The following is a 72,089-nucleotide window of genomic DNA, read 5'->3' on the forward strand; positions in this document are numbered from 1 at the left end:
CGGTGGATTTAAAGGATGCGTATCTACATATTCCTATCCACAAGGAACATCATCGGTTCCTAAGGTTCGCATTCCTGGACAAGCATTACCAGTTCGTGGCGCTTCCTTTCGGATTAGCCACTGCTCCAAGGATTTTCACAAAGGTACTAGGGTCCCTTCTAGCTGTGCTAAGACCAAGGGGCATTGCTGTAGTACCTTACTTGGACGACATTCTGATTCAAGCGTCGTCCCTTCCTCAAGCAAAGGCTCACACGGACATTGTCCTGGCCTTTCTCAGATCTCACGGATGGAAAGTGAACGTGGAAAAGAGTTCTCTATCTCCGTCAACAAGGGTTCCCTTCTTGGGGACAATAATAGACTCCTTAGAAATGAGGATTTTTCTGACAGAGGCCAGAAAAACAAAACTTCTAGACTCTTGTCGGATACTTCATTCCGTTCCTCTTCCTTCCATAGCGCAGTGCATGGAAGTGATAGGTTTAATGGTAGCGGCAATGGACATAGTTCCTTTTGCGCGCATTCATCTAAGACCATTACAACTGTGCATGCTCAGTCAGTGGAATGGGGACTATACAAACTTGTCTCCGAGGATACAAGTAAATCAGAGGACCAGAGACTCACTCCGTTGGTGGCTGTCCCTGGACAACCTGTCACAAGGGATGACCTTCCGCAGACCAGAGTGGGTCATTGTCACGACCGACGCCAGTCTGATGGGCTGGGGCGCGGTCTGGGGATCCCTGAAAGCTCAGGGTCTTTGGTCTCGGGAAGAATCTCTTCTACCGATAAATATTCTGGAACTGAGAGCGATATTCAATGCTCTCAAGGCTTGGCCTCAGCTAGCGAGGGCCAAGTTCATACGGTTTCAATCAGACAACATGACAACTGTTGCGTACATCAACCATCAGGGGGGAACAAGGAGTTCCCTGGCGATGGAAGAAGTGACCAAAATCATTCTATGGGCGGAGTCTCACTCCTGCCACCTGTCTGCTATCCACATCCCAGGAGTGGAAAATTGGGAAGCGGATTTTCTGAGTCGTCAGACATTGCATCCGGGGGAGTGGGAAATCCATCCGGAAATCTTTGCCCAAGTCACTCAACTGTGGGGCATTCCAGACATGGATCTGATGGCCTCTCGTCAGAACTTCAAAGTTCCTTGCTACGGGTCCAGATCCAGGGATCCCAAGGCGGCTCTAGTGGATGCACTAGTAGCACCTTGGACCTTCAAACTAGCTTATGTATTCCCGCCGTTTCCTCTCATCCCCAGGCTGGTAGCCAGGATCAATCAGGAAAGGGCGTCGGTGATCTTGATAGCTCCTGTGTGGCCACGCAGGACTTGGTATGCAGATCTGGTGAATATGTCATCGGCTCCACCATGGAAGCTACCTTTGAGACGAGACCTTCTTGTTCAAGGTCCGTTCGAACATCCGAATCTGGTCTCACTCCAGCTGACTGCTTGGAGATTGAACGCTTGATCTTATCGAAGCGAGGGTTCTCAGATTCTGTTATCGATACTCTTGTTCAGGCCAGAAAGCCTGTAACTAGAAAGATTTACCACAAATTTTGGAAAAAATATATCTGTTGGTGTGAATCTAATGGATTCCCTTGGGACAAGGTTAAGATTCCTAAGATTCTATCCTTCCTTCAAGAAGGATTGGAAAAAGGATTATCTGCAAGTTCCCTGAAGGGACAGATTTCTGCCTTGTCTGTGTTACTTCACAAAAAGCTGGCAGCTGTGCCAGATGTTCAAGCCTTTGTTCAGGCTCTGGTTAGAATCAAGCCTGTTTACAAACCTTTGACTCCTCCTTGGAGTCTCAACTTAGTTCTTTCAGTTCTTCAGGGGGTTCCGTTTGAACCCTTGCATTCCGTTGATATTAAGTTATTATCTTGGAAAGTTTTGTTTTTGGTTGCAATTTCTTCTGCTAGAAGAGTTTCAGAATTATCTGCTCTGCAGTGTTCTCCTCCTTATCTGGTGTTCCATGCAGATAAGGTGGTTTTACGTACTAAACCTGGTTTTCTTCCAAAAGTTGTTTCTAACAAAAACATTAACCAGGAGATTATCGTACCTTCTCTGTGTCCGAAACCAGTTTCGAAGAAGGAACGTTTGTTGCACAATTTGGATGTTGTTCGCGCTCTAAAATTCTATTTAGATGCTACAAAGGATTTTAGACAAACATCTTCCTTGTTTGTTGTTTATTCCGGTAAAAGGAGAGGTCAAAAAGCAACTTCTACCTCTCTCTCTTTTTGGATTAAAAGCATCATCAGATTGGCTTACGAGACTGCCGGACGGCAGCCTCCCGAAAGAATCACAGCTCATTCCACTAGGGCTGTGGCTTCCACATGGGCCTTCAAGAACGAGGCTTCTGTTGATCAGATATGTAGGGCAGCGACTTGGTCTTCACTGCACACTTTTACCAAATTTTACAAGTTTGATACTTTTGCTTCTTCTGAGGCTATTTTTGGGAGAAAGGTTTTGCAAGCCGTGGTGCCTTCCATCTAGGTGACCTGATTTGCTCCCTCCCATCATCCGTGTCCTAAAGCTTTGGTATTGGTTCCCACAAGTAAGGATGACGCCGTGGACCGGACACACCTATGTTGGAGAAAACAGAATTTATGTTTACCTGATAAATTACTTTCTCCAACGGTGTGTCCGGTCCACGGCCCGCCCTGGTTTTTTAATCAGGTCTGATGATTTATTTTCTTTAACTACAGTCACCACGGTTTCATATGGTTTCTCCTATGCAAATATTCCTCCTTAACGTCGGTCGAATGACTGGGGTAGGCGGAGCCTAGGAGGGATCATGTGACCAGCTTTGCTGGGCTCTTTGCCATTTCCTGTTGGGGAAGAGAATATCCCACAAGTAAGGATGACGCCGTGGACCGGACACACCGTTGGAGAAAGTAATTTATCAGGTAAACATAAATTCTGTTTTTATAAAAATTTATGTGCAATAGTGGGTAATACACTCTCAAAATTTGAACCGACTTATTTTGAGAGGAAGAAAAAAAACAAAACAAAAAAACCCCATGACAGCTTTCGCTGTGTAAATGGGAGAGAGGAAAAAAAAAAAAAAAAAAAAAAAAAAAGGAAAAAAATTCTGTATAACCCAAGGAAAAAAATTCTGTATAACCCAAGAAGGCCAAAAATAGAAACCTGTAAAAAAAAAAGACAAAACAACAAGAAGAAAACAATAGACAAAAAACAGTTGTACACAAGTACACATAACCACAGTATCAAATGGAAGGAAGGCTCTCATTCAGATCTCTCTCTTTTATGATTCAGATAGAGCATGCAATTTTAAACTTTTTCCAATTTACTTCTGTTATCATATTTGCTTTTTACTCTTGATGTCCTTTGTTGAAGAGTAAATCTAGGTAGGCTGATAGAATCTTAAGAGCATGCATGTGTTTTAAGCATTCTATGACAGCAGTGTTTGTAACAATGTATAACATTTCTGTAAACCCAAGGTAGACTGATAGGAGCTTAAGAACATGCATGTGTCTTTAACATTCCTTGGCAGTAGTGTTTGCAACTACGTATAACATTGCTATAAATATTGTTGCAAACACTGCTGCCAGATGGCTAAAGACACGTGCATGCTCCTGAGCTCCCCTAGGATTACTCTTTAACAAAGGATACCAAGAGAACTAAGCAATATTGATAGCACAAGTAGATTGGAAAGTTATTTAAAATTTCATGAGCTATCCAATCTCTTTAACTTTAATTTTGACTTTATTGTTCCTTTTAAAGTTTTTATTCCAGTAGGACACAAATTAGGGTAGCACAAGGAAACTGCAACTCACTACAACACAGTAATATTAATATTAAAAGATGAACAATTTATTTATATAAAACCCAAAATATTATCTATGTAGATAAAGACACCAGTGTCTGTAAAACAATTATAAAAAATGGTTTTGTGCACAGATCTATACAAATGTGATAGTTCCATAAAAAGTAATCACGTGGTTAAAATCCTTAAAAGTTCCAAAAGGAGAATCCTCTTATGAATATATTCTATAAAGAGAAATTATAACTGTAGGGTGCTAGTACAAGGTAATGAGTTGTGTCCAGACTTATTTACCTTGCTCGGGTCTTCACTGGCGCCTCAGTGTCTCTCCTCCATGTAACATAAACACCATCTATCAATACTGGTCACATAACCTCCTCTCAACCAATTGGTTCCTAGAGAAAACTAGGAATCGGTTGTTGCTGGCACCTTAATTGCCATTTATTTGATGCAATTTTACTGTAACCTCTCTGTTCTGCCCAGGATGGATTTTCCTCAATCTTCTTCCGATTACGGGACCAACTCTTGCCCAATCGGTTGCCAGAAAAAACTTCAGCCTAGTAATGCAGGTATCATATGTTACCGGCACTTTAGTTCTGGAACGCTTAGTCAAAAGGATGATTATAGTTAATAATCCTGGATCCCCAATTGATTATAAGGCTGTTGTTCTGTCCAGGATAGATTTCCCTTAATCTTCTACGTGTTTCAGTTCCACACGAGCATTTGACAAACATTTTAAGAGATCCTTCCTTACGTTTTTTACACACTACTTGGAGGAAAGTTAACTCCTTCCTTGCTATTTTGCAAAATGATTTTTGTGTTAGTAATATTAAAAGTTTTGGATTGTTGTCTTTAAAGCAATCCTATAGAAAAGAAAGTTAACCTTATAATACATATATATATTTTTATGTAGTATATATTCATATATTTTCACTCATCCACTGAATAAAATGCAACAATGAATGAGTGTTACATTTCATGTTTTCATTTTCAAAATCGAATGTCGACAAATTTTAAATACATTTTGCAGTTAACCTTATAATAACTATACATTCTATTTGGTATCCATACATATACTTTTCACTTATTCACTGAATAAAATATATTGAGTGTTACATTTCATTACTTTATTTTTTTAAATAAAAATGCCTAACTACAAATTTAAATAAAGCTATATAAATCTAAATCTGCATTTAATCCCTTAGGATATAATATTTTAAATGTATGGATTAACCTAGCCTCATTTAACAATAGCTATCTCTCCACAACTTCACTTGTACCATTAAAGTGTCTATATAGCACAGAATCACCAGCCGCATGTTCTATTTTTAACAAGTGTTCCCTTATCCTATCTTTTAGGGAACTACTCGTTTGACCCAAATATTGAAGAGAACATTTACATTGCAATACTTATGATCTGTACATCTAATTATTTCCCTTATGTTGAAATCTTCATTTGTATTGGTAATCTTTATATCTTTATCTTTTGTACTAAACTTGCATGCTTTTTTACCAAAGACATGGAAAGAAACCCCTTAATTTTTCTTTTTTTAGGTCTGTACCATTTTTCTTAAACTTACTTGGTGCCAGAATGATTTTCAATCTTCTTGCTTTGCAGAAAATAATTTCTGTATTCAAACTCACTTTACTCCCCATTATGGGATCTTTCAGTATTATATGCCAGTGTTTCTGAAGGATCTGTTTGATTACTTTATGTTGAGAATTATATTGTTTTATGAAGGGAATCTTTATAGGTTTGTATGAATCAGTAACATACTTCACATTCCCTTTTTTCTCTTATTTATTTACACTTCTCAGAAGTTCTTTTCGATTGTCTTGCTGATTTTCTTGCTTTCTTAATATTTTGCATTTTTATAACCTCTCTCTTTAAATCTATTGGTTAATAATAATGCCTGCTTGTCATAGTCACTTATTTCTGTACAGTTCCCAATTCCACCTTGTAATCTAAATAAGGCTTTTGAGATGTACATTATGATAAACAAAATGTATCCTACCAAATTATTGCAATTGTACCAACTTTCAAAAAAAGAAAAGCGTTAAGTGGAGTGATCAAACCTCTCACTAGTTATCCAAGCATCTATTCTTAATCTACTGAGGACAAATTCCAACAACAGCATCTTCAAATATTGATAAGCATCTGCCATATTATAAACATGCTGGATATCATGAGAATGTTTTCTGGAGCACCTATTCAAGAAATATAGAAACTGATGTAATGTCACCAATAGCAGGGGGCTCATCACATAACATCTCTAATGTCTTAAAGGTGCATTTTTTAAGGGCTTACAAGCAAAAACGAGGACCTGATGACCGCCCCTGATTCCTGACAAGACAAAATGTCACTGCTTTCACCAGAACCAATGTTATAATTAGAATCTAGCTCTACATAATATATATTCCAGAGAAGTGGCTACAAAGTTGTTAATGGATAAAAAGAAAAAATACTCAAAGTATTTTACTTAAATATACTACTCATTCCAGAAAGCCTAAATTCTTAGCTACTGTTTACTGTTGTGGCTCAACCAAGAGAAACTTAATTCCAAATAATTTTCATAAGCCAGCCAATATAATAAGTTTATTGGGAAACTGGAACAATAAGGCAATCATATAAAGCTAAACTTGTTTAGCAAAACGTACGTCGGAGTGGAGTATTACAAACGGATTGATCACAAGGAGGGGTGAATACTTGGAACAAGAATGGCTTTATACGCCCTGTGTAAAAAGTGGTCCCATTTGTAAGGACATTTATTCACGATAGTGTGTTAAAATTGCCTATTGCTGCATACCCATAGTGATTTATGGTCTATTTTGTTTTTAATAAATTGGAATGTTGAATGCTGTAAATTGGATGTTTTATTATAAAGTGCTTATACTACAGCTGGTTTAACATCTTTGACACGTGAGTAGAATTGACTCAGGTGTGGGATTTGTGCACATATATTTACACAGATTTACGTTATGGCTGTTATTTCTTCTTTTTGAGTAATTCTTCTGTGGACCAGTTGAAATAAAGACTGCTTTATTGATTTAATCAGAGGACTCTTTGACTTGATGTTAGATCAATTTTATGGCCTGTATGAGATTCTCTACATTTGATTAACACATTTTTGTATATTCAATCATATAATTTGATTAGCACCTTCATCAGATGTATGTCTGAGTAGTTTCATACCATCATACCAATAAAAATGTCCTTAACAATAAAATGTGGGATAATATAACCTGCAGAGAATCAAAAATGGCTCTTGCTGGTATGCATTCCTAACCTTCCACGTGACTAGGAACCTCCACTTCTAGAAGCATAAACCCATCAAAATTCACTGGAGCTGAAGACAATTATACATAAAAATATCAGCGACTATGTTGTCAGATTTGGAAATAAATTGCCCTTCTTTCAGTAGTCACTCCTGATAATAACCCTCTTTGAACTGATCGAATAATAAGTGTATCAGAAAATAAGAAAAAAAGAAATGCATGTACTTTAGAGATTAGCTTTCCTATTCTGCATTTTTTGTTAGCTGCAGCAGGTAGCTTATCGGTGCACACAGGTGTTTGAAGGCCAGACGTAGGACAATTATTAATGCATTTATTTTTTAGGGGAAATACTGCTGCAAAGTGTGATAACTGTGGGATAAACAACTATGTCAACAAACATCTATTTTTAGGCGTGATTGTTATGGACAAACGTAAGTACTATGTAAGAAATCCAGAAAGGCTTCTCAATGTAAAAATATGCTTGTGAATATTTTTGTGTAGAGGATAAATACAGACATTATTTTTCACATTATTCTGCAATGATAGAGGCATGTGATCAGAAAGTGAGCCTTTGATTACGCTACTTGAATTCCTGACTTTACTGAAAGGTCACAGTCATTATCTTGAAAAACAGAGATTATAACACTAGATTTTAAAGGCTTTGTTTAGTGTAGAATTGCACGTTCTGTTTTTATTTTTATTCTCAATCTGCTAAATAAATATGTACTTTTGCAAAGCAGAACACATTTTTAGGTCTAAGCTTTAGTTCCCATGAGGTTATAAAACCAGAAATTATCATTGTCTGCCTTTACTAAACAATTGAGTGGAGTTTTTTTAATAATTTTTCCTTTAAGGTCTTTTTGGGGATATTTTTACATGCATTTTTCATTACATTCATTTTTCAATCAAAACATTTACTCCAATATACTGACACTATTATTTTAGGACTAAGTTTCTGATTCCTGTTTTACTTTAAATAATGGCCTAGTTGATTTGGTTAATATTTTATCTTATAGTAATCTTTCAGATTATAGTTGTAACAAGAAAGAGTAGAGAGAGAGATCATGTAAACTAAATATCACCTTCATCAGATGTATGTTTGAGTGGTTTCAAACTATCATATCAATAAAAATGTTCAGAAGAGTTGCAAAACTTCCATTAAACATTGCTGGACATCTAGAAGACCACCACATGGTCTTCTAGATGTCCTGCAATGGTCAATTGGATGTTTTTGTGGAGTAATTTATGAGTCAGCACTGACTGGCTAAAATGCAAGTCTGTCAAAAGTACTGATATACGGGAGCAGTCTACAGAGACTTGGATACAAGGTAATCACAGAGGTAAAATGTATATTAATATAACTGTGTTGGTTATGCAAAACTGGGGAATGGGTAATAAAGGGATTATCTATCGTTTTTAAACAATAACAATTCTGGAGTAGATTTTCCCTTTTTAAAAGCAAGAACACCCATGGGCCTCCTCTTTTAGACATGATTAGTAACTCATTCTAAGTTTATACATAGTACGCAAAATACTGGGGATAGGCATATAATATTGGATGATAAGAGAAAAACAAAACCCCTAGCACTATCTATCAACAGTCCTTATTAGCAAGTTTGTAATATTGTTTAGCTACACTGCTCAGTATTATATGGTTATAGTAGACTGACCAGGGCTATAAAGCAAGATTGTAGATTTTCATCCAGGAAAAAAGTATCCTCTAGCATCAGTCAAATATAAAACAAACTTTGTTTTTTTCTGAGTATAAGAGCTGTACACTTACACTGGATGGCAAAACATTTCCCATCAATTGGCTAGGTCTTTGACATCAAATTTCTTTTTAATACAGGTGATGAGAGTCCTTGATACATTACTCCTGGGAATTACGCTTCCCTACCACTAGAAGGAGGCATAAATTCCCAGGAAGCATAGAGACTGTGGGAAGGCAGTGGCTCTGAGAACCAGAGGAGAGTAAATATCTGTATTGTATACTTTTCTTGTTATATATAGATTCCCAAACCTCAAGAGCTCACTCTATAAAACCCCTCCCCCTCACATGTACCTCAGTCTTGTCTTTGCCTCCGCTGGAGGTGGCCGAAGAATGAAGATGTGAATTTGATTCTTCAGAGGGATTGGCTTTCAGTCTATGTTGAGGCCCATTTTCCCCTCAGAGTACAGTGTTTGTCAGAGGTATGTATATGGGGTATGGTTTGTGACTCTTTTTCACCTCATGGGAACTTTTGTCACAAACCTTCCATAGTTGTTACAGGGACTTGTCTTTTGCTTCCTCTTATGAATCTTTAATATGCTCCTATTTCATAACCTCTGCTGATATGTTTCTGTACTGGTTTGGCTATCTTCTTTACTGGTAGATAAGTTGATAAGTTTCATATTTTTAATTATATGACACTTTACAGCCTAGTTGGGCAGTTATAGTTATATATTTATGTATTGCCTTGAGACAGAATCATTATATTTACGTTTCCCCTTTTATTTTTATGCATGTCGTATTTTTAGCATACAGAGTTTTTAGTTTTTTTTGTTTTTTTTTTATTTTCCATGCAACCTTTGGGTCTGTGCGTGTCGAAAAAATAGTGCACATTGAGGTTTTTGCATGCGCTCAGTGGTGTCAATTTTTCCTGTGCTTTCGTGTCAGAGCGTGTCAGGTTAGTGCACGTATGCCCGTCGGCTCTGGCTAAAGTCATCGTCTGTGGATATGACTTCTAAGTCTAGACTTCTTCCCTCCCTTTAAAGAAATGATTTTGTCTGGTCCAGGTCTGGACTCCATTATCTCCACGGTCACAGGGGGCAAGGGTGCCCTAATACCGCAAGAGTATATGAACTAATCTATGGGACGATTTTGGTTCTTTTCGTTCTGATAAATCCCATGTCAGCAGTCCTCCGCTAAGCCAGAGCAAACCAAGAGCTCTTCGAAGCCGGCTCAGTCCTGGAATAAATCCAAGCAGAGCAAGAAGCCAGCCGAGTCTACGTTGGCATGAATGGGCGGTCCCCGGTCCTCTTCTGGATCATGTAGGGGGCAGTATGTTGCTCTTTTCAGTAACTTGGTTTTGGGACGTGCAGGATCCATGGATCCTGGAGATCATAGCTCAGGGTTACAAGATAGGTTTTAAGTCTCAGCCACTCAAGGGCAGATTCCTCCTGTCTTCCTTACCAGAAAGGAGGGAAGCCTTTCTGGGGTGTGTACGGGATCTGTCCTCTAGGAGTTATTGTCCCGGTGCCTATCGCAGTGAGAGGTTTGGGATACTATTCAAACCTTTTCGTGGTCTCTAAGAAGGAGGGAACTTTTCGCCTGATTCTGGACCTATAGTGCTTAAGCAGGTTTTTAAATGATCCCTCGTTTAAGATGGAGACAATTAGGTCCATTCTTCCCCTCATTTGAGAGGGGTAGTTCATGGCCACAATAGATCTGAAGGGTGCTTCCTTCTCGTACAATCCTCAGGGACCACCTCCAGTTCTTAAGATTTGCATTCCTGGGCGAGCACTTCCAGTTTATTGCTCTTCTGTTTGGTCTAGCTAAAGATGTTTCTTTCATGTAATTAGCAAGAGTCCATGAGCTAGTGATGTATGGGATATACATTCCTACCAGGAGGGGCAAAGTTTCCCAAACCTCAAAATGCCTATAAATACACCCCTCACCACAACCACAAATCAGTTTTACAAACTTTCATGGAGGTGGTGAAGTAAGTTTGTGCTAGATTCTTCGTTGATATGCGCTTCGCAGCAGGCTGGAGCCCGGTTTTCCTCTCAGTGTGCAGTGAATGTCAGAGGGATGTGAAGAGAGTATTGCCTATTTGAATTCAATGATCTCCTTCTACGGGGTCTATTTCATAGGTTCTCTGTTATCGGTCGTAGAGATTAATCTCTTACCTCCCTTTTCAGATCGACGATATACTCTTATATATAAAATTACCTCTACTGATTCTCGTTTCAGTACTGGTTTGGCTTTCTACTACATGTAGATGAGTGTCCTGGGGTAAGTAAGTCTTATTTTTGTGACACTCTAAGCTATGGTTGGGTACTTTTATATAAAGTTCTAAATATATGTGTTTAAACATTTATTTGCCTTGATTCAGGATGTTCAATATTCCTTATTTCAGACAGTCAGTTTCATTATTTGGGATAATGCATTTGAATTATCAATTTTTTTCTTACCTCAAAAATTTGACTTTTTCTCCTGTCGGCTGTTAGGCTCGCGGGGGCAGAAAATGCTTCATTTTATTGCGTCATTCTTGGATCAGACTTTTTTGGCGCAAAAATTTTCTTTGTCATTTCCGGCGTCATACTTGTCGCCGGAAGTTGCGTCATTTTTTTGACGTTTTTGCGCCAAAAATGTCGGCGTTACCGGATGTGGCGTTATTTTTGGCGCTTAAAGCATTTAGGCGCCAAATAATGTGGGCGTCTTTTTTGGCGCTAAAAATATGGGTGTCATTATTGTCTCCACATTATTTTAGTCTCATTGTTTATTTGCTTCTGGTTGCTAGAAGCGTGTTCATTGGCATTTTTTTCCCATTCCTGAAACTGTGTTTTAAGGAATTTGATCAATTTTGCTTTATATATTGTTTTTTCTATTACATATTGCAAGGTGTCTCAGATTGACCCTGAATCAGAAGATACTTCTGGAAAATTGCTGCCTGATGCTGGATCTACCAAAGTTAAGTGTATTTGTTGTAAACTTGTGGTATCTGTTCCCCTGGCTGTTGTTTGTAATGAATGTCATGACAAACTTGTTAATGCAGATAATATTTCCTTTAGTAATGTTCCATTACCTGTTGCTGTTCCATCAACATCTAATATTCAGGGTGTTCCTGTTAACATAAGAGATTTTGTTTCTAAATCTATTAAGAAGGCTATGTCTGTTATTCCTCCTTCTAGTAAACGTAAAAAGTCTTTTAAAACTTCTAATTTTTCAGATGAATTTTTAGATGAACATCATTATTCTGATTCTGATAATGATTCCTCTGGTTCAGAGGATTCTGTTTCAGAGGTTGATACTGATAAATCTTCATATTTATTTAAAATGGAATTTATTCGTTCTTTGCTTAAAGAAGTCTTAATTGCATTAGAAATAGAGGAATCTGGTCCTCTTGATACTAAATCTAAACGTTTGAATATGGCTTTTAAACCCCCTGTAGTTATTCCAGAGGTTTTTCCCGTCCCTGATGCTATTTCTGAAGTAATTTCCAGGGAATGGAATAATTTGGGTAATTCTTTTACTCCTTCTAAACAATTTAAGCAATTATATCCTGTGCCATCTGACAGATTAGAGTTTTGGGACAAAATCCCTAAGGTTGATGGGGCTATCTCTACTCTTGCTAAACGTACTACTATTCCTACGGCAGATAGTACTTCCTTTAAGGATCCTTTAGATAGGAAAATTGAATCCTTTCTAAGAAAAGCTTACTTATGTTCAGGTAATCTTCTTAGACCTGCTATATCTTTAGCGGATGTTGCTGCAGCTTCAACTTTCTGGTTGGAAGCTTTAGCGCAACAAGTAACAGATCATAATTCCCATAGCATTGTTAATCTTCTTCAACATGCTAATAATTTTATTTGTGATGCCATCTTTGATATCATTAGGGTTGATGTCAGGTATATGTCTTTAGCTATCTTAGCTAGAAGAGCTTTATGGCTTAAAACTTGGAATGCTGATATGTCTTCTAAGTCAACTTTGCTTTCCCTTTCTTTCCAGGGTAATAAATTATTTGGTTCACAGTTGGATTCTATTATTTCAACTGTTACTGGGGGGAAAGGAACTTTTTTACCACAGGATAAAAAATCTAAAGGTAAATTTAGGTCTGCTAATCGTTTTCGTTCCTTTCGTCACAATAAGGAACAAAAGCCTGATCCTTCCCCTACAGGAGCGGTATCAGTTTGGAAACCATCTCCAGTCTGGAATAAATCCAAGCCTTTTAGAAAGCCAAAGTCAGCTCCCAAGTCCACATGAAGGTGCAGCCCTCATTCCAGCCCAGCTGGTAGGGGGCAGATTACGATTTTTCAAAGAAATTTGGATCAATTCGATTCACAATCTTTGGATTCAGAACATTGTTTCACAAGGGTACAGAATAGGCTTCAAGATAAGGCCTCCTGCAAGATGATTTTTTCTTTCCCGTGTCCCAATAAATCCAGTGAAGGCTCAAGCATTTCTGAAATGTGTTTCAGATCTAGAGTTGGCTGGAGTAATTATGCCAGTTCCAGTCCTGGAACAGGGGCTGGGGTTTTACTCAAATCTCTTCATTGTACCAAAGAAGGAGAATTCCTTCAGGCCAGTTCTGGATTTAAAAATATTGAATCGTTATGTAGGGATACCAACATTCAAAATGGTAACTATAAGGACTATTCTGCCTTTTGTTCAGCAAGGGCATTATATGTCCACAATAGATTTACAAGATGCATATCTGCATATTCCGATTCATCCAGATCACTATCAGTTTCTGAGGTTCTCTTTCCTAGACAAGCATTACCAGTTTGTGGCTCTGCCGTTTGGCCTAGCAACAGCTCCAAGGATTTTTACAAAGGTTCTCGGTGCCCTTCTATCTGTAATCAGAGAACAGGGTATTGTGGTATTTCCTTATTTGGACGATATCTTGGTACTTGCTCAGTCTTCACATTTAGCAGAATCTCATACGAATCGACTTGTATCGTTTCTTCGAGAACATGGTTGGAGGATCAATTTACCAAAGAGTTTGTTGATTCCTCAGACAAGGGTAACCTTTTTAGGTTTCCAGATAGATTCAGTGTCCATGACTCTGTCTTTGACGGACAAGAGACGTCTGAAATTGGTTTCAGCTTGTCGAAACCTTCAGTCTCAATCATTCCCTTCGGTAGCCTTATGCATGGAAATTCTAGGTCTTATGACTGCTGCATCAGACGCAATCCCCTTTGCTCGTTTTCACATGCGACCTCTTCAGCTCTGTATGCTGAACCAGTGGTGCAGGGATTATACAAAGATATCTCAATTAATATCTTTAAAACCGATTGTACGACACTCTATGACGTGGTGCACAGACCACCATCGTTTAGTTCAGGGGGCTTCTTTTGTTCTTCCGACCTGGACTGTGATCTCAACAGATGCAAGTCTGACAGGTTGGGGAGCTGTTTGGGGGTCTCTGACAGCACAAGGGGTTTGGGAATCTCAGGAGGCGAGATTACCAATCAACATTTTGGAACTCCGTGCAATTTTCAGAGCTCTTCAGTCGTGGCCTCTTCTAAAGAGAGAGTCGTTCATTTGTTTTCAGACGGACAATTTCACAACCGTGGCATATATCAATCATCAAGGAGGGACTCACAGTCCTCTGGCTATGAAAGAAGTATCTCGAATACTGGTATGGGTGGAATCCAGCTCCTGTCTAATTTCTGCGGTTCATATCCCAGGTATAGACAATTGGGAAGCGGATTATCTCAGTCGCTAAACGTTACATCCGGGCGAATGGTCTCTTCACCCAGAGGTATTTCTTCAGATTGTTCACATGTGGGGACTTCCAGAAATAGATCTGATGGCTTCTCATCTAAACAAGAAGCTTCCCAGGTATCTGTCCAGATCCAGGGATCCTCAGGCGGAAGCAGTGGATGCATTGTCACTTCCTTGGAAGTATCATCCTGCTTATATCTTTCCGCCTCTAGTTCTTCTTCCAAGAGTGATTTCCAAGATTCTAAAGGAGCGTTAGATTGTTCTGCTGGTGGCTCCAGCATGGCCTCACAGGTTTTGGTATGCGGATCTTGTCCGGATGGCTACTTGCCAACCGTGGACTCTTCCGTTAAGACCAGACCTTCTATCGCAAGGTCCTTTTTTCCATCAGGATCTCAAATCCTTAAATTTGAAGGTATGGAGATTGAACGCTTGATTCTCAGTCATAGAGGTTTCTCTGACTCCGTAATTAATACTATGTTACAGGCTCGTAAATCTGTATCTAGGAAGATATATTATCGAGTTTGGAAGACTTACATTTCTTGGTGTTCTTCTCATCATTTTTCTTGGCATTCTTTTAGAATTCCTAGAATTTTACAGTTTCTTCAGGATGGTTTGGATAAAGGTTTGTCTGCAAGTTCCTTGAAAGGACAAATCTCTGCTCTTTCTGTTCTTTTTCACAGAAAGATTGCTAGTCTTCCTGATATTCATTGTTTTGTACAGGCTTTGGTTCGTATAAAACCTGTTATTAAGTCAATTTCTCCTCCTTGGAGTTTGAATTTGGTTCTGGGGGCTCTTCAAGCTCCTCCGTTTGAACCTATGCATTCGCTGGATATTAAATTACTTTCTTGGAAAGTTTTGTTTCTTTTGGCCATCTCTTCTGCTAGAAGAGTTTCTGAATTATCTGCTCTTTCTTGTGAGCCTCCTTTTCTGATTTTTCATCAGGATAAGGCGGTATTGCGAACTTCATTTAAATTTTTTTCCTAAGGTTGTGAATTCTAACAACATTAGTAGAGAAATTGTGGTTCCCTCATTGTGTCCTAATCCTAAGAATTCTAAGGAAAGATCGTTGCATTCTTTGGATGTAGTTAGAGCTTTGAAATATTATATTGAAGCTACTAAAGATTTCCGAAAGACTTCTAGTCTATTTGTTATCTTTTCTGGTTCTAGGAAAGGTCAGAAGGCTTCTGCCATTTCCTTGGCATCTTGGTTAAAGTCTTTGATTCATCATGCTTATGTTGAGTCGGGTAGAACTCCACCTCAAAGTATTACAGCTCATTCGACTAGGTCAGTCTCTACTTCCTGGGCATTTAAGAATGAAGCTTCTGTTGATCAGATTTGCAAAGCAGCAACTTGGTCTTCTTTGCATACTTTTACTAAATTCTACCATTTTGATGTGTTTTCTTCTTCTGAAGCAGTTTTTGGTAGAAAAGTACTTCAGGCAGCTGTTTCAGTTTGATTCTTCTGCTTATATTTTCAGTTTTTTTCATTATAAGATTTAAACTTTGTTTTGGGTGTGGATTATTTTTCAGCGGAATTGGCTGTCTTTATTTTATCCCTCCCTCTCTAGTGACTCTTGCGTGGAAGATCCACATCTTGGGTATTCATTATCCCATACGTCACTAGCTCATGGACTCTTGCTAATTACATGAAAGAAAACATAATTTATGTAAGAACTTACCTGATAAATTCATTTCTTTCATATTAGCAATAGAGTCCATGAGGCCCACCCTTTTTTGTGGTGGTTATGATTTTTTTGTATAAAGCACAATTATTCCAATTCCTTATTTTTTATGCTTTCGCACTTTTTTCTTATCACCCCACTTCTTGGCTATTTGTTAAACTGATTTGTGGGTGTGGTGAGGGGTGTATTTATAGGCATTTTGAGGTTTGGGAAACTTTGCCCCTCCTGGTAGGAATGTATATGCCATACGTCACTAGCTCATGGACTCTTGCTAATATGAAAGAAATGAATTTATCAGGTAAGTTCTTACATAAATTATGTTTTTTTCGAAGAGTGGACCATTCGGAATATCTCCTCTGTCTTCTTCGATCCCATGGATGGCAGATAATCTAGAGAGAGTTCTCTTGTATCAAGCACCAGGGTAGAATTCTCGAGTACTATAATAGTCTCCATAGACATGAGAATATTTCTAACAGACCAGAGACGTTGCAAGCTAGCTTCAACATGTCTGCCCTCCAGATCTCCCTAAGGCTTGGTGTATGGAAGTGATTTGTCTCATGGTGTCCAGCTAGGCATCATTTCCTTTGCGAGGTTTCACCTCTGACTGATGCAACTGCGCATGCTGAGCTAGTGGAATGGCAATCATTCAGATCTGTCTCAACAGATTTCTCTGGACAACCAATCGGGAGAATCGCTCTCTTGGTGGTTTTGTCTGGATAACTTGTCCTTAGGGACATTTGTCTCAAGACCATCCTGGGTGATTGTGACTACGGTTGCGAGTCTGTCAGAATGGAGAGCTGTTTAGGGTGCCAGGAAGGCACAGAGCGTCTGGTCTCAGGAAGTGAAGCTCCCTCCTGATCTCATTTTGGATCTTCGGGCAATTTACAATGCTCTGAAGGCTTGGCCTCTGCTGGGTTGGTCCCAGTTAATTAGATTCCAATCAAACAATATATTCTCGGTGGCTTACATCAACCATCAGGGGGAATGAGAATCTCCCTAGTTTTGAGGGAAGTATCTCAGATTCTGGTGTGGGGGAGACCCGCATTTGTTCACTGTCAGCGATCCACATTCTGGGTGTGGACAACTGGGAAGCGAATTTCCTAAGCAGACGATCCTTCCATTCGAGAGAATGGTCTCTCCATCCCAAAAGTTTGCATAGATTTGAGGGAGGAAGATCTTATAACATCTCAATACCAAGCTACCCATATAGGGGTCCAGGTACAGGGATCCTCAGGCAGAGCTAACAGATGCATTAGCGGTGCCTTGGAGGTTCAATCTAATTTATCCTTTTGACCATTACCACTACTTCCTAGTGTGGTGGCTCGAGTCAAGCAGGCGTCAGTGATACTGACTGCTCCGTCTTGGCCATGAAGGATATGGTTCGTGGATCAAGTGGGGATGTCATCTCCTCCGTGGAAGTTACCTTGTCGCAGGGATCTGCTGACCAAGGTCTCTTTGTTCATCAATGTCTAGATTCTCTGAGGCGGACTGCGTGGTTGAATGTTTAGTCCTAGCTAAGAGAGGGTTTTCGTAAGCTGGTTGGTCGTCGCATCTATCATAAGGTGTGGAGAACCTACTTATTCTGTTCTCCAGGATGAACTGGAGAAGGGCTGTTCTGCAAGTCCCCTGAAGGGACAGTTTTCGGCCCTGTCTGTGTTACTGCACAAGAGGTTTGCAGAGCTTCCAGATGTGCAGCCATCTCATCTCATCTAAGGCTCCTCCTTGGAGTTTAAATCTTGTCCTTAAGGTTTTGCAACGGCTCTGTTGGAGCCTATGCATGAAGTAGACATAACATTGTTGTCTTTGAAGGTTCCTTTTCTACTGGCTATTGCTTCTGCGCGCAGAGTATCTGTGATTGCTGCCTTGCAATGCGTCCCTCCTTATCTGGCTTTCATGCCGATAAGGCTGTTCTACGTTTAGAGGACATAAGCCTCCTCTGAGGATTGCGGCTCATTCTACGAGAGCAGTGATTTCCTCTTGGGCCTTCAAAAATGAGGCCTTTATTGATCAGATTGTAAGGCAGCTACCTGGTTCTCCTTACATACTTTTTCCAAGATTTTACAAGTTTGATGTTTTTGCTTCTGCTGAAGCAGCCTTCGGGAAAAAAGGTTTTGCAGGCTGTGGTGCCCTCAGATTAGGGTCTGTCTCTCTTTTTTCCCTCCCGTTAGCATTCTGTGTACTCTAGAGCTTGGTTATATGTTTCACACAAGTAAGGAATGCAGCTGTGGACTCTTCCCATATTAAGATGGAAAACATAAATTATGCTTACCTGATAATTTCATTTCCATCAGTATGGGAAGAGTCCACAGCTCCCGCCCCTGTTCTCCGATGGGCGGCCCTAAATTTGAATTTTTTTCTTCTGGCACCTTTTTCACCCTGATATTTCTCTTACCGTTCCTTGTTTCCTCGGCAGAATGACAGGGGTTATGAGGAAGTGAGGGAGGTATTTAACCCTTTGGCTGGGTGTCTTTGCCTTCTCCTGGTGGCCAGGTTCAGTATTTCCCACAAGTAAGGAATGCAGCTGTGGACTCTTCCCATATAGATGGAAATAAAATTATCAGGCTAAGAAGCATAGTTTATGTTTTTTTGGCACGCTAATCTCTCTAAGTTCATTATTCAGGGGGCTTGTTTTGCTCGTCCTACCTGTCAGGGTTTTTTCCCTGTTGTCATGTGCTGCTGGCAGCCATTTTACTCACCTCTCTTCCTGACTATGGTGCATTGTGGGGGATGCTGCTCATTTCCTACACTTCCTTTCTCTTGTAAGGTGTATCCAGTCCACAGATTCATCCTTTACTTGTGGGATATTCTCCTTCCTAACAGGAAGTGGCAAAGAGAGCACACAGCAGAGCTGTCCATATAGCTCCCCCTCTAGCTCCACCCCCCAGTCATTCTCTTTGCTGGCTCTAAGCAATAGGGTCCCTCTCGGAAGGGTAAAGTGAATGTGGTGTTAGACTGCTGGCCAGCAGACTCCTGAAACAATTACTGCTCATTCTACCAGAGCAGTGGCTTCCACGTGGGCTTTTAAAAATGAGGCTTCTGTTGAACAGATTTGTAAGGCAGCGACTTGGTCTTCGCTGCATACTTTTTCCAAATTTTACAAATTTGATACTTTTGCTTTTTCGGAGGCTATTTTTGGGAGAAAGGTTTTACATGCAGTAGTGCCTTCCGTTTAAGGTACCTGTCTTGTTCCCTCCCTTCATCCGTGTCCTAAAGCTTTGGTATTGGTATCCCACAAGTAAAGGATGAATCCGTGGACTGGATACACCTCAAGAGAAAGTAATTTATCAGGTAAGCATAAATTCTGTTTTTATGGCCAGACTGGTGTGCATCATCCATGTGACAAATTTGTAGAAAAGAGCAGCAGCACCACACTTTATGAACTTTTAACTGCTTTTAATGATGAAACATACAGGAAAGCAACAACGTTTCGGTCATCAACTGACCTTAATCATGTTGTATACAGAAGTAACTAAACACACTACTTAAATAGCTATATGGGGAGGGGTCACAGATACCTGTGTGGGTGTGTACCCATATAGTTAACACTTTCATACATCAAACACAGTATGGTTCTCAAACTCCCTCTAGTGGATAAAGGTACTTCATTTTAAACTTCTATAGTAACCTATAAGACAAAATATAAATATATATATATTATAAAAACATCAATTTACGGTATTCTGACATCGCAAAAAGCAAATATTACAGAAACAATATATGCACATAATTACCACACTTTTAACAATATATCCAGATAACATCTTAATATAATATATTCACAGCGTTACTTGCCAATCTATTTCCTTATTCATTCCTAAAGGGGCAAGAGTTTGTAATGTATAAATCCAAAATGTCTCTCTGCTTTTGAGTATAGATTGTCTATCCCCACCTCTCCTGGGCCTCTTGATCTGTTCTATGACCTGGAATCTCAGTTGGGAGATAGTGTGGCCTGCCTGTAAGAAATGGTTAGAGACTGGAGCGTCCCTGTTCCCACATCTTGTGTTGGATTTGTGTTCAACAATTCTATCCCTTATCCTACGTGTAGACTCACCTATATAAATCTTCGAGCATGGACATTTGATTAAGTAAATCACATACTCTGAGTTACATGTAAAGTAACCAGGGATTTTATATTTCTTGCCGGTCAGGGGATGCAGGAAACAGTCACCTCTAATTACATTATTGCAGTTACAACACCCTAAGCATGGGAAACAGCCGAATTTTGGTGTAGATATATATGTTTGTGTCTGTTTCTTACCAGAGCCTAAGTCTGCTCTTACTAATTTATCCCTTAGGTTTTTACACCTTCTATAAGCCGGCATAGGTGGTAGTTCAAATTCTTTAATTTGAGGGTTAAGGTCTTTAATAACAGACCAGTGTTTCCTAATGATGTTATTAATGTTCTTGCTAAGTGGGTTGAATTGTGAGACAAAGACCATACGTTTATTATCTTTTTTCTGCTTTGTTGTATTGCCTCTCAGGATAGAATGTCTAGGAATTTCACTCACTTCTTCTATCTGTTTCTGGATAAGTTGTTTGGGAAAACCTCTCTCAATAAATAGTTTACCCATTTCAAGTAATCTGGTATGTGCTATACTGTCATCTGAGACAATTTTCTTAACCCTCAGGAGTTGGCTCCTAGGAAGGTTATTAATCAAATGGGGGGGGGGGGGGGTGGGCACTTTCATACCTCAGAAGACTATTTCTGTCACTCTCTTTCCTATATAGGTCAATTTTTAATGTCCTCCCATCTTTGATTACCTTAGTGTCTAGAAAAGCCACTGACTCTTCACTAAAGGTCAACTTAAACTTGATGTGTCTAGTAGACACATTCAAATCAGCCACAAATTCCTGCAAGGAGTCAATGTTGCCCCCCCATATGCCAAACACATCATCGATATATCTGAACCAACATAGTCCATATTGTTGAAACAACTGGTTAGTGTATACAAATCTCTCCTCATATACATTCATAAAGATGTTGGCATATGTGGGGGCGACATTTGACCCCATCGCAGTACCCTGACATTGTAGGTAAAATTGATCCTGAAAAAGGAAGAAATTGCAGTAGAGGATGAGTTGTAATAATCCTAAAATAAACTCACAATGAATGTTAGAAAATCTATCATTACTCTGGATAGCCTGTCCAATAGCCCCTAAGCCACTTGTATGGGTAATGGATGTGTATAGACTATTCACATCAAGGGTAAAAAGGATAAATTTCTCACTTGACACACTTAATTCCTCTAATTTCACAAGGAAGTCACCTGTGTCCTTAATATAGGACATAGATTCCATAGCTAATGGTCTAAGTAGCTTGTCAAGGTATTTGGATACATTTGTCATGATCGCGTTAGTACTGGCAACAATTGGACGGCCAGGGGGAGCCTCTCTGTTCTTGTGTATTTTGGGTAATGTATAAAATACAGGTGTAACAAATTCTTCAATCAACAGAAATTTTTGTTCTTTTTCAGTTATCACCCCATTACACATTGCTTTATTAATGTATTTAGCCAACTCACGTTGTACCTCAAATGTTGGGTCTCTGTCTAGTAATTTATACACTGTTTTATCTTGTAATTGACCCCTGATCTCTTGAACATAGTAATTCTTATCGAGAATGACGGTGGCTCCGCCCTTATCTGCTGGCTTGCAAATAATCTCACTATTGTTTTTCAAACTTAATAGTGCATTATTTTCAGGTCTAGAGAAATTACTCTGTAGAGTTTTCCTGTCCCTATCTGTGACTAGCTGTTTTTGTTTGAGTACATCTATGTCCCTCAGAACTAGCTGTATAAAAGTTTCTATGCTGTTGTTATGCACCTGAGGATTAAAATTGCTTTTACATCTAAGACCCAAATTTTTGAGAGACAAAGGTTTATTACCATACTCAGAGTCCGCATTAGTATTATGTCCTTGAACACCCTGTAATTGTCCAACATATGCCTTTAATTTAATATTGCGGAATAAAGTATGCAATTCTCTTTGTAACTGAAAAAAGTCACATCTCGGTATGGGACAAAATGACAGTCCTTTGTTGACTACCTGTTTCTCTATGTCTGTTAGAGTATGTTTGGAAATATTCACCATCAGTTCCGCTTGGTCTTGTTCCGTGCCGTCCTCTGTGGCCTGGCTTCCTTCGTTTTGGTATCCATTGTTTTTCCGGCGGTGCTTCCGACCGCCCCTGCGTCTCCTTCGGAGTCCCCCGACGTGTCGCTTGTGGATGACGTGGAAGATGCGCCCGTGTCACGCATCCGACGTTGCCGTCTCCAATTGGTCGACCCTTGTCGCCTCCTATCATCGTAATTGGGATCCGTTGCCCATCGATACACCATGCCACTGCGATAGTCATCTTCGTCCCTCTGGAACTTTTGGCGTTTTCGTGCCTCAATGACCTTCTTCATTTCCGCAATATTACTGTTCACAGATTGCAGTAATTTATCCACATCCTCGGCCGTCATCATCGCTCTCAATGCTGTCTCCAGGCGTGACAGTTCCTCTTTCTGCATATCAAGGTCCCGCTGCAGATAATCCACTGTGAGTACCAAGAGGTCAAAAGAACACTTATTCAGAATGTAGGTGAATTTTTCACAATATTCCTTGTTGTCACGCATGAGTGTTGGTCTCACACTCATGCAGTATCTTGTAATGCCCTTTGGCCTATGTAATGCTCCTGCTGTTTTTCAGGAATTTATTAATGATGTCCTATGAGATATGTTGCAACAGTGCGTTTTGGTGTACTTAGACGACATCCTTATACACTCACCCACACTTGAGGCTCATCGTTCTGATGTTACACAGGTTCTACATAGACTACGTGAGAACGGCCTGTTTTGTAAACTCGAGAAATGTGAGTTCCATCAGACTCAAGTAACCTTTCTAGGTTATGTTATCTCCGTTGCAGGGTTCTCCATGGATCCTGACAAGTTATCTGCAGTGGCCTCGCCCAGTTGGTCTTCGGTCTATTCAACGTTTTTTGGGGTTCGACAATTACTATAGAAAGTTTATTAAAAACTTTTCTTCCTTGGTCAAACCTATCACAGACATGACCCGTAAAGAGAACGATCCACTCCATTGGTCACCTACTGCCATTAAGGCCTTTGATAGTCTTAAGACTACCTTTGCTGCCGCTCCAGTTCTGGCTCATCCTAACCCTGTCCTGCCTTTCGTTCTTGAGGTCGATGCATCTGAGACTGGAGTAGGTGCCCTCTTGTCTTAACGTCCTACGCCTGACGGTTCCTTGCATCCGTGTGGTTTCTTCACTAAGAAATTGTCTCCAGCGGAGTGCAATTATGAAATTGGCGACAGGGAATTACTGGCCATAATTTTGGCACTCAAGCAATGGAGGCATCTTCTCGAGGGTACTAGCGTGCCAGTGCTCATTCTTACTGACCACAAGAATTTAACTTATCTATCTGAAGCAAAACGTTTGTCGCCCCAACAGGCTAGATGTGCGCTATTTTTGTCTCAGTTTAATTATGTGGTCTCCTACCTGCCTGGTAGTAAGAATGTTAGGGCTGATGCCCTCTCTCGACAATTTTCGCCTCTGTCCAAGGAGGAGTCTGTACCTACTCCTGTTATACCTCCTGACCATATGTTGGCTACCATACGTACTAATTTGACTTCTCCCTTTGGGGAGGAGATCCTGGCTGCACAATCCAATGCACCTCCTGAGAAACCTAGTGGTACATGTTTTGTTCCTTAGAATCTTTGAACTAAACTTTTGCACACTTACCACGATCCTAAAGTCGCAGGTCACCCAGGCAAGAACCAAATGATTTGGTCTGTCACTCGACAATTCTGGTGGCCAGGTCTTTGTTCTGATATTGCTGCGTATGTTGCCTCCTGCTCAGTTTGTGCATAGAATAAGACTCCTCGACGTCTTCCTGTGGGTCTTCTTCAACCTATTGCTAATGGTGAGCGTTCTTGGACACATCTTTCCATGGACTTCATTGTCGAGCTCCCTGTTTCCAATGGCAATACTGTTATCCTTATGGTGGTTGACCATTTTTCTAAAATGTCACATTGCATTCCCTTGATGAAGCTGCCTACCGCTCAGGAGCCTACCGCTCGAATACTCAGACGGGTTAATCCTGTGGCCTACGCTCTTGACCTTCCTCCTACTATGCGCATCTCCAATGTTTTTCATGTCTCCCTCTTGAAACCATTGGTTTGTAATCGGTTTACCACTGTGTTGCCTCGTCCCCATCTTATCTTTGTTGACAACCATGAGGAGTATAAGGTCAGCAACATTATTGACTCTTGTATGTTCTGGAGCCGTGTACAGTATTTGGTTCACTGGAGGGGCTACGGTCCGGAGGAGCGTTCTTTGGTTCCCTCCTCTGATGTTCATGCTCCTGCCCTCCTCCGTGCCTTTCATGCCCGTTTTCCCAATAAGCCTTTTGTCTTCCCGCGGGGGAGGGGTCATTGAGGGGAGGGTACTGTCAGGGTTTTTTCCCTGTTGTTTGCCATGTGCTGCTGGCAGCCATTTTACTCACCTCTCTTCCTACACTTCCTTTTATGGCCAGACTGGTGTGCATCATCCATGTGAGAAAGGATGCAGTCTCAGAATTGTGATGTCATCACTTATTATTTAAAGGGCCTCTGTTCAGTATGCTTTGCCTTTGCGTTGTCTCAGATCTGTTTGTGAGAGTTCCTTTGTATTACCTGGCTGCCTGACCTCCTTCCTGCTTCCTGATCCCTGGCTTTTTCCTGACTCTTCTGTTTTCCTTGTTCCTGATTCCGGCTCGTCTGACTATTCGCTTTGGCTCCTGACTCGGCTCGTCTGACTACCAGCTCAGGTTTTGACTCCTGGCTTGTTATTTGACTTGTGGACTTTTTATTATTTTTTGCTATTAATAAAGGTGTGATTATTTTTGCACTTCTTGTGTCAATCTGATTCCTGGCACCCTGAAACTACCTTGACTGTGATTACTACCGATGCAAGTCTTTAAGGATGAGGAGCTGTCTGGGGGTCTCTGAGAGGACAAGGGGTTTGGTATCCTCGGAGGCGAAGGTGCCAATAAATGTTCTAGATTTCGGTACAATTTTCAGGGCTCTTCAGACTTGGCCTTTGTTGAAAAGGGAGTTTTATCTTCATTTTCAAACAGAGAATGTCAGAGTAGTATCATATATCAATAATCATGGGGAACCCACAGATCCCTAGCCATGAGGGAAGTGCCTCAAATTTTCTCATGGGCCGAAGTCAATTACTGTCTAGTCTCTGCAGTTCATATTCCAGAACAACTTGGAAGCAGATTTTCTGAGTCATCAGTCTCTTCATCCAAGGGAATGGTCTCTTGACCAGGATGTGTTCAATCAGATTGTGGATCTTTGGGGTCTTCCAGAGTTAGATCTGATGGCTTCTTGTTTGAACAACATACTCTTAGATACTTTGCGAGGTCCAGGGATCCTCAGATAGAGTTAGTGGATGCTCTAGTAGTTCCTTGTTTTTTTCAGCTTGCTTACCTGTTTCTTCCACTGGCACTTCTTCCCTGAGTAATTTTCAAGATAAGCCTAGAGAAGTCGTCCATAATCCTAATTTCCCCAGCATGACCTTGCAGGACTTGTTATGCAGATCCAAGGACCCTCTGGTGGAGTTTGTGGATGCTCTAGTAGCTCATTGGTCATTTCAGCTTTCTTATCTGTTTCTTTCTTAGATTATTCTTCCCAGAGTGATTTCCAAGATAAAGCTAGAGGGATCATCAGTAATCTTGATTGCCCCTGCTTGGCCTTGCAGGATTTGGTATGGAGATCTGGTTCAGATGTCGAGTTGACCTCTCTGGTCTCTTCCGCTTTGACCAAATTTTCTTTCTCAAGGTCCGTTTTTCCATTTGGATCTCAAATCTCTAAGCTTGATGGCATGGAAATTGAATGGTTAGTTCTTAAACTTTAATCCAGGCTCATAAACCTGTGTCTAGAAAGATTTATCATAAGATCTGGAAGGCTTTTATTGCTTGGTGTATAGATCATGGCTTTTCCTGTCAGTCTTTCAGAATTCCTAGAATTTTTCTGTTCTTACAGGATGGTTTGGATAAGGGCCTATATTCCAGTTCTCTGATCTCTGATGTCTGATCTTTCAGTTTTGTGTCATAGGAAGATTGCTAATCTTCTTGACATTCATGGTTTGTTAATGCTTTGTCACAAATTAAGCTTGTGATCAAGCCAATTTCTCCTCCCTCAAGTCTTAATTTGCTGTTGAAGGTTTTGCAGGCTTATGCATACAGTGGATATTAAGCTTCTTTATTGGAATTGTCTGCTCTTTCTTGTGACCCACCATATCTTATCTTTCAAAATAAGGCTGTTTTAAGGACAAAATTTTATTTCTTGCCTAAAGTTGTCTCTTCAGGCAATGTCAGTAGGGAAATTGTTGTCCATTCTTTGCGTCCTTATCCCAAGAATGCTTCAGAGAGATATTTGCATAATTTGGATGTTATTATTATTATTATTCTTTATTTATAAAGCGCCAACAGATTCCGCAGCGCTGCCCATGGGTACAAGGTTAAAAGTACAATACAATAAAAGACAACATTTACAGACAAATACAGGGGGAATTGAGAGCCCTATTTCCGTGGGAACTTACTATCTAGATGGGTGGGAGGATGGGAAACAGGAGGTGGGGACTGCAAAGGTGAGAATGATATTAGTGAGGAGATAGATGAGGGCAACTGTTAAGTAAGTGAAGTTCATTTGTTAATGAGTCGGGTGATAAGCTTCCCTGAACCAAAAGGTCTTTAGGGAATGTTCAAAGGAGGAGAGGTTAGGGGAAAGTCTGACAGCTCAAGTAAGTGCGTTCCAGAGGGTTGGTGACGCACGAGAGAAGTCCTGTAATCTAGTATGAGTGGAGGTGATGGTAGAGGATGCAAGGAGCAGGTCATTGTTGGATCTTAGGGGGCGGGCTAGAGTATATTTGTTGATGAGTGAGGACAGGTAGGGTGGGGCAGCATTGGTGAGGGCTTTGTAGGTCAGGGTGAGAATTTTGAATTTAACTCTGCTGTGAATGGGGAGCCAGTGAAGGGGCTCACAGAGGTGCAGCAGAAACAGAACATCGAGAGAGGTGGATTAGCCTGGCAGAGGCATTTAGGATGGATTGAAGGGGAAAGAGGCGGGAGAGAGGTAGGCCAGTTAGTAGGTTATTACAGTAGTCAAGTCAGGGAATTACCAGGGAGTGGATTAGCGGTTTAGTAGTTTCAGCACTCAGAAACGGATGAATTTTGGAGATATTGCGTAGGTGGTTGCTGGAGGATGAAGAGAGAAATTGGATGTGGGGAATGAAGGACAGATTTGAGTCAAGTGTGACTCCAAGCCAGCGGACCTGGGGTGATGGGGAGATAGTGGTGCCGCCAACAGTGATGGAAAAATTAGAAACTGGAGTTAGAGGGGGGATTAGAAGTAGTTCGGTCTTGGACATGTTTATTTTTAAGTTGTGAGAGGCCATCCAGGAGGAAATGCCAGATAAGCAGTCTCTGATGTGAGAATTGACAGAAGGAGAGAGTGCAGTGGTGGAAACGTAGATCTGGGTATCATCAGCATAGAGGTGATAGTTGAAGCCATAGCTGTTGATAAGTTTACCCAGGGAAGAAGTATAAATAGAGAAGAGTAGAGGACCCAGGACAGAGTCTTGAGGTACTCCAACAGACAGAGGCAATAGAGAGGAGGAGTCACCAGCAAAAGAGACAGAGAAGAATCTGTTAGATAGATAAGAGTGAATCCAGGAGAGGGCAGTGTCACAGAGCCCAAGAGAGCTGAGAGTCCATAGGAGAAGGGGATGGTCAACAGTGTCAAGGCAGCAGAGATGTCAAGTAGGATGCGTATAGAGTAGTAGCCTTTGTTTTTAGCAGAAAGGAGATCGTTAGTAACCTTGGTGAGGGCAGTCTCAATTGAGTGTTGGGGACGGAAGCCAGATTGCAGGGGGTCGAGCAATGAGTTGGTGGACAGGAAGTGGGTTTAGGCGATCAAAAACTAGTTTTTCAAGGATTTTTTAAGCTAGCACAGCAGTGATATGGGGCGGTAGTTTGCAGGAGAGTTAGGGTCGAGTGAGGGTTTTTTGAGGTTGGACGTGACCTTTGCATGTTTGAAGGAGGCAGGGAATGAGCCGGCAGAAAGGGATAGGTTGAATGTTGTTAGTTCATTAAAGTATTATATTGATGCTACCAAGAATTTCAGACAAACGTCTAGTTAGTTATCTTTTCTGTTTTTAGAAAAGGACAAAAATGTTCTGCTGTTTGTTTGACCTCTGGGTTGAAACTTTTGATTCATAAGGATTACTTGGAGGTAGGCCAGCCTCCACCAAAACCAATTACTGCTCATTCTACAAGATCAGTTGCTACTTACTGTCCTTTCAAGAATGATGCTTCAGTTGCCCAAATTTGCAAGGCAGCTACTTAGAAGCTGAATTATCATATGTCTGTCTGACCTGATCCGACAGTGCAGATCAGGTCCGACAGACATCGCTGAATGCGGAGAGCAATACGCTCTACGTATTCAGCATTGCACCAGCAGCTCACAAGAGCTGCTGGTGCAACGCCGCCCCCTGCAGGCTCGCGGCCAATGGGCTGCCAGCAAGGGGGTGTCAATCAACCCGATCGTACTCGATCGGATTGTATTGTGGCGATTCCTGTCTGCCTCATCAGAGCAGGCGGATAGGGTTATGGAGCAGCGGTCTTTAGACCGCTGCTCCATAACTTGTGTTTCTGGCGAGTCTGAAGACTCACCATAAACACAGGCCCTCAAGCTCCATACGGAGCTTGATAAATGGGCTTCTTGGTCTTCTTTGCATACTTTTACAAAATTCTATTACTTTGATGTTTTTGATTCTTCTGAGGCAGCCTTTGGCAGGAAAGTCCTGAAGGCAGTTGTTTCAGTTTGATTTATTTTTGCCTGTTTACATTGCCTGTTTACATTTTGAGTACATAAAAAAAAAACTGTTAAATAAAAAAGTTGTTTTTTAATCCTGCCATTTATTTCTCATTACTCATGGACTCCACAGCTTGGGTATTAGTTCCCAGGAGTAATGGATTGTGGACTCTCACCGCCTGTATGAAAGAAAACATAATTTCTCTCGTAAGATGTATCCAGTCCACGGATCATCCATTACTTGTGGGATATTCTCCTTCCCAACAGGAAGTTGCAAGAGGATCACCCACAGCAGAGCTGCTATATAGCTCCTCCCCTAACTGCCATATCCAGTCATTCTCTTGCAAGCTCTCAACATAGCTGGAGGTAGTAAGAGGAAAGTGGTGTAATATAGTTAGTTTTTTCTTCAATCAAAAGTTTATTGTTTTTAAATGGTACCGGAGTTGTACTATTTTATCTCAGGCAGCATTTAGAAGAAGAATCTGCCTGCGTTTTTCTATGATCTTAGCAGAAGTAACTAAGATCCACTGCTGTTCTCACATATGTCTGAGGAGTGAGGTAACTTCAGAGGGAGAATGGCGTGCAGGGTATCCTGCAATAAGGTATGTGCAGTTTAAGTTTTTCTAGGGATGGAATTTGCTAGAAAAAAGCTGCTGATACCGGATTAATGTAAGTTGAACCTAAATACAGTGATTTAATAGCGACTAGTATCAGGCTTGCTATCAGAGGTATATACTCTGATTAATGTGCAATATAAAACGTTTGCTGGCATGTTTAATCGTTTTTATATATGCTTTGGTGATAAAACTTATTGGGGCCTAGTTTTTTCCACATGGCTGGCTTGATTTTTGCCTAGAAACAGTTTCCTGAGGCTTTCCACTGTTGTAATATGAGTGGGAGGGGCCTAGTTAAATTACAGACAGAGACATTCAGCTTCCCTCAGCAGTCCCCTGCATGCTTTAGGACATCTCTGAAGGGCTCAAAAGGCTTCAAAAGTCATATATTGAGGAAGGTAAAGCCACAGTGAAGCTGTGGCAGTTGTTGAGACTGTTTAAAAAACGTTTTTTTCAATTTGTTAATCCGTTTTTTGTATTAAGGGGTTAATCATCCATTTGCAAGTGGGTGCAAAGCTCTGCTAACTTGTTACATACACTGTAAAAATTTCGTTAGTTTAACTGCCTTTTTTCACTGTTATTTCAAATTTTAGCAAAATTTGTTTCCCTTAAAGGCACAGTAACGTTTTTTTATATTGCTTGTTTAACTTGATGTAAAGTGTTTTCCAAGCTTGCTAGTCTCATTGCTAGTCTGTATAAACATGTCTGACATAGAGGAAACTCCTTGTTCATTATGTTTAAAAGCCATGGTGGAACCCCATATGAGAATATGTACTAAATGTATTGATTTCACTTTAAACAATAAAGATCAGCTTTTATCTTTAAAAAATTTATCACCAGAGGATTCTGGCGAGGGGGAAGTTATGCCGACTAACTCTCCCCACGTGTCAGACCCTTTGACTCCCGCTCAAGGGACTCACGCTGAAATGGCGCCAAGTACATCAAAGACGCCCATAGCGATTACTTTGCAGGCCATGGCGGCAATCATGGATAATACCCTGTCAGCGGTATTAGCCAGACTGCCTGAATTCAGAGGAAAACGCGATAGCTCTGGGGTTAGACGTAGTACAGAGCGCGCAGATGCCTTAAGGCCCATGTCTGATACTGCGTCACAATATGCAGAAGCTGAGGAAGGAGAGCTTCAGTCTGTGGGTGACATTTCTGATTTGGGAAACCTGATTCAGATATTTCTACTTTTAAATTTAAGCTTGAGAACCTCCGTGTATTGCTTGGGGAGATGTTAGCTGCTCTGAATGACTGTGACACAATTGCAGTACCAGAGAAATTGTGTAGACTGGATAAATACTATGCAGTGCCGGTGTGTACTGATGTTTTTCCAATACCTAAAAGGTTTACAGAAATTATTAGTAAGGAGTGGGATAGACCCGGTGTGCCGTTTTCCCCCCCTCCTATTTTTAGAAAAATGTTTCCAATAGACACCACCACACGGGACTTATGGCAGACGGTCCCTAAGGTGGAGGGAGCAGTTTCTACTTTATCAAAGCGTACCAATATCCCTGTCGAGGACAGTTGTGCTTTTTCAGATCCAATGGATAAAAAATTAGAAGGTTACATTAAGAAAATGTTTATTCAACAAGGTTTTATCCTGCAGCCCCTTGCATGCATTGCGCCTGTCTCTGCTGCTGTGGCGTTCTGGTTTGTGTCTCTGGAAGAGGCCTTTCAGACAGCTACTCCATTGACTGAAATACTTGACAAGCTTAGAACACTTAAGCTAGCTAATTCTTTTGTTTCTGATGCCATTGTTCATTTGACTAAACTAACGGCTAAGAATTCTGGATTCGCCATCCAGACGCGTAGGGCGCTATGGCTTAAATCTTGGTCAGCTGACGTGACTTCAAAGTCTAAATTACTTAACATTCACTTCAAGGGGCAGACCCTATTAGGGCCTGGTTTGAAGGAAATTATTGCTGACATTACTGGAGGTAAGGGTCATACCCTTCCTCAGGACAGGGCCAAATCAAAGGCCAAACAGTCTAATTTTCGTGCATTTCGAAACTTCAAGGCAGGTGCAGCATCAACTTCCTCTGCTACAAAACAAGAGGGAACTTTTGCTCAATCCAAGCCGGGCTGGAAACCTAACCAGTCCTGGAACAAAGGCAAGCAGGCCAGAAAGCCTGCTGCTGCCTCTAAGACAGCATGAAGGAACGGCCCCCTATCCGGTAACGGATCTAGTAGGGGGCAGACTTTCTCTCTTCGCCCAGGCATGGGCAAGAGATGTTCAGGATCCCTGGGCGTTGGAGATCATATCTCAGGGATATCTTCTGGACTTCAAAGCTTCCCCTCCTCAAGGGAGATTTCATCTTTCGAGATTATCTGTAAACCAGATAAAGAAAGAGGCATTCTTACGCTGTGTGCAAGACCTCCTAGTTATGGGAGTGATCTGTCCAGTTCCACTGACGGAACAGGGACAGGGTTTTTATTCAAATCTGTTTGTGGTTCCCAAAAAAGAGGGACCCTTCAGACCCATTTTGGATCTAAAGATCTTAAAAAAATTCCTCAGAGTTCCATCGTTCAAAATGGAAACTATTCGGACCACCCTACCTATGATCCAGGAGGGTCAGTACATGACCACAGTGGATTTGAAGGATGCTTACCTTCACATACCGATTCACAAAGATCATCATCAGTTCCTAAGGTTTGCCATTCTGGACAGGCATTACCAATTTGTGGCTCTTCCCTTCGGGTTAGCTACAGCTCCAAGAATCTTTACAAAGGTTCTGGGATCGCTTCTGGCGGTCCTAAGACCGCGAGGTATATCAGTGGCCCCTTATCTGGACGACATCCTGATACAGGCGTCAAGCTTTCAGATTGCCAAATCACATACGGACATAGTTCTGGCATTTCTCAGGTCACATGGGTGGAAGGTGAACGAGGAAAAGAGTTCTCTATCCCCACTCACAAGAGTCTCCTTCCTAGGGACTCTGATAGATTCTGTAAAAATGAAGATTTACCTGACAGAATCCAGGTTATCAAAGCTTCTAAAATCTTGCCGTGTTCTTCATTCTATTCCGCGCCCTTTGGTGGCTCAGTGTATGGAAGTAATCGGCTTGATGGTAGCGGCGATGGACATAGTGCCATTTGCGCGCCTACATCTCAGACCGCTGCAACTATGCATGCTCAGTCAGTGGAATGGGGATTACACAGATTTGTCCCCTCTGCTAAATCTGGATCAAGAGACCAGAGATTCTCTTCTCTGGTGGGTATCTCGGGTCCATCTGTCCAAAGGTATGACCTTTCGCAGGCCAGATTGGACAATTGTAACAATAGATGCCAGCCTTCTAGGTTGGGGTGCAGTCTGGAATTCCCTGAAGGCTGAGGGATCGTGGACTCAGAAGGAGAAACTCCTCCCAATAAATATTCTGGAGTTAAGAGCAATATTCAATGCTCTTCTAGCTTGGCCTCAGTTAGCAACCCTGAGGTTCATCAGATTTCAGTCGGACAACATCACGACTGTGGCTTACATCAACCATCAAGGGGGATCAGGAGTTCCCTAGCGATGTTAGAAGTCTCCAAGATAATTCGCTGGGCAAAGACTCACTCTTGCCACCTATCAGCAATCCATATCCCAGGTGTAGAGAACTGGGAGGCGGATTTTCTAAGTCATCAGACTTTTCATCCGGGGGAGTGGGAACTCCATCCGGAGGTGTTAGCTCAATTGGTTCTAGCAGCGCCTTGGTTCTTCAACCTGGCTTATGTGTTTCCACCGTTTCCTCTGCTCCCTCGACTGATTGACAAAATCAAACAGGAGAGAGCATCGGTGATCTTGATAGCGCCTGCGTGTCCACGCAGGAACTGGTATGCAGACCTAGTGGACATGTCATCCTTTCCACCATGGACCCTGCCTCTGAGACAAGACCTTCTACTACAAGGTCCTTTCAATCATCCGGATCTAATTTCTCTGAGACTGACTGCATGGAGATTGAACGCTTGATTTTATCAAAGCGTGGCTTCTCCGAGTCAGTCATTGATACCCTTATACAGGCACGAAGCCTGTCACTAGGAAAATCTACCATAAGATATGGCGTAAATACCTTTTTTTAATGTGAATCCAAGAATTACTCATGGAGTAAGGTTAGGATTCCTAGGATATTGTCCTTTCTCCAAGAGGGTTTGGAAAAAGGATTATCAGCTAGTTCTTTAAAGGGACAGATTTCTGCTCTGTCTATTCTTTTGCACAAGCGTCTGGCAGAAGTTCCAGACATTCAAGCTTTTTGTCAGGCTTTAGTTAGAATTAAGCCTGTGTTTAAACCTGTTGCTCCCCCAGGGAGCTTAAACTTGGTTCTTAAAGTTCTTCAAGGGGTTCCGTTTGAACCCCTTCATTCCATTGATATCAAACTTTTATCTTGGAAAGTTCTGTTTTTGATGGCTATTTCCTCGGCTCGGAGAGTCTGAGTTATCTGCCTTACAATGTGATTCTCCTTATCTGATTTTCCATTCAGATAAAGTAGTTCTGCGCACAAACCTGGGTTTTTACCTAAGGTAGTTTCTAACAAGAATATCAATCAAGAGATTGTTGTTCCATCATTGTGGCCTAATCCTTCTTCAAAGAAGGAACGCTTTTTACATAATCTGGACGTGGTCCATGCTTTAAAGTTTTACTTACAAGCTACTAAAGATTTTCGCCAAACATCTACACTGTTTGTTGTTTACTCTGGACAGAGGAGAGGTCAAAAAGCGTAATACGCTTAGCCTATGAGACTGCTGGACATCAGCCCCCTGAAAGGATTACAGCTCATTCTACTAGAGCTGTGGCTTCCACCTGGGCCTTTAAAAATGAGGCTTCTGTTGAACAGATTTGCAAGGCGGCGACTTGGTCTTCGCTTCATACCTTTTCAAAATGTTACAAATTTGATACTTTTGCTTCTTCGGAGGCTATTTTTGGGAGAAAGGTTCTACAGGCAGTGGTTCCTTCCATCTAAGCCTGCCTTGTCCCTCCCTTCATCCGTATACTTTAGCTTTGGTATTGGTATCCCACAAGTAATGGATGATCCATGGACTGGATACACCTTACAAGAGAAAACATAATTTATGCTTACCTGATAAATTTATTTATCTTGTGGTGTATCCAGTCCACGGCCCGCCCTGTCTTTTTAAGGCAGGTCAAAATTTTAATTTAAACTACAGTCACCACTGCACCCTATGGTTTCTCCTTTCTCGGCTTGTTTCGGTCGAATGACTGGATATGGCAGTTAGGGGAGGAGCTATATAGCAGCTCTGCTGTGGGTGATCCTCTTGCAACTTCCTGTTGGGAAGGAGAATATCCCACAAGTAATGGATGATCCGTGGACTGGATACACCACAAGAGAAATACATTTATCAGGTAAGCATAAATTATGTTTTATGCTTACCTAATAAAGTCATTTCTTTCATGGTGGTGAGAGTCCACGATATCCCACCCTGTGTTTTTTGTTGGTGTTTTATTTTCTTACGCATATTTTTTTTTTTCATGCTCCTTTTATTTTGCTCTTTATTTCCTAACTCATTTTGCTTGGCTATACGATAGACTTAGGTAACTGTGAGCTGGGAGGGGTTTTATAGAGCTCTTGGGTGTTGGGAATCTTTGCCTCCTTCTAATGTTAGGGAATAGTATTTCCCAGGAGTAATGGTTCATGGGCTCTTACCACCATAAAATTAAATGAATTTATCAGGTAAGCATACATTATGTTTTTGCCTAACCTGTTATTTAGGGAAAATTTGAACATGTGCCAAAATTATCCATAAAATGTAACCACTAATGGATAAAATCAGGCAACACATTTCATTTATTGAAGACCCTAACCTTAAAACACTTTGCCTTACACTTTCAGATTTAATTACACACTGCTGAGTCCCTAAATCAGTTGGGGGGGGGGGGGGGGTTAATAGGGAATAAAATGTTTGAATTAAAAAAAGTACAGTGCAGTTATTAACTGTTTTTTTCAGTTGACATATGATTAGGCGTTCAGCTAGAGATGCTGTTCGTCTGATACCATCATTTATCTTTACAAAAAGAATTCCTTGTGCATCTCCTCCCCTGGGCAATTGCATGAGACCAGAGTCGGTCTCACTCTTTCTGGGTGATTTATCTCTGTAAAGGTTTTAGGTGGGGGGAGAGGTTAAGAAACAGTGGTTCTACTGCTGTTTCCTGCACAGCAAGGGGTTCAAAGTAGCCTCCACTGCTTAAAGGGACAGTCTAGTCAAAATTAAACTTTCATGATTCAGATAGGGAATGGAATTTTAAACAATTTTCCAATTCACCTTTATCATCAAATGTGCTTTGTTCTCTTGGTATTCTTTGTTGAAAGCTTAACCTAGGTAGGCTCATATACTAATTTCTAAAACCTTGAAGGCTGCCCCTTATTTCAATGCATTTCACAGTTTTCACAGCTAGAGGGCGTAGGTTCATGTGTGCCATATAGATAAACATTGTGACCACGCCCGTGGATTTACAAGTGAGAGGAAACTGATTTTGGCTAAATGCAAGTCTGTCAAAAGAACTGAAATAAGGGGTCAGTCTGCAAAGGTTTAGATACAAGGTAATCAAAGAGGTAAAAAGTGTATTAATATAACAGTGTTGGTTGTGCAAAACTGGGGAATGGGTAATAAAGGGATTATCTATCTTTTTAAACAATAACAATTCTGGAGTAGACTGTCCCTTTTAATACACAGAGCTTGTAGTGTTTGTTTCAGTTTATGACCAGGTGTTTATAGATTCATAAGTTTGAGTAACCACATATATATATATATATATATATATATATATATATATATATATATATATATATATATATATATATATATATATATATGTTGGAATAAATATGACATGATTCTGTGTTTCTTTTTTTATTGATTTATTTATTTAAAGGGACAGTCTATCATAGAATTGTTATTGTTTTAAAAGATAGATAATCCCTTTATTACTAATTCCCCAGTTTTGCATAACCAACAGTTATATTAATATACTTTATACCTCTGTAATTACCTTGTATCTAGGAATCTTCTTCCAGCCCCCTGATCACATGACTGTGACTGTTTATTATCTATTGACTTGCATTTAGCATTGTGTTGTGCTAGATCTTAAATAACCCCCTGTGCCTGAACACAGTTTTATCTATATAGCCCATGTGTACTTTCTGTCTCTTTGTGTTGAAAAGAGATTTAAAAAGCCTGTGATAAGAGGCAGCCCTCAAGAGTTTAGAAATTAGCATATGAGCCTGCCTATGTTTAGTTTAAACTAAGAATACCAAGAGAAAAAAGTAAATTGGAAAGTTGATTAAAATTACATGTCCTATCTGAATAATGAAAGTTTAATTTATACTAGACTGTCCCTTTAATTACTTAGAAATGAGATGTTATAAGCAATTTAAAACTACATAGTACTATTACTATATCTCTTAAACTTGATTGATTTACTGGATTTTATTAAAAATTGAACATCTCTCCAGTATATCTCTCCAGTATATCCTATTTCTGTATTGTATGCAGTCTATTCTCTAATGACTGTACAGTGAAAATGGGCTGTATAGTATTGGAGTGCAGAGAATAAGTTCCAGACTTAGTGAAATTAGAGGACTTTTTTTTACAGTCCGTGGTTTTATTTCCACTGTACTGAATCCAATTTCTCTCTGCATCCCATTTCTTCTGTTGTCCCTTTGTGAATAGATCATGTGTTTAACTTGCCTTACCATTATCTGGTTCCCCTATACACAACAATGTTTCTGTATGTCATGTGTACGTAAAAGTGAACTTTAAAAAGAAAGCAGTTTTAAAAATAAAATAGACAGAATCAGACATCTCTGTTCTAAAAAAGAGAAATATTTACATTCACCTTAAAAAAAGGCCAACATAAAACAAGTCTTATTAGTGAGTTATGATAATAAATAAATAAATAAATAAAAGAAGAAATAATTCATATAAACTCTTGTTTGATCCGCTATATATGTAGTTATTAATACAGCAATATTACACAAAACACTGAGTGAGACATACTGAGATGTAAATACGTTACAGGAACGAACTGCAGTTTCTGTTTTTGCACGTGCCCACAGTGATTTCCTTTACCTGTTCCCCTCTTATAATTTCTCAAGAACTGAGGTGTTTCCCAGACAGTTCTCGGTAAGTGATCTTTAGAATAATGAAATGTTGAGTTGAAAATAAATCATTTTTATGTTATTTTTAGGAAACCTATTATTCAGACAGTTACACTACCCTTGCAGGGTTCTGATATTCTACATCATATTTTCCATGTGTTTTATGCCTTTTTCTTTTTTTAACTTCACACAACAAAAACCATATAACCTTGATTGAGAAACTTTGTAATATTCTAGCCCATAAGAGATATAGCATAGTTGTGGGTTCATCTAACATCCTTGACCACTTGAAAACCTATTTTAAACTGTTTTAAGCTGCATATCTTAGCTGTTTGTACAGAAGCAGCAGTGCACTACTGAGTGCTAGTTCGTGATTTGTCGCTACACACATACGCCTCTTTTCGTTGGCTCACCAGATGTGTTTAGCTAGCTCCACCTCCTAGTAGTGTACTGCTGCTCTGGAGCTGGCTTTAATTATGTGTTTAACACATTTACAGGGGTTAAATACATAGTTAAATTAAAGCAATAGTGCAATAATACAATGCTCTGACTCTAGTAGATTGGAGGGAGTATACCTCGTTTCCATCTGTGGCATAGTTTCATTAAAGCTCTCTGGGTCAGTGAATTTAGCTTGTATTTACTTACTGATTTGCAAATATTATTGGCTAGATCACAAGGTTTAAAATGGAGAAGTTATGTAAAATGCTATTCACAGGACAGGTACTCCAGGTGTTTGGATTGTGATGTATGGAGGGTCCCTTAGGTCGGGGTTTGATAAGGGGGGCTGGGATGTTAAGGAATTATTGTGATGGTGGTAAAGTGTGGTTAGGAGTCTTGTGGCAAAGCGGTCATGTAGGATGGCAGGGGTTGTATTGGGGTTCTTAATGATCATGGTGTCCTCTTAACTCTGTGTAAAGGATGATATTATTTCTCTTGTTAAGTGTATCCAGTCCACGGATCATCCATTACTTATGGGATATTCTCCTTCCCAACAGGAAGTTGCAAGAGGATCACCCCAGCAGAGCTGCTATATAATAAGTTTGTTATTTTTAAATGGCACCGGAGTGTGCTGTTTTTTCTCAGGCAGTATTTGGAAGAAGAATCTGCCTGCGTTTTCTATGATCTTAGCAGAAGTAACTAAGATCCACTGGCTGTTCTCACACATTCTGAGGAGTGGGGTAACTTCAGAAAGGGATTGGCGTGCGGGGTCTCCTGCAACTAAGGTATGTGCAGTAAAATATTTTTCTAAGGAATGGAATTGACTAAGAAAATACTGCTGATACCGAAGTAATGTAAGTAAAGCCTTAAATGCAGCGAAAGCGACTGGTATCAGGCTTATTAATGTATGTGCAGTAAAATAATTTTCTAAGGAATGGAATTTGACTAAGAAAATGCTGCTAATACTGAAGTAATGTAGTAAAGCCTTAAATGCAGTAGAAGCGACTGGTATCAGGCTTATCAATAGAGATACATACTCTTTAAAAAAAGGATGTTTAAAACGTTTGCTGGCATGTTTAATCATTGGTGATAAAACTTATTGGGGCATAATTTTTTCCACATGGCTGACTTATTTTCTGCATAGAAACAGTTAACTGAGGCTTCCCACTGTTGTAATAATGAGTGGGAGGGGCCTATTTAGCGCTTTTTTGCGCAGTTAAAATTACAAAATGAATCATCCAGATTCCCTCAGCAGTCCCATGAATACTACAGGACATCTCTAAAGGGCTAAAAATACTTCCAAAATCGTTTATAGGGAAGGTAATTCAAAGCTCAGCTGTGGCAGTTTTGTTGTGTCTGTTAAAAAACGTCTATGTTGTTTTTTTGATCTGTTTATTGCATTAAGGGGTTAATCATCCATTTGCAAGTGGGTGCAATGCTCTGCTGACTTGTTACATACACTGTAAAAATTTTGTTAGTGTAACTGCCTTTTTTCACTGTTATTTCAAATAACAGTGAAAATTTTTTCACTGTTATTTCAAAAATTTGTTTCTCTTAAAGGCACAGTAACGTTTTTTATATTGCTTGTTAACTTGCTTTAAAGTGTTTTCCAAGCTTGATAGTCTCATTGCTAGTCTGTACAAACATGTCTGAAACAGAGGATACTTGTTCATTATGTTTAAAAGCCATGGTGGAGCCCCATAGGAGAATGTGTACTAAATGTATTGATTTCACCTTAAACAGTAAAGATCAGTCTTTATCTATAAAAGAATTATCACCAGAGGGTTCTGTCGAGGGGGAAGTTATGCCGACTAACTCTCCCCACGTGTCAGACCCTTCGCCTCCAGCTCAGGGGATGCACGCTAGTATGGCACCAATTACATCAGGGACGCCCATAGCGATTACCTTGCAGGACATGGCTGCAATCATGAATAATACCCTGTCAGAGGTATTATCCAGATTGCCTGAATTGAGAGGCAAGCACGATAGCTCTGGGGTTAGACGAGATACAGAGCGCGTAGATGCTGTAGAGCCATGTCTGATACTGCGTCACAATATGCAGAACCTGAGGACGGAGAGCTTCAGTCTGTGGGTGACATCTCTGATTCGGGGAGACCTGATTCAGAGATTTCTAATTCTAAATTTAAGCTTGAGAACCTCCGTGTATTGATTGGGGAGGTATTAGCTGCTCTGAATGACTGTGACACAATTGCAGTGCCAGAGAAATTGTGTAGGCTGGATAAATACTATGCAGTGCCGGTGAATACTGATGTTTTTCCAATACCTAAAAGGCTTACAGAAATTATTAGTAAGGAATGGGGTAGGCCCGGTGTGTCCTTTTCCCCACCTCCTATATTTAGAAAAATGTTTCCAATAGATGCCACTACACGGGACTTATGGCAGACTGTCCCTAAGGTGGAGGGAGCAGTTTCTACTTTAGCAAAGCGTACCACTATCCCGGTTGAGGACAGTTGTGCTTTTTCAGATCCAATGGATAAAAAATTGGAGGGTTACCTTAAGAAAATGTTTATTCAACAAGGTTTTATTTTACAGCCACTTGCATGCATTGCGCCTGTTACTGCTGCAGCGGCATTCTGGTTTGAGGCCCTGGAAGAGGCCATCCATACAGCTCCGTTGACTGAAATTGTTGACAAGCTTAGAACTCTTAAGCTAGCTAACTCATTTGTTTCTGATGCCATTGTTCATTTGACCAAACTAACGGCTAAGAATTAAGGATTCGCCATCCAGGAGCGTAGGGCGCTATGGCTCAAATCCTGGTCAGCTGATGTGACTTCAAAGTCTAAATTACTCAACATTCCTTTCAAGGGGCAGACCTTATTCGGGCCTGGTTTGAAAGAAATTATTGCTGACATTACTGGAGGTAAGGGTCATAGCCTTCCGCAGGACAGGGCCAAATCAAAGGCCAAACAGTCTAATTTTCGTGCCTTTCGAAATTCCAAGGCAGGTGCAGCATCAACTTCCTCCGCTTCAAGACAAGAGGAACTTTTGCTCAATCTTAGCAGGCCTGGAAACCTAACCAGTCCTGGAACAAAGGCAAGCAGGCCAGAAAGCCTGCTGCTGCCTCTAAGACAGCATGAAGGAACGGCCCCCTATCCGGCGACAGATCTAGTAGGGGGCAGACTTTTTCTCTGCGCCCAGGCATGGGCAAGAGATGTTCAGGATCCCTGGGCGTTGGAGATCATATCTCAGGGATATCTTCTGGACTTCAAAGCTTCCCCTCCACAAGGGAGATTTCATCTTTCAAGGTTATCTGCAAATCAGATAAAGAAAGAGGCATTCCTACGCTGTGTGCAAGACCTCCTAGTAATGGGAGTGATCCATCCAGTTCTGCGGACGGAACAAGGACAGGGTTTTTATTCAAATCTGTTTGTGGTTCAAAAAATAGGGAACCTTCAGGCCAATTTTGGATCTAAAGATCTTAAACAAATTCCTCAGAGTTCCAGCTTTCAAAATGGAAACTATTCGGACCATCCTACCCATGATCCAAGAGGGTCAGTACATGACCACAGTGGACTTAAAGGATGCCTACCTTCACATACCGATTCACAAAGATCATCATCGGTTCCTAAGGTTTGCCTTTCTAGACAGGCATTACCAATTTGTAGCTCTTCCCTTCGGGTTGGCTATAGCCCTGAGAATCTTTACGAAGGTTCTGGGCTCACTTCTGGCTGTTCTAAGACCACGAGGCACAGCGGTGGCTCCGTATCTAGACGACATTCTGATACAGGCGTCAAGCCTTCAAATTGCCAAGTCTCATACAGAGATAGTTCTGACATTTCTGAGATTGCACGGGTGGAAAGTGAACGAGGAAAAGAGTTCTCTATCCCCACTCACAAGAGTCTCCTTCTTAGGGACTCTTATAGATTCTGTAGAGATGAAAATTTACCTGACGGTGTCCAGGTTATCAAAGCTTCTAAATGCTTGCCGTATTCTTCATTCCATTCCCCGCCCTTTGGTGGCTCAGTGTATGGAGGTGATCGGCTTAATGGTAGAGGCAATGGACATAGTTCCATTTGCGCGCCTACATCTCAGACCGCTGCAATTATGCATGCTAAGTCAATGGAATGGGGATTACACAGATTTGTCCCTCTGCTAAATCTGGATCTAGAGACCAGAGATTCTCTTCTCTGGTGGTTGTCTCTGGTCCACCTGTCCAAGGGTATGACCTTTCGCAGGTCAGATTGGAAGATGCCAGCCTTCTAGGTTGGGGTGCAATCTGGAATTTTCCCTGAAGGCACAGGGATCGTGGACTCAGGAGGAGAAACTCCTTCCGATAAATATTCTGGAGTTAAGAGCAATATTCAATGCTCTTCTGGCTTGGCCTCAGTTAGCAACACCGAGGTTCATCAGATTTCAGTCGGACAATATCACGACTGTGGCTTACATCAACCATCAAGGCGGAACCAGGAGTTCCCTAGTGATGATAGAAGTCTCAAAAATAATTCGCTGGGCAGAGACTCACTCTTGCCACCTGTCAGCAATCCATATCCCAGGCATGGAGAACTGGGAGGCGGATTTTCTAAGTCGTCAGACTTTTCACCCGGGGGAGTGGGAACTCCATCCGGAGGTGTTTGCTCAGTTGATTCATTGTTGGGGCAAACCAGAATTGGATCTCATGGCGTCTCGCCAGAACGCCAAGCTTCCTTGTTAAGGATCCAGGTCCAGGGACCCAGAAGCGACGCTGATAGATACTCTAGCAGCGCCTTGGTTTTTCAACCTGGCTTATGTGTTTCCACCGTTTCCTCTGCTCCCTCGACTGATTGACAAAATCAAACAGGAGAGAGCATCGGTGATTCTAATAGCGCCTGCATGGCCACGCAGGACCTGGTATGCAGACCTAGTGGACATGTCATCCTTTCCACCATGGACTCTGCCTCTAAGACAGGACCTTCTAATACAAGGTCCTTTCAATCATCCAAATCTAATTTCTCTGAGACTGACTGCATGGAGATTGAACGCTTGATTCTATCAAAGCGTGGCTTCTCCGAGTAAGTCACTGATACCTTAATACAGGCACGAAAGCCTGTTACCACGAAAATCTATCACAAAATATGGCGTACATATCTTTACTGGTGTGAATCCAAGAATTACTCAAGGAGTAAGGTTAGGATTCCTAGGATATTATCCTTTCTCCAAGAGGATTGGACAAAGGATTATCAGCTAGTTCCTTAAAGGGACAGATTTCTGCTCTGTCTATTCTTTTGCACAAGCGTCTGGCAGAAGTTCCAGACGTCCAGGCATCTTGTCAGGCTTTGGTTAGAATTTAGCCTGTGTTTAAATCTGTTGCTCCCCCTTGAAGCTTAAACTTGGTTCTTAAAGTTCTTCAAGGAGTTCCGTTTGAACCCCTTCATTCCATTGATATTAAGCTTTTATCTTGGAAAGTTCTGTTTTGATGGCTATTTCCTCGGCTCGAAGAGTCTCTGAGCTATCTGCCTTACAATGTGATTCTCCTTATCTGATTTTTCATGCAGATAAGGTAGTTCTGCGTACCAAACCTGTGTTTTTACCTAAGGTGGTTTCTAACAAGAATATCAATCAAGAGATTGTTGTTCCATCATTGTGTCCTAATCCTTCTTCAAAGAAGGAACGTATTTTACATAATCTGGACGTAGTCCGTGCCTTGAAGTTTTACTTACAAGCTACTAAAGATTTTCGTCAAACATCTTTCCTGTTTGTCATTTATTCTGGACAGAGGAGAGGTCAAAAAGCTTCGGCAACCTCTCTTTCCTTTTGGCTTCGGAGTTTTATACGCCTAGCCTATGAGACTGCTGGACAGCAGCCCCCTGTAAGAATTAAAGCTCATTCTACTAGAGCTGTGGCTTCCTCCTGGGCCTTTAACCCTTTAAGGACACAGCTTTCAGTTTGCTCAATTGTTTTATGACGGAAAAATTCCGTCATATGTCCTTAAGAGGTTAGAAATGAGGCCTCTGTTGAACAGATTTGCAAGGCCGCGACTTGGTCTTCGCTTCACACTTTTTCAAAATTTTACAAATTTTATACTTTTGCTTCTTCGGAGACTGTTTTTGAGAGAAAGGTTCTTCAGGCAGTAGTTCCTTCCGCTTAATCCCTGCCTTGTCCCTCCCATCATCCGTGTACTTTAGCTTTGGTATTGATATCCCATAAGTAATGGATGATCCGTGGAGTGGATACACTTAACAAGAGAAAACATAATTTATGCTTACCTGATAAATTTATTTCTCTTGTAGTGTATCCAGTCCACGGCCCGCCCTGTCATTTTAAGGCAGGTCTAAAATTTTATTAAACTACAGTCACCACTGCACCCTATGGTTTCTCCTTTCTCTGTTTGTTTCGGTCGAATGACTGGATATGGCAGTTAGGGGAGGAGCTATATAGCAGCTCTGCTGGGGTGATCCTCTTGCAACTTCCTGTTGGGAAGGAGAATATCCCATAAGTAATGGATGATCCGTGGACTGGATACACTACAAGAGAAATAAATTTATCAGATAAGCATAAATTATGTTTTTTGAGTTTTAGTCTGCAACTGCATTACACCAGGACAAAGCAAGCATAGTGATATAGGCACCAGCAAAAGGCTGCAAATAATAACATATAAATATTGTCATAGCTAATTACTGCCATTGTTATTAATAGTGTGCAGTCATTATAAGGCTGATGAATACTTAATTGGTGTCAGGAGTTTGAGGACAATTAGTGACAAATATATAAAAAAAACAATAAAAGTGTGAGCATACAAGGCTGTTTGGGAACCCTTGCTAGCTTGTTTTCCTCAAAGCCTTGTTTACTCACTCTATTTTTTTGCTTGTTTTTTATATTTCCCTTATTCTCCTCAGCAGGAGAGACAGAAAAAGGGAAAAACCTAGGTTACAACATGGCAGTGCACACAATATTGTTTTAAAAAAATACATCTACATATTATTTTCAGGCTAATCTTCACTTTTGATATATCATTATATCTAACATTTATTTACTGTTTAATACCCCTTGAAATTAATGCAAATCATATGTGCATCTAAACACATTTTCATTAATTAAAGGCGGGCCAATAAAGGCCATCTTTCCATTGAGGTGGTAAAATTTGGAGACTTTAATGGAGATAAACGTTTTTACCACCAGTTTCCAAACTTTACAAGCTCAATGGAAACTAGTCCAAAGTCGTCAATGTCAATTAGTGTAGCAAAAGTAAATCTTTCAACAGTCAATACAATTTAGCTAAATTAATTAATGGAAAAGGGCTATTGTCCTCCATCTTGATGTGTGCAAGCATACAAATGGCACAGAAAGAGTACTAGATCAAAATGAGTCCATATTACCCCCATCAGTTACTATTAATGTGAAGCAACCATGATATATTACATTTTATGCATAACTCACCTGACAATAGTAAAATAATATAAATATGAATATGTGTATGACTTATTGTCCAGTTTCCAAGACCAATTCAAATTCAAACATTTTATGTTAGTGTTTCCCTCTGTTAATCCCACTGTTAGTTCTCGGATTAATGGGTTTTGAATGTAATGCTTTATCCCCAATTGTATGTTTTTAGTGCCCCATTTGGGCCAAAGCATGGAAGCTCATCACATCAGGGCAAACTTCACTTGCCATGGTAGTGTTTTCAATCTATATAAACAATCTCTAATGAAAACCTAATTATAGCTCAATCAATTAACCCTTTCAGGGGCATACAGGTAGGTGGTTGGCTGTTTTACTGGATGCATCTTGCAAAGCCAAATTTGAAATAAAGTCTGCACAAAACCTTTATTGGCGACTGCAATGATACAATTTAGCTATGTTTTACAAACAAGAGAAAACTGCTGTTGTACATTAGGTACTGCAGAGAATTATCACATTTCAAATATGCATCCATAGTGTTTCAAAGTAACTCTAATCATATAAAGAAACTGAAACAAAAGAAAAATGGCACAAGAACAATTTATAGTGTAGTAAGATTAGATCTATATACTAATCTATATACCTTCAATAATAATTCCAATTACCCTATACAAAGAATGTTCTCAGAAGCTTATCTCTTAAAGGGACATTAAACACTTTGAGATGGTAATATAAAATGATAAATTGTATATAATAAAACAACTCTGCAATATACTTTCATTATTTATTTTGTCCTCTTTGCCTGTAATTCCATTCTGAAATTGTGCGCTTTTCAGTTCCTGTTAGAAATGGAAGTGCAGAACACTGTTAAATCCAGCACAACCATTGGCTGCACACTCTAGTGACCTATTTATAACTGACCCTAATTGGCCACAGCAGAGAAGGTAACAAGTTACAACATGGCAGCTCCCAGTGTTTTATAGACACTAAAACTTTACACTTATTTTGTCACTTTTTAAACAACTAATGAAACTTTAAAAAATACATCTACATGTTAGTCATGGACTAATCTTTTCTTTGAATGCATCATTCTATCTAGCATGTATTTAGTGTTTAATGTCCCTTTAATGCTTTTCTTACATCAATAGTAATTATTCATTCCCACAAGGAAATACCAATGTGTTCTACACTTTTAATTAAAAAAAAATCCCTACTTTTGTACAGGGCAATTGTCTTTCTTTAAAATGAATGCTATCTGTCCTTCAAAGTAAAAATACATGTATTTAGTTATACTGTATGAAAAAGAGGGTTAGGGGTATACTCAAAAATGGGTTTTATAGTGCAGTATTTAAATTTCAAGAAAGTGTCAGATTTCTCAAGACCACTTTAGAGATTTGCACCCACTTCATGTAACCTGAAAATGATTTAAAGGGACTGTTAAGTGAAAATCAAAGGTTCATGATTCAGATAGAGCAAGCAAGTTTAGCCAACTTTCCAATTTACTTCGGTTAGCAAATGTGCTATGTTTTCTTGGTATCCTTTGTTAAAGACTAAAGATAGGTAAGCTGATAGGAGCTTAGGAGTGTGCATGTGTCTTTAGCAGTCTATGGTTGCAGTAATAAGGGAGGGATTATGGGTATGTTACCTTGACAAAGGCACATTCGCACTATAATAAGAAGAAGAAGGTATAGTAAATACGGTGATATTACAAAGAGATATTGATTAGTTGATCGTATGTTAAAAGGTTAGTTACGATAAGTTAAGGCTATAATAGCTATATGAGAATACACGTCATGACGTGTTGTTAGTAGGAAGTAAATAACGATGCCGATATTAATATACTTAGTGTCAGATGAATAATAGTGTACAAGTGTATATAAGGTATTGAAGGATATTATGATACGTATTAGTAGCTCCTCTAAATCACATACTGTATATGATATTTTACTTTATAGAGTTTGATCACTGTATGTTATAAGCATTGTTGCAACAACACATTATTTGTTGCTAGGCAACCCAGAAGGCAGGTTTTCTGAAGGCGGGGACTAAATAGGATATTTAAACTGATTTGTTTGTACACATTTCTGTCTGAAGATGGAGAGCACTTCCCTGAAACGTCTCGAATTACACAATAAAGTGTGAAATGAATTGATTGAATCCAATGAGTGTCTAGTCGTCTACACTTTGTTAACATATATAAATATATTGATCAAAGAGATCACTAACCGTAAACCTAATCCTGCAACCCCCTATTAAGCCAATCAAATACAAAAGTACAGACACCGTCAATTTAAGAACAAATCAGCGTATACATCACACTCATATTGAGATAAATCAAATTAATATTTATTAGGGCAATAAAAAAACAACAAATTTAACTGAGCCTATGGGCTCTATTTATGAAGCAGCGGATGCTGCTTCCGACCCTCTCCGCTTCAGTTCCGACTGAAGCGGAAGTTAAGAAGCAGCGGTCCTAAGACCGCTACTCCTTAACTGGTCTGCCACCTCTGAGGTGGCGGACAGAAATCAGCACGATCGAATACGATCGGGTTGATTGATACCCCCTGCTAGTGGCCGATTGGCCGTGAATCTGCAGGGGGCGGTATTGCACCAGCAGTTCACCAGAACCGCTGGTGCCCAGAGACAGAACTTTTCTTCTGTTATGTGTGATCAGTCCACGGGTCATCATTACTTCTGGGATATAACTCCTCCCCAACAGGAAATGCAAGAGGATTCACCCAGCAGAGCTGCATATAGCTCCTCCCCTCTACGTCAGTCCCAGTCATTCTCTTGCACCCAACGACTAGATAGGATGTGTGAGAGGACTATGGTGATTATACTTAGTTTTTATGACTTCAATCAAAAGTTTGTTATTTTACAATAGCACCGGAGCGTGTTATTACTTCTCTGGCAGAGTTTGAGGAAGAATCTGCCAGAGTTTTTTACTATGATTTTAACCGGAGTAGTTAAGATCATATTGCTGTTCTCGGCCATCTGAGGGAGGTAAAAGCTTCAGATCAGGGGACAGCGGGCAGATGAATCTGCATTGAGGTATGTAGCAGTTTTTATTTTCTGAATGGAATTGATGAGAAAATCCTGCCATACCGTTATAATGACATGTATGTATACACTTCAGTATTCTGGGGATGGTATTTCACCGGAACTACTCTGTTAAAAGTCACTAATCCTTTTAATAAGTATTATCATGTTAAACGTTTTTGCTGGAATGTAGAATCGTTTGCATTGCTGAGGTACTGAGTAAATAAATATTTGGGCATTATTTTCCACTTGGCAGTTGTTTGCTTTTAATTGTGACAGTTTCGTTTCTCTTCACTGCTGTGTGTGAGAGGGAGGGGCCGTTTTTGGCGCTCTTTGCTACGCATCAAAAATTTCCAGTCAGCTACTCTTATATTTCCTGCATGATCCGGTTCATCTCTGACAGATCTCAGGGGTCTTCAAACTTCTTTGGAGGGAGGTAGATTCTCTCAGCAGAGCTGTGAGAATTTTATATTGACTGTGAATAAAAACGTTGCTCTGTAATTTTTATGTCAAAGTTAATTATTGTTATTTTACTAATGGGAACAAACCTTTGCTAAAAGTTGTGTTGTTTTAAAGTTTGATGCTATAACTGTTTTTCAGTTCATTATTTCAACTGTCATTTAATCGTTTAGTACCTCTTTGAGGCACAGTACGTTTTTGCTAAAAAAGATTATAACCAAGTTGCAAGTTTATTGCTAGTGTGTTAAACATGTCTGACTCAGAGGAAGATATCTGTGTCATTTGTTCCAATGCCAAGGTGGAGCCCAATAGAAATTTATGTACTAACTGTATTGATGCTACTTTAAATAAAAGTCAATCTGTACAATGTGAACAAATTTCACCAAACAGCGAGGGGAGAGTTATGCCGACTAACTCGCCTCACGCGGCAGTACCTGCATCTCCCGCCCGGGAGGTGCGTGATATTATGGCGCCTAGTACATCTGGGCGGCCATTACAAATAACATTACAAGATATGGCTACTGTTATGACTGAAGTTTTGTCTAAATTACCAGAACTAAGAGGCAAGCGTGATCACTCTGGGGTGAGAACAGAGTGCGCTGACAATACTAGGGCCATGTCTGATACTGCGTCACAGCTTGCAGAGCATGAGGACGGAGAGCTTCATTCTGTGGGTGACGGTTCTGATCCAAACAGATTGGATTCAGATATTTCAAATTTTAAATTTAAATTGGAGAACCTCCGTGTATTATTAGGGGAGGTCTTAGCAGCTCTCAATGATTGTAACACCGTTGCAATACCAGAGAAACTGTGTAGGTTGGATAAATACTTTGCGGTACCGGCGAGTACTGACGTTTTTCCTATACCTAAGAGACTAACTGAAATTGTTACTAAGGAGTGGGATAGACCCGGTGTGCCGTTCTCACCCCCTCCAATATTTAGAAAGATGTTTCCAATAGACGCCACCACTCGGGACTTATGGCAAACGGTCCCTAAGGTGGAGGGAGCAGTTTCTACTTTAGCTAAGCGTACCACTATCCCGGTGGAGGATAGCTGTGCTTTTTCAGATCCAATGGATAAAAAATTAGAGGGTTACCTTAAGAAAATGTTTGTTCAACAAGGTTTTATATTGCAACCCCTTGCATGTATCGCGCCGATTACGGCTGCGGCAGCATTTTGGATTGAGTCTCTGGAAGAGAACCTTAGTTCATCTACGCTAGACGACATTACGGACAGGCTTAGAGTCCTTAAACTAGCTAATTCATTCATTTCGGAGGCCGTAGTACATTTAACCAAACTCACGGCTAAGAACTCAGGATTCGCCATACAGGCACGTAGGGCGCTGTGGCTAAAATCCTGGTCAGCTGATGTTACTTCTAAGTCCAAATTACTTAATATACCTTTCAAGGGGCAGTCTTTATTTGGGCCCGGTTTGAAAGAAATTATCGCTGACATTACAGGAGGTAAGGGCCACGCCCTACCTCAAGACAAAGCCAAAGCTAAGGCTAGACAGTCTAATTTTCGTCCCTTTCGGAATTTCAAAACAGGAGCAGCATCAACCTCCACTGCACCAAAACAGGAAGGAGCTGTTGCTCGTTACAGGCAAGGCTGGAAGCCTAACCAGTCCTGGAACAAGAGCAAGCAGGCCAGGAAACCTGCTGCTGCCCCAAAGACAGCATGAACCGAATGCCCCCGATCCGGGACCGGATCTAGTGGGGGGCAGACTTTCTCTCTTCGCCCAGGCCTGGGCAAGAGATGTTCAGGATCCCTGGGCACTAGAGATCATATCTCAGGGATACCTTCTAGACTTCAAATTATCTCCCCCAAGAGGGAGATTTCATCTGTCAAGGTTGTCAACAAACCAGATAAAGAAAGAAGCGTTTCTGCGCTGTGTACAAGATCTGTTATTAATGGGAGTGATCCATCCGGTTCCGCGGTCGGAACAAGGACAAGGGTTCTACTCAAACCTGTTTGTGGTTCCCAAAAAAGAGGGAACTTTCAGGCCAATCTTAGATTTAAAGATTCTAAACAAATTCCTAAGAGTTCCATCGTTCAAAATGGAAACTATTCGGACAATCTTACCCATGATCCAAAAGGGTCAGTACATGACCACAGTGGATTTAAAAGATGCTTACCTTCACATACCGATCCACAAAGATCATCACCGGTATCTAAGGTTTGCCTTCTTAGACAGGCACTACCAGTTTGTAGCTCTTCCATTCGGATTGGCTACGGCTCCAAGAATCTTCACAAAGGTTCTGGGTGCCCTTCTGGCGGTACTAAGACCGCGAGGGATTTCGGTAGCTCCGTACCTAGACGACATTCTAATACAAGCTTCAAGCTTTCAAACTGCCAAGTCTCATACAGAGCTAGTTCTGGCATTTCTAAGGTCGCATGGATGGAAAGTGAACGAAAAGAAGAGTTCTCTTTTTCCTCTCACAAGAGTTCCATTCTTGGGGACTCTTATAGATTCTGTAGAAATGAAGATTTACCTGACAGAAGACAGGTTAACAAAGCTTCAAAATGCATGCCGTGTCCTTCATTCCATTCAACACCCGTCAGTAGCTCAATGCATGGAGGTGATCGGCTTAATGGTAGCGGCAATGGACATAGTACCTTTTGCACGCCTACACCTCAGACCGCTGCAATTGTGCATGCTAAGTCAGTGGAATGGGGATTACTCAGATTTGTCCCCTACTCTGAATCTGAATCAAGAGACCAGAAATTCTCTTCTATGGTGGCTTTATCGGCCACACCTGTCCAGGGGGATGCCATTCAGCAGGCCAGACTGGACAATTGTAACAACAGACGCCAGCCTACTAGGTTGGGGCGCTGTCTGGAATTCTCTGAAGGCTCAGGGACTATGGAATCAGGAGGAGAGTCTCCTTCCAATAAACATTCTGGAATTGAGAGCAGTTCTCAATGCCCTTCTGGCTTGGCCCCAATTAACAACTCGGGGGTTCATCAGGTTTCAGTCGGACAACATCACGACTGTAGCTTACATCAACCATCAAGGAGGGACAAGAAGCTCCCTAGCAATGATGGAAGTATCAAAGATAATTCGCTGGGCAGAGTCTCACTCTTGCCACCTGTCAGCAATCCACATCCCGGGAGTGGAGAACTGGGAGGCGGATTTCTTGAGTCGCCAGACTTTTCATCCGGGGGAGTGGGAACTTCATCCGGAGGTCTTTGCCCAAATACTTCGAAGTTGGGGCAAACCAGAGATAGATCTCATGGCGTCTCGCCAGAACGCCAAACTTCCTCGCTACGGGTCCAGATCCAGGGATCCGGGAGCGGTTCTGATAGATGCTTTGACAGCACCTTGTAACTTCGGGATGGCCTATGTGTTTCCACCCTTCCCGCTGCTTCCTCGATTGATTGCCAAAATCAAACAGGAGAGAGCATCAGTGATTCTAATAGCGCCTGCATGGCCACGCAGGACTTGGTATGCAGATCTAGTGGACATGTCATCCTGTCCGCCTTGGTCTCTACCTCTAAGACAGGACCTTCTGATACAGGGTCCGTTCAAACATCAAAATCTAACTTCTCTGAAGCTGACTGCTTGGAAATTGAACGCTTGATTTTATCAAAACGTGGTTTTTCTGAGTCGGTTATTGATACCCTGATACAGGCTAGGAAGCCTGTTACCAGAAGGATTTACCATAAAATATGGCGTAAATACCTATACTGGTGCGAATCCAAAGGTTACTCCTGGAGTAAGGTTAGGATCGCTAGGATATTGTCTTTTCTACAAGAAGGTTTAGAAAAGGGTTTATCAGCTAGTTCATTAAAGGGACAGATTTCAGCTCTGTCCATCTTGTTGCACAGGCGTCTGTCAGAAAATCCAGACGTCCAGGCTTTTTGTCAGGCTTTAGCTAGGATCAAGCCTGTGTTTAAAGCTGTTGCTCCGCCATGGAGTTTAAATTTAGTTCTTAACGTTTTACAGGGTGTTCCGTTTGAACCCCTTCATTCCATTGATATAAAATTGTTATCTTGGAAAGTTCTGTTTTTAATGGCTATTTCCTCGGCTCGAAGAGTCTCTGAGTTATCAGCCTTACATTGTGATTCTCCTTATCTGATTTTTCACTCAGACAAGGTAGTTCTGCGTACTAAACCTGGGTTCTTACCTAAGGTAGTCACTAACAGGAACATCAATCAAGAGATTGTTGTTCCATCCTTGTGCCCAAATCCTTCTTCAAAGAAGGAACGTCTTCTACACAATCTGGATGTAGTTCGTGCCCTCAAGTTCTACTTGCAGGCAACTAAAGATTTTCGCCAAACTTCTTCCCTGTTTGTCGTTTATTCTGGACAGAGGAGAGGTCAAAAAGCTTCTGCTACCTCTCTCTCTTTTTGGCTTCGTAGCATAATACGTTTAGCCTATGAGACTGCTGGACAGCAGCCTCCTGAAAGAATTACAGCTCACTCCACTAGAGCTGTGGCTTCCACTTGGGCCTTTAAGAATGAGGCCTCTGTTGAACAGATTTGCAAGGCTGCAACTTGGTCTTCGCTTCATACTTTTTCCAAATTTTACAAATTTGACACTTTTGCTTCTTCGGAGGCTATTTTTGGGAGAAAGGTTCTTCAGGCAGTGGTTCCTTCTGTATAATGAGCCTGCCTATCCCTCCCATCATCCGTGTACTTTTGCTTTGGTATTGGTATCCCAGAAGTAATGATGACCCGTGGACTGATCACACATAACAGAAGAAAACATAATTTATGCTTACCTGATAAATTCCTTTCTTCTGTTGTGTGATCAGTCCACGGCCCGCCCTGTTTTAAGGCAGGTAAATATCTTTTAAATTATACTCCAGTCACCACTTCACCCTTGGTTACTCCTTTCTCGTTGATTCTTGGTCGAATGACTGGGACTGACGTAGAGGGGAGGAGCTATATGCAGCTCTGCTGGGTGAATCCTCTTGCATTTCCTGTTGGGGAGGAGTTATATCCCAGAAGTAATGATGACCCGTGGACTGATCACACAACAGAAGAAAGGAATTTATCAGGTAAGCATAAATTATGTTTTTTTCACTTTCTGCGATGAGATTTTTTTTTGTGAAAAATTTTCTGCAGGTCATTTTTAAAATAAAATAAAATTGTAAATTTGTCAGTTACACTAAAGCACCAGATCAATTGCAATGTGTTGGTTAACTGGAGAATAAAGCAATATTTAAAGTTGTATAATCTAGTGCAGTAGTTGAAAATTGCATTGCAAATTAGCTGCAGACAAAAAAAAAAGTAATGGTAAAATGTCTCTTGAATTAAATTTGTTTCCTTTTCTCTTAGTCTAACATAGAAATGTAGTAATTAAAAAGGTGCATTGCTAATACGAACATCTTACATTCAGAGGAAAACAGCTTTGCAGACTGTGAAAAACTAGGAAACGAGCTTGCAAAATTCTCAGAGCCAGACAACAATCAATGCGCTGCTGCTTTGCAGCACTACTGCATATTTGACTATTGTCTTCAAACAGCACTTTGCTCTGGATGCACTGTGTTAAGGAAAACTTATATAATGCAGCCAGAGAACAGCTCTGTTTAAAAAGAACAGCCTAATGTGGAGCAGCACTGAAAAGTTAAAGTGCTAACAGTTCCTGTTCTTTCTGCAGACATGCTGCATTTTCTGCGATGACATCTCAGATCACTGTATGTTCTGCCTTGGGGCGCTGGTGCAATGATAAATGCCGACAACGTATGCTGTCGGCATTTATCGATGTGCGGCAGACATGATCCGCTATATTGGATCATGTCTGTCCGCACCTACATAAATAGACGCTTATATCAGGGATCCCTGAATAAATACTACCGGTATAATTGTTGCAACTTAAAATATATCATAGCCATGTAATGTGGCACAACATAATCAGCAATCTGTTAAAGTTCCACCTGGAATAGTAAACAATGTATCCACAACATGTTGCAGTTCCTATAAGTGTAACAAAACAGGGCTAAGCAAGCCTCTCTTCTTAGTGACAGGGAATTCACAGTATAAATCACAGCAGCATGTCAACAGACCAGCGGTCCTCCTAGAGACCAAGCTCACTGGACCACCAGATCTTCCGCAGGGACTCACCAGCTCTGACTTGGTATTTGTTAATATGCATGTCTTCTTACCCCTTATGCCAGGACCGGCTTTTCTTTCATGTAAATGGCAAGAGTCCATGAGCTAGTGACGTATGGGATATACATTCCTACCAGGAGGGGGCAAAGTTTCCCAAACCTAAAAATGCCTATAAATACACCTCCGACCACACTCACACCTTAGTTTTACAAACTTTGCCTCCTATGGAGGTGGTGAAGTAAGTTTGTGCTTGATTTCTTTTATGATAAGCGCTTCTAAGCATTTTGAAGCACAATTCCTCTCAGAATACAGTGTTTGTCAGAGGGATGTGAAGAGAGTATCGCCTGTTGATTTTTATGGTTTCACTCATGGGAAATCTTTTCAAGGGTTCTCTGTTATTGGTTGTAGGGATTCATCTCCTACCTCCCTTTTCAGATCAACGATATACTCTTATACAATTACCTCTGCTGATAGTTTTCAGTACTGGTTTGGCTGTCTGCTATATGTGGATGGATGTCTTTCGGTAAGTATGTATCATTATTTAAGACACTCTCAGCTATATTTGGCACTTTATGTATTAATATAAAGTTTTAAATATATGTATTTACTTATATTTGCCATGAGTCAGGTCTATGTGTATTTCCCTTTGCAGTCTAACAGTTTCAGTATGGGAATCATGTTTTAGGAAGTTATTTTTTAATATTTTCTTACCTGGGGTTTAGTCTTTTTTCCAATTTGACTTGTTTTCCCTTAATTTCACGGGCAAATCTAGGCTCACAAGGGCACAAAATGCTGTTATTATTATTAATAATAATAATAATATGTGAAAAAGCATGAGATTATTATAAAAAATAATAAATTCAATATAAAGAATTAATAATAATTAATGCGTGAATTTGTGGTAAATATATGTTGCCTGTAAAGGCATTTTCTATTTTCTTAGGTCTCACCATTATTCACTAACCTATACATCCCTAAAATAACGTGCTAATGAATAAAAAGTGTAATTATACACTTCCGATTTACATAATCAAAAAACCTACAATTAATAAGTCCACAATCAACAATACTTGTGTGGTAATGTGATAATGTGCCTCCCTCAGTGAAATATATTGTATGTCCTATAATCACTACTTAGTACCAAATGCAATGTATTTCCTATGAGTGCAACAATCACTACGTATCAAATGTGGTATAACCAAACTAGTGTAGTGTATATTATATACTAACCAAATGAGATATAATTCAAACTATCCACATAATATGCAAATCCCATCCACTGCTATATAAAGACATATATTCCAATGGTAGTTACTGTCAAAGATTGTATACAAACCCCTTCTATTACAGGGTAGAGATATGTTTCAAATACCGCTACTATATATCTATATTGCTAAATGTGGCAATTCTTATCTATATTACACCCCAATTACAGTTCCTATGCCTTATATTATTATTAGTGTTGCTGTTCCTACTATATTGAATGGATGGACTCTGAAAAGTCCCATAATGTGCTATCACTGGGACACAACATCACCGGAATAAGTACGTCATGTCCTCGCACTCCCAATGAGTGTGTAAGCATCACTCAAAAATAAAGAATTAGAACCCATACCCACATCATAATCCAACTCTTAAAGGGACAGTCAAGTCCCAAAAAAACTTTCATGATTCAGATAGGGCATGTAATTTTAAACAACTTTCCAATTTACTTTTATCACCAATTTTGCTTTGTTCTTTTGGTATTCTTAGTTGAAAGCTAAACTTAGGAGGTCCATATGCTAATTTCTTAGACCTTGAAGGCCGCCTCTAATCTAAATGCATTTTGAAAGTTTTTCACCACTAGAGGGCATTAGTTCATGTGTTTCATATAGATAACATTGAGCTCATGCTCGTGAATTTACCATGGAGACAGCTCTGATTGGCTAAAATGCAAGTCGGTCAAAAGAACTGAAATAAGGGGGCAGTCTGCTGAGGCTTAGATACAAGGTAATTACAGAAGTAAAACGTGTATAATTATAACTGTGTTGGTTATGCAAAACTGGGGAATTGATAATTAAGGGATTATCTATCTTTTAAAACAACAAAAATTCTGGTGTTGACTGTCCCTTTAATGCAGAATACAAATAAGAATATATCTCCTCCATATGGACCGTGTGTGAGTGCTAAAAAGCAGCAAGGTCAATTGGCCAGAGGGAAATAAAGACTGGAAATGAAAAATCCAAAAAGTTTCCCTCTGTCATAAACGAGTATATCTGTTATAACCAGAGGAAAATTGAATACTTTCCAAAGGGGTGATCTTAAAGGTGTTGTGGTTTGTATTGTGTTTCATGGTACTGTGTATCGAAACACTATGTTTCATAGAGCATTTTTTCAGATTGCGCAGACCTTTCTACAGGTGCGCCCCAAATATTGAGAACCACACTCACAGGTTATTACGTACACAACAAACTCTGAACTACAACTCAGTTGTGATTTAACGACAATATCTTCCCCAGTATTGTTGCATCTAATCTATTTATTCCCATGGGTCACATATTTACACATGAGATATCTGGGTTTGTTACACTGAAAGAACCAAATCTACCCTGGCGTGTACAATGGCCTTTAACAGAAACATTATGTATGTTTTTTTTAGAAACAACCACCTTGCTTGGGGCTAATTTTTGCTTTAATGTTGGCGCCCGCCTAAACACAAGTCTCGGATTCTTATCCAAGTTTCCTTTTAAATAGGGATCTTTCAAAATTATTGGCCAATGCTTATGCATAATTTTTCTAATGTGTCTGTGTTCAGAGTTAAATTAAGCAATGAAAGCTTATTTCTGTAATGTGATATTCATTAGATCATTTTGTGGTTGGACTATAGGTGATAAAATGAATGCTCTGTCCAAATCCCGCGCTTTGTTATAGCTATCCTGAATTAAGTTATCTGGATATCCTTTTTCTTTAAATCTATTGATGAGGATTATGGATTGTTTGTCATATAATTGTAATGTGCCACAATTTCTGCAAATTTGTCTGAATTGGCTGTAGGGGATATTTGTCTTCCAACTATTAAGGTGGTTACTCTTAAAGTGTAAAAAGTTATTACTATCCACACTTTTAAAATAGGTGGAAGACAAAACATCCCCCTCAGAGTCCCACTCCAGAATCACATCCAGATATTCAATTTGGACTGACTGTATATTATACGTGAAAGAAAAGCCCATAGTGGTGTTGTTGAGGCTATTGACAAATTGATCCGCCATATTAAAAGGACCCTCCAAAAAAACAACAAATGAGGTTACCAATTAATATCTTATAACTCTGTGCTATTTTCAGGGCTCTTCAGGCTTGGGCCCCAAGTTATCAAGGTCTGTCGGACATGATCCGACAGTGCAGACCTGGCCTGCAGACTCGCGGCCAATCGGCTGCCAGCAGGGGGTGTCAATCAACCCGATCATACTCGATAGGGTTGATTTCCGGCGATGTCTGCCCACCTGCTCAGAGCAGGCGGACAGGTTATGAAGCAGCGGTCTTTGTGACCGCTGCTTCATAACTGCTGTTTCTGGCATTCGGTGCTTGATACATATGCCACTTAGCCTCTATTAAAGAGAGAACTTTTCATTCGCTTTCAGACAGACAATATCACAACTGTGGCATATGTCAATCATCAGGGAGGGACTCACAGTCCTTTAGGAATGAAAGAAGTATCATGTATACTTTCTTGGGCGGAATCCAACTGTTGTCTAATTTCTGCAATTCATATCCCAGGTGTAGACAATTGGAAACGGATTATCTCAGCAGTCAGACTTTACATACAGGGGAGTGGTCTTTCCATCCAGATGTGTTTTCTTTCATGGCAAGAGTCCATGAGCTAGGGACGTATGTGATATACAATCCTACCAGGAGGGGCAAAGTTTCCCAAACCTCAAAATGCCTATAAATACACCCCTCACCACACCCACAATTCAGTTTTACAAACTTTACCTCCTATGGAGGTGGTGAAGTAAGTTTGTGCTAAGATTTCTACGTTGATATGCGCTTCTCAGCATTTTGAAGCCCGATTCCTCTCAGAGTACATTGAATGTCAGAGGATTGTGAAGTGGGTATCACCTATTGAATGCAATGGTTTTCCTCGGGGGAGATCTATTTCATAGGTTCTCTGTTATCGTTGTAGAGATTAATCTCCTACCTCCCTTATTCAGATCGACGATATACTCTCATATTCCATTACCTCTACTGATAACTGTTTCAGTACTGGTTTGGCTATCTGCTATATGTAGATGGGTGTCTTTCGGCAAGTATGTTTTCATTACTTAAGACACTCTCAGCTATGGTTTGGCACTTTATGCATTAATATAAAGTTCTAAATATATGTATTGTACTTATATTTGCCATGAGTCAGGTTTATGTATATTTCATTTTGCAGACTATCAGTTTCATATTTGGGAGAAAAAACATATTTAGGAAAATATTTTTCTTATCTGGGGTTTAGTCTTTTTTTCAATTGACTGCTTTTTCATCAAATTTTGCGGGCAAAATTAGGCTCGCAAGAGCACAAAATGCCAAAGTTTATTGCATCATTCTTGGCGCAAGAATTTTTTGTGTGCGAAGGTACGTCCGATGATGCAAAATCGCCATTTCCGGTGTTTTAGTTGATGCTGAGTTCTTTGCACAAGGTTACGTCTTTCAGATTGTACAGATGTGGGGTCTTCCAGAAATAGATCTGATGGCTTCCCATCTAAACAAGAAACTTCCCAGATACCTTTCCAGGTCCAAGGGTCTTCAGGCGGAGATGGTGAATGCGTTAGCAGTTCCTTGGTCTTACCAACTTGCATATATTTTTCCGCTTCTAGTTCTTCTTCCAAGAGTGATCTCCAAGATCATAATGGAACAATCGCATGTGTTTCTGATAGCACCAGCATGGCCTCACAGGTTTTGGTATGCAGATCTTGTCCGGATGTCCAGTTGTCAACCTTGGCCACTTCCTTTAAGGCCAGACCTTCTGTCTCAAGGGCCGTTTTTCCATCAGGATCTCAAATTGCTAAATTTGAAGGTATGGAAATTGATTATTAAATCTATTTCTCCTCCTTGGAGTCTTAATTTGGGTTTGAAGGTTTTGCAGGCTCCTCCTTTTGAGCCTATGCATTCTTTGGATATTAAACTACTTTCTTGGAAAGTATTGTTCCTTTTGGCTATCTCTTCTGCTAGAAGAGTTTCTGAATTGTCTGCTCTCTCTTGTGAGTCTCCTTTTCTGATTTTCCTTCAGGATAAAGCTGTTTTGCGGACTTTGTTTAAATTTCTTCCTAAGGTTGTGAATTCTAACAACATTAGTAGGGAAATTGTTGTTTCTTCCTTCTGTCCGAATCCTAAGAATTCTCTTGAGAAATCGTTACACTCTTTGGATGTGGTAAGAGCTTTGAAATACTATGTTAAGGCTACTAAAGATTTCAGGAAGACTTCTAGTCTATTTGTTGTCTTTTCTGGTTCTAGGAAAGGTCAGAAAGCCTCTGCCATTTCTTTGGCATCTTGGTTAAAGCTTTTGATTCACAAGGCTTACTTGGTGGCGGGGCAGTCTTCGCCTCAGAGAATTACGTCTCATTCTACTAGATCAGTTGCCACTTCTTGGGCTTTTAAGAATGAAGCTTCAGTTGATCAGATTTGCAAAGCAGCAACTTGGTCTTCTTTGCATACATTTACAAAATGTTATCATTTCAATGTATTTGCTTCTTCTGAAGCAGTCTTTGGTAGAAAAGTTCTTCAGGCAGCTGTCTCAGTTTGATTCTTTTGTTTATATTTTAAGTTTTTTACTTGAAATTTATAAATAGAACTTATTTTTTGTTTGGATTTAATTTCTCAGCGGAAATAGCTGTTTTTATTTTATCCCTCCCTCTCTAGTGGACTTCCACATCTTGGGTATTTTATCCCATACATCACTAGCTCATAGACTCTTGCCATTTACATGAAAGAAAACATAATTTCTTTCATGTAATTGGCAAGAGTCCATGAGCTAGTGACGTATAGGATATACAATCTTACCAGGAGGGGCAAAGTTTCCCAAACCTCAAAATGCCTATAAATACACCCCTCACTACACACACAATTCAGTTTTTACAAAATTTGCCTCCTATGGAGGTGGTGAAGTAAGTTTGTGCTAAGATTTCTACGTTGATATACGCTTCTCAGCATTTTGAAGCCCGATTCCTCTCAGAGTACAGTGAATGTCAGAGGGTTGTGAAAGGAGTATCACCTATTGAATGCAATGGTTTTCCTCATGGGAGATCAATTTCATAAGTTCTCTGTTATCATCTCCTACCTCCCTTATTCAGATCGACGATATACTCTCATATTCCATTACATCTACTGATAACTGTTTCATTACTGGTTTGGCTATCGGCTATATGTGGATGGGTGTCTTACAGTAAGTATGTTTTCATTACTTAAGACACTCTCAGCTATGGTTTGGCACTTTATGCATTATTATAAAGTTCTAAATATATGTATTGTACTTATATTTGCCATGAGTCAGGTTTATGTATATTTCCTTTTGTAGACCATCAGTTTCATATTTGGGAGAAAAACATATTGTTGGAACCCTGCTGCCTGATAATAGTTCTACAAAAGCTAAGAGCATTTGTTGTAAATTTGTGGAGATTATATCTCCAGCTGTGGTATGTAATAGTTGTCATGATAAGCTTTTACATGCAGAGAATGCGTCCATCAGTAATGTTATAATGCCTGTTGTTCTTTCAACATCTAATGTACATGATATAAATGTGAATATAAAAGATTTTATTGCTGATGCGATTCATAAGACTTTGTCTGCCATCCCGCCTTCTAATAAACGTAAAAGGTATTTTAAAACTTCTTATAAAGTTGATGAAATTTCAAATGACCGACAGCATACTGAATTATCCTCCTCTGATGAGGATCTTTCTGATTCAGAAGATCCTTCCTCAGATATTGACACTGACAAATCTACTTATTTATTTAAAATAGAGTATATTCGTTCAATGTTAAAAGAGGTGTTGATTACATTGGATATTGAGGATACTAGTCCTCTTGATATTAAAACTAGTAAACATTTGAATTCTGTTTATAAACCTCCTGTTGTTACTCCAGAGTTTTTTTTACAGTTCCTGATCCTATTTCTGATATGATTTCTAAGGAATGGAATAGGCCTGGTACTTCTTTTATTCCTTCTTCAAGGTTTAAAAAATTGTATCCTTTGCTAGCAGTTATATTGGAGTTTTGGGAAAAGATGGGGCTATTTCTACTCTTGCTAAACGTACTACTATTCCTATGGAAGATAGTACTTCTTTTAAAGATCCTTTAGATAAGAAACTTGAATCCTATCTAAGGAAAGCTTATTTATATTCTGGCCATCTTTTAGGCCTGCCATTTCTACGGCTGATGTAGCAGCTGAATCAACTTTTTGGTTGGAACGTTTAGCTTAACAGGAAATGGATCCTGATTTGTCTAGCATTGTTCGATTGCTTCAACATGCTAATCATTTTATCTGTGATGCCATTTTTGATCATCAAAATTGATGTTAAATCTATGTCTTTAGCTATTTTAGCTAGAAGAGATTTGTGGCTCAAATATTGGAATGCTGACATGGTATCTAAGTCCAGATTACTATCTCTTTCTTTCCAAGGTAATAAGTTATTTGGTTCTCAGTTGGATTCGATTATTTCAACTGTCACTGGGGGGAAGGGAGTTTTTTTGCCTCAGGATAAAAGACCTAAGGGTAATTCTAAAGCTTCTAACCGTTTTCGTTCCTTTCGGCAAAGTAAGGAACAGAAGCCTAATCCTTAGTTTGTGCTAAGATTTCTACGTTGATATGCGCTTCTCAGCATTTTGAAGCCCGATTCCTCTCAGAGTACATTGAATGTCAGAGGATTGTGAAGTGGGTATCACCTATTGAATGCAATGGTTTTCCTCGGGGGAGATCTATTTCATAGGTTCTCTGTTATTGTCGTAGAGATTAATCTCCTACCTCCCTTATTCAGATCGACGATATACTCTCATATTCCATTACCTCTACTGATAACTGTTTCAGTACTGGTTTGGCTATCTGCTATATGTAGATGGGTGTCTTTCGGCAAGTATGTTTTCATTACTTAAGACACTCTCAGCTATGGTTTGGCACTTTATGCATTAATATAAAGTTCTAAATATATGTATTGTACTTATATTTGCCATGAGTCAGGTTTATGTATATTTCATTTTGCAGACTATCAGTTTCATATTTGGGAGAAAAAACATATTTAGGAAAATATTTTTCTTATCTGGGGTTTAGTCTTTTTTTCAATTGACTGCTTTTTCATCAAATTTTGCGGGCAAAATTAGGCTCACAAGAGCACAAAATGCCAAAGTTTATTGCATCATTCTTGGCGCAAGAATTTTTTGTGTGCGAAGGTACGTCCGATGATGCAAAATCGCCATTTCCGGTGTTTTAGTTGATGCTGAGTTCTTTGCACAAGGTTACGTCTTTCAGATTGTACAGATGTGGGGTCTTCCAGAAATAGATCTGATGGCTTCCCATCTAAACAAGAAACTTCCCAGATACCTTTCCAGGTCCAAGGGTCTTCAGGCGGAGATGGTGAATGCGTTAGCAGTTCCTTGGTCTTACCAACTTGCATATATTTTTCCGCTTCTAGTTCTTCTTCCAAGAGTGATCTCCAAGATCATAATGGAACAATCGCATGTGTTTCTGATAGCACCAGCATGGCCTCACAGGTTTTGGTATGCAGATCTTGTCCGGATGTCCAGTTGTCAACCTTGGCCACTTCCTTTAAGGCCAGACCTTCTGTCTCAAGGGCCGTTTTTCCATCAGGATCTCAAATTGCTAAATTTGAAGGTATGGAAATTGATTATTAAATCTATTTCTCCTCCTTGGAGTCTTAATTTGGGTTTGAAGGTTTTGCAGGCTCCTCCTTTTGAGCCTATGCATTCTTTGGATATTAAACTACTTTCTTGGAAAGTATTGTTCCTTTTGGCTATCTCTTCTGCTAGAAGAGTTTCTGAATTGTCTGCTCTCTCTTGTGAGTCTCCTTTTCTGATTTTCCTTCAGGATAAAGCTGTTTTGCGGACTTTGTTTAAATTTCTTCCTAAGGTTGTGAATTCTAACAACATTAGTAGGGAAATTGTTGTTTCTTCCTTCTGTCCGAATCCTAAGAATTCTCTTGAGAAATCGTTACACTCTTTGGATGTGGTAAGAGCTTTGAAATACTATGTTAAGGCTACTAAAGATTTCAGGAAGACTTCTAGTCTATTTGTTGTCTTTTCTGGTTCTAGGAAAGGTCAGAAAGCCTCTGCCATTTCTTTGGCATCTTGGTTAAAGCTTTTGATTCACAAGGCTTACTTGGTGGCGGGGCAGTCTTCGCCTCAGAGAATTACGTCTCATTCTACTAGATCAGTTGCCACTTCTTGGGCTTTTAAGAATGAAGCTTCAGTTGATCAGATTTGCAAAGCAGCAACTTGGTCTTCTTTGCATACATTTACAAAATGTTATCATTTCAATGTATTTGCTTCTTCTGAAGCAGTCTTTGGTAGAAAAGTTCTTCAGGCAGCTGTCTCAGTTTGATTCTTTTGTTTATATTTTAAGTTTTTTACTTGAAATTTATAAATAGAACTTATTTTTTGTTTGGATTTAATTTCTCAGCGGAGATAGCTGTTTTTATTTTATCCCTCCCTCTCTAGTGGACTTCCACATCTTGGGTATTTTATCCCATACATCACTAGCTCATAGACTCTTGCCATTTACATGAAAGAAAACATAATTTCTTTCATGTAATTGGCAAGAGTCCATGAGCTAGTGACGTATAGGATATACAATCTTACCAGGAGGGGCAAAGTTTCCCAAACCTCAAAATGCCTATAAATACACCCCTCACTACACACACAATTCAGTTTTTACAAAATTTGCCTCCTATGGAGGTGGTGAAGTAAGTTTGTGCTAAGATTTCTACGTTGATATACGCTTCTCAGCATTTTGAAGCCCGATTCCTCTCAGAGTACAGTGAATGTCAGAGGGTTGTGAAAGGAGTATCACCTATTGAATGCAATGGTTTTCCTCATGGGAGATCAATTTCATAAGTTCTCTGTTATCATCTCCTACCTCCCTTATTCAGATCCACGATATACTCTCATATTCCATTACATCTACTGATAACTGTTTCATTACTGGTTTGGCTATCGGCTATATGTGGATGGGTGTCTTACAGTAAGTATGTTTTCATTACTTAAGACACTCTCAGCTATGGTTTGGCACTTTATGCATTATTATAAAGTTCTAAATATATTTATTGTACTTATATTTGCCATGAGTCAGGTTTATGTATATTTCCTTTTGCAGACCATCAGTTTCATATTTGGGAGAAAAACATTGTTGGAACCCTGCTGCCTGATAATAGTTCTACAAAAGCTAAGTGCATTTGTTGTAAATTTGTGGAGATTATATCTCCAGCTGTGGTATGTAATAGTTGTCATGATAAGCTTTTACATGCAGAGAATGCGTCCATCAGTAATGTTATAATGCCTGTTGTTCTTTCAACATCTAATGTACATGATATACCTGTGAATATAAAAGATTTTATTGCTGATGCGATTAATAAGACTTTGTCTGCCATCCCGCCTTCTAATAAACGTAAAAGGTATTTTAAAACTTCTTATAAAGTTGATGAAATTTCAAATGACCGACAACATACTGAATTATCCTCCTCTGATGAGGATCTTTCTGATTCAGAAGATCCTTCCTCAGATATTGACACTGACAAATCTACTTATTTATTTAAAATAGAGTATATTCGTTCAATATTAAAAGAGGTGTTGATTACATTGGATATTGAGGATACTAGTCCTCTTGATATTAAAACTAGTAAACATTTGAATTCTGTTTATAAACCTCCTGTTGTTACTCCAGAGTTTTTTTTACAGTTCCTGATCCTATTTCTGATATGATTTCTAAGGAATGGAATAGGCCTGGTACTTCTTTTATTCCTTCTTCAAGGTTTAAAAAATCGTATCCTTTGCTAGCAGTTAGATTGGAGTTTTGGGAAAAGATGGGGCTATTTCTACTCTTGCTAAACGTACTACTATTCCTATGGAAGATAGTACTTCTTTTAAAGATCCTTTAGATAGGAAACTTGAATCCTATCTAAGGAAAGCTTATTTATATTCTGGCCATCTTTTAGGCCTGCCATTTCTACGGCTGATGTAGCAGCTGAATCAACTTTTTGGTTGGAACGTTTAGCTTAACAGGAAATGGATCCTGATTTGTCTAGCATTGTTCGATTGCTTCAACATGCTAATCATTTTATCTGTGATGCCATTTTTGATCATCAAAATTGATGTTAAATCTATGTCTTTAGCTATTTTAGCTAGAAGAGATTTGTGGCTCAAATATTGGAATGCTGACATGGTATCTAAGTCCAGATTACTATCTCTTTCTTTCCAAGGTAATAAGTTATTTGGTTCTCAGTTGGATTCGATTATTTCAACTGTCACTGGGGGGAAGGGAGTTTTTTTGCCTCAGGATAAAAGACCTAAGGGTAATTCTAAAGCTTCTAACCGTTTTCGTTCCTTTCGACAAAGTAAGGAACAGAAGCCTAATCCTTCCCCCAAAGAATCTGGTTCCAATTAGAAACCTTCTTCAAGTTGGAATAAATCCAAGCTTTTTAAGAAACCAAAGCCAGCCCCCAAGACTGCATGAAGGTGCGGCCCTCATTCCAGCTCAGCTGATAGGGGGCAGATTAAGATTCTTACAAAACATTTGGGCAGATTCTGTCCAAAATCAATAGATTCAGAGTATTGTCTCTCAAGGGTACCGAATAGGATTCAGAGTAAGACCTCTTGTGAGAAGATTTTTCTCTCACGCATCCCAGCAAATCCAGTAAAGGCTCAGGCTTTTCTGAAGTGTGTTTCAGACCTGGAGCTTTCAGGGGTAATCATACCAGTTCCGTTTTAGGAACAGGGTCTGGGGTTTTATTCAAATCTATTCATTGTCCCAAAGAAAGAAAATTAATTCAGGCTGGTTCTGGATCTGAAATTTTTGAATCGTTATGTAAGAGTGCCAACTTTCAAAATGGTGACTATAAGGACTATTCTGCCTTTTGTTCAGCCAAGGGCATTATATGTCCACAATAGACTTACAGGATGCATATCTTCATATTCCGATTCATCCAGACCACTTTCAGTTTCTGAGATTTTTCTTTTCTAGACAAGCATTACCAATTTGTTGCTCTTCCATTTGGCCTAGCGACAGCTCCAATAATCTTTTCAAAGGTTCTCGTTGCCCTACTCTCTGTAATCAGAGAACGGGATATTGCGATGTTTCCTTATTTGGACGATATCTTGGTACTAGCTCAGTCTTTACATTCTGCAGAATCTCACACGAATCAACTAGTGTTGTTTCTTCAAAGACATGGTTGGAGGATCAATTTACCAAAAAGTTCTTTGATTCCTCAGACAAGGGTCACCTTTTTAGGTTTCCAGATAGATTCAGTGTCCATGACTCTGTCTCTAACAGACAAGAGACAATTAAAATTGGTTTCAACTTGTCGGAAACTTCAGTCTCAATCATTCCCTTCAGTGGCTATGTGCATGGAAGTTTTAGGTCTCATGACTGCAGCATCGGACATGATCTCTTTTGCTCGTTTTCATATGAGACTTCTTCAGCTTTGCATGCTGATCCAATGGTGCAGGGATTATACAAAGATATCGCAATTAATATCCTTAAATCCCAATGTCTGACTTGGTGGTTAGATCACCATTGTATAGTTCAAGGGGCCTCTTTTGTTCGTCCAACCTGAACTGTGATCACAACAGATGCAAGTCTTTCAGGTTCGGGAGCTGTCTGGGGATCTCTGACAGCACAAAGGGTTTGGAAATCTCAAGAGGCGAGGTTACCAATCAATATTTTAGAACTCTGTGCTATTTTCAGGGCTCTTCAGGTTTGGCCTCTGTTGAAGAGAGAACCATGCATTTTTTTTCAGACAGACAATATCACAACTATGGCATATGTCAATCATCAGGGTGGGACTCACAGTCCCCAAGCTATGAAAGAAGTATCTCGGATACTTGCTTGGGCGGAATCCAGCTCCTGTCTAATTTCTGCGGTTCATAGCCCAGGTATAGACAATTGGGAAGCGGATTATCTCAGCCATCAGACTTTACATCCGGGGGAGTGGTCGCTCCATCCAAATGTGTTTTCTCAGATTGTTCAGATGTGGGGTCTTCCAGAAATAGATCTGATTATTACTTCCCATCTAAACAAGAAACTACACAGGTACCTGTCCAGGTCCAGGGATTCTCAGGCGGAAGCGGTGGATGCGTTAGCAGTTCCTTGGTGTTATCAACCTGCTTATATCTTCCCGCCTCTGGTTCTTCTTCCAAGAGTGATTTCCAAGATCATCATGGAACAATCGTTTGTGTTGCTGGTAGCTCCAGCATGGCCTCACAGGTCTTGGTATGTGGATCTTGTTCGGATGTCCAGTTGCCAACCTTGGCCACTTCCATTAAGGCCAGTCCTTTTGTCTCAAGGTCAGTTTTTCCATCAGGATCTCAAATCATTAAATTTGAAGGTATGGAAATTGAACGCCTAGTGCTTAGTCATAGAGGTTTCTCTTACTCAGTGATTAATACTATGTTACAGGCTCGTAAATCTGTCTCTAGGAAGATTTATTATTGAGTTTTGAAGACTTATATTTCATGGTGTTCTCATAAATTCTCCTGGCATTCTTTTAGAATTCCTAGAATTTTACAGTTTCTTCAGGATGGTTTTGATAAGGGTTTGTCTGCAAGTTCCTTGAAGGGACAAATCTCTGCTCTTTCTGTTTTATTTCACAGAAAGATTGCTAAGCTTCCTGATATTCACTGTTTTGTACAGGCTTTGGTCCGTATCAAGCCTGTCATTAAATCAATTTCTCCTCCTTGGAGTCCTAATTTGGTTTTGAAGGCTTTTACAGGCTCCTCCATTTGAGCCTATGCATCCTTTGGACATTAAACTACTTTCTTGGAAAGTGTTATTCCTTTTGGCCATCTCTTCTGCTAGAAGAGTTTCTGAATTATCTGCTCTTTCTTGAGAATCTCCTTTTCTGATTTTTCATCAGGATAAGGCAGTTTTGCGGACTTCATTTAAATTTCTACCTAAGGTTGTGAATTCTAACAACATTAATAGAGAAATTGTTGTCCATTCTTTGTGTCCTAATCCTAAGAATTCTTTGGAGAGATCCTTACATTCTTTGGATGTGGTAAGAGCTTTGAAATATTATGTTGAAGCTACTAAAGATTTTAGGAAGACTTCTAGTCTATTTGTTATCTTTTCTGGTTCTAGGAAAGGTCTGAAGGCTTCTGCCATTTCCTTGGCATCTTAGTTAAAGCTTTTGATTCATCAGGCTTATTTGGAGTCGGGTCAGGCCCCTCCTCAGAGAATTACAGCTCATTCTACTAGATCAGTCTCCACTTCGTGGGCTTTTAAGAATGAAGCTTCAGTCGATCAGATTTGCAAAGCAGCAACTTGGTCTTTTTTGCATACATTTACTAAATTCTACTGTTTTGATGTATTTGCTTCTTCGGAAGCAGTTTTTGGTAGAAAAGTTTTTCAGGCAGCTGTTTCAGTTTGATTCCTCTGCTTATGTTTGAGTTTTTTCTTTTCATTATGATAATAAACTTATATTCTGGGTTGTGGATTTATTTTTTTCAGTGGAAAATGTTAGTTATTACTTTATCCGTCCCTCTCTAGTGACTCTTCTGTGGAGTTCCACATCTTGGGTATTACTATCCCATACGTCACTAGCTCATGGACTCTTGCCAATTACATGACAGAAAACATAATTTATGTAAGAACTTACCTGATAAATTAATTTCTTCATATTGGCAAGAGTACATGAGACCCACCCTTTTTATGGTGGTTATGATTTTTTGTATAAAGCACAATTATTTCCAAATTCCTTTGTTGATGCTTTTTACTCCTTTCTTTATCACCCCACTACTTGGCTATTAGTTAAACTGAATTATGGGTGTGGTGAGGGGTGTATTTATAGGCATTTTGAGGTTTGGGAAACTTTGCCCCTCCTGGTAGGATTGTACAGGGAGTGCAGAATTATTAGGCAAGTTGTATTTTTGAGGATTAATTTTATTATTGAACAACAACCATGTTCTTAATGAACCCAAAAAACTCATTAATATCAAAGCTGAATAGTTTTGGAAGTAGTTTTTAGTTTGTTTTTAGTTATAGCTATTTTAGGGGGATATCTGTATGTGCAGGTGACTATTACTGTGCATAATTATTAGGCAACTTAACAAAAAACAAATATATACCCATTTCAATTATTTATTTTTACCAGTGAAACCAATATAACATCTCAACATTCACAAATATACATTTCTGACATTCAAAACAAAACAAAAACAAATCAGTGACCAATATAGCCACCTTTCTTTGCATGGACACTCAAAAGCCTGCCATCCATGGATTCTGTCAGTGTTTTGATCTGTTCACCATCAACATTGCGTGCAGCAGCAACCACAGCCTCCCAGACACTGTTCAGAGAGGTGTACTGTTTTCCCTCATGTTTTTCTTGAAGGATGCCGACTTCTTCCTGTACCACTGCTTGAAGAAGGTGTCTTCCAGAAACTGGCAGTAGGACTGGGAGTTGAGCTTGACTCCATCCTCAACCCGAAAAGGCCCCACAAGCTCATCTTTGATGATACCAGCCCAAACCAGTACTCCACCTCCACCTTGCTGGCGTCTGAGTCGGACTGGAGCTCTCTGCCCTTTACCAATCCAGCCACGGGCCCATCCATCTGGCCCATCAAGACTCACTCTCATTTCATCAGTCCATAAAATCTTAGAAAAATCAGTCTTGAGATATTTCTTGGCCCAGTCTTGACGTTTCAGCTTGTGTGTCTTGTTCAGTGGTGGTCGTCTTTCAGCCTTTCTTACCTTGGCCATGTCTCTGAGTATTGCACACCTTGTGCTTTTGGGCACTCCAGTGATGTGGCAGCTGCACGCTTGACTTTTCTCAGTTCATGGGCAGTTATTTTGCGCCCTGGTTTTTCCACACGCTTCTTGCGACCCTGTTGACTATTTTGAATGAAACGCTTGATTGTTCGATGATCACGCTTCAAAAGCTTTGCAATTTTAAGAGTGCTGCATCCCTCTGCAAGATATCTCACTATTTTTTACTTTTCTGAGCCTGTCAAGTCCTTCTTTTGACCCATTTTGCCAAAGGAAAGGAAGTTGCCTAATAATTATGCACACCTGATATAGGGTGTTGATGTCATTAGACCACACCCCTTCTCATTACAGAGATGCACATCATCTAATATGCTTAATTGGTGGTAGGCTTTCGAGCCTATACAGCTTGGAGTAAGACAACATGCATAAAGAGGATGATGTGGTCAAAATACTCATTTGCCTAATAATTCTGCACTCCCTGTATATGCCATACGTCACTAGCTCATGGACTCTTGCCAATATGAAAGAAATTAATTTATCAGGTAAGTTCTTACATAAATTATGTTTTATGTAATAACTTACCTGATTAATTAATTTCTTTCATAATGGCAAGAGTCCATGAGGCCCACCCTGTTTTTGGTGGTTATATTATTATTTTCCAGTTCCTCTTTTTTGTATGCTTTTTTACTTCTTTTTACACCTCACTACTTGGCTATACGTTAAACTAAGGTGTGAGTGTTGTGGAAGGTGTATTTATAGGCATTTTGAGGTTTGGGAAACTTTGCCCCCTCCTGGTAGGGAATGTATATCCCATACATCACTAGCTCATGAACTCTTACCATTATGAAAGAAATTAATTTATCAGGTAAGTTCTTACATAATTTATGTTTTTCCAAAACACACTGACTCTGTGTGTCCGCCTCCAATTTGTGATATCACTGGCTGGGTGTTGCAGCAGCTTTTTTCCAAGACTTGTGTCCCATAATCAGGAAAAACATGATGCAAATTTGTGCTGTATGAATATTGGTACAAATACAGTTTAAGTAGAAAGTGTCCCTTCAATCAGAGGAGAGAAATGGGCT

This window comes from Bombina bombina, chromosome 4 (assembly GCF_027579735.1).
Source record: "Bombina bombina isolate aBomBom1 chromosome 4, aBomBom1.pri, whole genome shotgun sequence".
Taxonomy (NCBI): Eukaryota; Metazoa; Chordata; class Amphibia; order Anura; family Bombinatoridae; genus Bombina; species Bombina bombina.